The sequence below is a fragment of the Tachyglossus aculeatus genome, chromosome 9 (assembly GCF_015852505.1).
Source record: "Tachyglossus aculeatus isolate mTacAcu1 chromosome 9, mTacAcu1.pri, whole genome shotgun sequence".
NCBI classification, from domain to species: Eukaryota; Metazoa; Chordata; class Mammalia; order Monotremata; family Tachyglossidae; genus Tachyglossus; species Tachyglossus aculeatus.
The window spans coordinates 65,533,172-65,605,260 of NC_052074.1; the positions used below are offsets into that span (position 1 = coordinate 65,533,172).

A 72,089-nucleotide genomic window follows, 5' to 3' on the forward strand; every position below is an offset into this window, starting at 1 on the left:
ATCCTCGACTCCGCTCTCTCATTCACCCCTCACATCCAAGCCGTCACCAAAACCTGCCAGTCTCAGCTCCGCAACATTGCCAAGATCCGCCCTATCCTCTCCATCCAAACCGCTACCCTGCTCATTCAAGCTCTCATCCTATCCCGTCTGGACTACTGCACCAGCCTTCTCTCTGATCTCCCATCCTCGTGTCTCTCTCCACTTCAATCCATACTTCATGCTGCTGCCCGGATTATCTTTGTCCAGAAATTCTCTGGGCATATTACTCCCCTCCTCAAAAATCTCCAGTGGCTACCAATCAATCTGCGCATGAGGCAGAAACTCCTCACCCTGGGCTTCAAGGCTCTCCATCACCTCGCCCCCTCCTACCTCACCTCCCTTCTCTCCTTCTACTGCCCAGCCCGCAACCTCCGCTCCTCCACTGCTAATCTCCTCACTGTACCTCGTTCTCGCCTGTCCTGCCCTCGACCCCCGGCCCACGTTATCCCCCGGGCCTGGAATGCCCTCCCTCTGCCCCTCCGCCAAGCTAGCTCTCTTCCTCCCTTCAAGGCCCTGCTGAGAGCTCACCTCCTCCAGGAGGCCTTCCCAGACTGAGCCCCTTCCTTCCTCTCCCCCTCGTCCCCCTCTCCATCCCCCCATCTTGCCTCCTTCCCTTCCCCACAGCACCTGTATATATGTATATATGGTTGTACATATTTATTACTCTATTTATTTATTTATTTATTTTACTTGTACATTTCTATCCTATTTATTTTATTTTGTTGGTATGTTTGGTTCTGTTCTCTGTCTCCCCCTTCTAGACTGTGAGCCCACTGTTGGGTAGGGACTGTCTCTATGTGTTGCCAATTTGTACTTCCCAAGTGCTTAGTACAGTGCTCTGCACATAGTAAGCACTCAATAAATACGATTGATTGATTGATTGATTGATTGATGAATGAGCAGTGCCAGTGCTCAGAACAGTGCTACGCACATAGTAAGTGCCTAACAAAGACCATCATCATTATTATTATTATTATTATTCCTGGCCTGAAGAAGCAGCGTGGCTCAGCGGAAAGAGCCCGGGCTTGAGAGTCAGAGGTCATGGGTTCGAATCCTGGCTTTGCCGCTTGTCAGCTGGGTGACTTTGAGCAAGTCACTTCACTTCTCTGGCCCTCAGTTACCCCATCTGTAAAATGGAGATTAAGACTGTGAGCCCCCGGGGGACAACCTGATCACCGGGTATTCTCCCCAGTGCTTAGAACAGTGCCTTGCACATAGTAAGTGCATAACAAACACCATCATCATCATCTAGCAGTTTCGGGTTCACCTTGACACAGGTAGAGACTGCATCCATTTAATACAGCTGCATTTTGATTTGAATGTGATAATATTGATGAGGAGATTTTCATTATGGGTTGGGCGTATTATTATTTTTATTATCATTACTATTATAATGGATGCATGAGTGACTAAAAAGATTGACATGTTATCTCTCCTCCATCCTAATAGGATGCGATTCTTTCTGGTTCTGATTCCTAGTTGCTTAATTTTTCTGAAATTTCTGTTCTAAAGGAGGAGCGCCCTTTTCCCGATTACAACACACTGAGCGAAACATTCTGCTGCATTTGACTCTCAGTGTTCCTCATTGCTTGCATTGTCCTTGTATTTTCATGGTTTCCTTGTATTTCGAACGCTTTTCTTCTGCTTTTCCTTATGATAGCCCCAGGGGTAAAATGGGGGCAGGGACATTGTGGGTGGGGGGGAAAGGGTGAACATTAAGATGAAACAGGCTTCAAAGAATTAAGAGGTCAGAATGCCACTCGTTTGGGTCTTTTCTGCCCTAACTGGAAACTCTCAAGCCTGTCAGAGACCTGGGTGGAGCAAATAGAGCCCAGCTCAAAAAACTATGGGGGTGTTTACCCCATCACCCCTATTGGGTGGGCATACATGAGCACAACTTCTTGTGTAACCTGCTGTCTCGATGTTTCTCCCATGTCTTGTCCACAACAATGCCACTGTGACCTAATAATATGGGTCACATTAATAATAATAATACCCTGTCCCAAGAAGCATAAACAATGCAGAGGAAATTGAACGCTGAAATGGGCACTTATGTCTGAGAGTAGTAAGAGAAGCAAATCTGCTGAACCACCTCTTTTCTAGATTTCAAATTCCCAGGGAGATATTTGCCCTAGTCATTCATTCATTCATTCAATCATATTTACTGAGCGTTGACTGTGTGCAGAGCACTGTACTAAGCGCTTGGAAAGTACAAGTCGGCAACATATAGAGACGGTCCCTACCCAACGATGGGCTCTCAGTCTAGAAGGGGGAGACAGACAACAAAACAAAACATGCCCTACTAGGTTTTTGGTAGACAGACTCAGAATGGCTGTTTTATTTAGCCAATTAATCAATCCATCAGTGGTATTTTCATTCATTCATACATTCATTCAGTGGATTTACTGAGCGCTTACTGTGTGCACAGCACTGTAGTAAGCACTTGAAAGATTACATACAAAAGAGTTGCTGTCCTCTGACGACCAGTTCAGAGGGGGAGACAGAAATTAATATAAATAAATTACAGCTATATGCATAAGTGCTATGGGGCTGAGGGAGGGGTGATTATTAACTGTTTGCTTAAAGGGTACAGATTTAAATGCATAGGTAATAATAATAATAATAATGGCATTTATTAAGCACTTACTATGTGAAAAACACTGTTTTAAGCTCTGGGGAGGTTATAAGGTGATCTGGTTGTCCCACGTGGGGCTCACAGTCTTAATCCCCATTTTACAGATGAGGGAACTGAGACCCAGAGAAGTTAAATGACTCACCCAAAGTCACACAGCTGACAAGTGGCGGCGGCGGGAAGTGGGCAGGTGAAAAGAGGGATTAATTGGGGAAAGCCTCTTGGAGGAAATGTGATTTTAATAAGGTTTTGAATAATGATGGCAATAGCCATGGTATTTTTTAAGTGCTTACTATGTGTGCTTACTATGTGTCAAGCACTGTACTAAGAACTGGGGTAGATACAAGATAATCCAATCCCACATGGGGCTCACAGTGTAATTAGGAAGGACCGGTATTGAATCCCCATTTGGCATATGAGGTAACTGAGGCACAGAGAAGTTAAGAGACTTGCTCGAGATCACACAGCAAGTACATACAGAACCAGGATTAGAACCCAAGTCCTCTGACTCCCAGCCCCATGATCTTTTCACGCTAGGCCATGCTGCTTCTGTAACATTTATAAACTCGATGCAAAATATCAGTATCAGAAAAAGAATCACTGTAATGAGAGAATGAATAAAAAATAATGACAAATAAAAATGATGACTAGCAAAATGATACTTAAGGGTCCAGTTCACTTAACACTTGAGTCATCCAGAGAGACACTTATAAACCACGTACAAAGTGAATGAATAATAAAAATAACGAGGTGCTTAAAAACGCTTAAAAACCATTTTTTCAGGTGTTGGAGAAAAAAATCTTCCTTCAATCCTCTTAAAATTTCAGGACTTGGCTACAGACAGTTCATCATGCATATCTACTCAAATTAAAGGTTATTTATAGTAACATAATGGAATAAAATATGTTAAAATATTATCATATTCTGAAATCTGTTAAAATGCATCTGACGTCCTCTATTTAAGTGGATCCTTCTGCCATTTAATAACTGGGGGCGAGGGGGGGTGTCTAATTGCACTAGGAGTTCATTCGTATGCAAAAAAGTATTTAGAAATTTGAAGACCAATCTTTCCTTTGGAAGGGAGACAGTTCATTTGAAATGGAAGTGTCCAAAGGAGAAAGTAAAACATACCCTCAGACAATGCTTCTTCCCCGCTGAAAACCGGGAATCGGTATTTTGCTTGTATGGGGCTATCATGAATGGGGTGGTTTTCTTCCAGCAAAACCGATCAATCCATTGTATTTATTGAGCGCTTCCTGTGTGCAGAGCACTGTGCTGAGCAAAAGCTTCATAAGGCCTGACGCAGGAGGTAAAAGTAGAAACAGTCTCTGCAAGGATCATTCAAAACTGGACAACCAGGGAAGCCTTTTTGCATTCACATTGGCCTTTTCAATCACCCAAGACGTCGAAGGTAAATTTCCCATCAGTGGTATCTTCTTTTCGTTCAAATGACAATTTCAAATGACCCGCTAAGGCTACCAAATTGCTGGTTTGTGCAACTTACGTGCGAAAGACTCAAGAGGAATCACTTTTAAAATCCTCATGTGCTTAACACGGTAAACTTGGGAAGGACGTGAAACTCCTCGCTCCTCCACATGTATCAGTGTCCCTGTGAGTGGCCAGAGAATGCTCACAGCTACAATTAGGAGCAGCAAGATTTTAAAATAGCCACATGCCTTTCTCAAGTGATCCTTACTCAGACAGCTAATGTGACAGTTCACGCTGCAGCCTGTTCTTGGTTGGGTGAAAAGAACCCTCTGATGAACAACCAGCCAGGATTTACCAGTGAGGAATTTCTGGCTCCTTTTCCCATGCTTGGGACTAAGCTTCTGGATGGGCTGGGGCCTCCAGAGGAAAGAGTCCAAAAGGAAGCAGGAAAGATAGAAACAGAGACAGACGGACAGGCAGACAGGCTGACAGACTCAGAAGGGGTCACATCCACCAACGCTATGGTATTGAACGGTCCCAAATGCCAAGTACTGTGCTCTGCACACAGTAAGCACTCAATAAACACCACTGAGGCGCATATCCTTATGCTCCTCCTCTCCCCTTCCTTCCTTGCTCTCAGTCCCATCAGAAAGAACGACAATTTCAGTCAACACAAATCAGATTATTCATCGTGCAGTTCTGCTATCCCGTCTGACTCTGCTTCTTAACTAGTCTAGTCAACCTAAAGCTTAAGAAGAGTTGAGTCAGGAATAAAATAGAGGTGAAGGCATCGAATGGCTTCCCAAACCAGAGCCGTATACTCCGTCTGAGTAGACGGGTGATCAGCGTTCTATCTTGGGCAGCCATTTCAGGGATCGTTGAAGCGGTTCAGGACAGATCTACGAGGATGCGGATGTAACTTGAGACCGTGATAAATCAGCTCAGGGGGGTTCAAATTAGGCTATTTTGAGGAGTGGGATTTGGTATGCATCTTTGAAATAAAAGGAACCAAGTTCCTGACTAAGGACATTTTATGTATGTTTTGCTGTAAAATTAAAACTTCATAAATGCTCTCAGTGGCTAGTGGTTGTAGACAATTACCTACGTTATTGCTCAAGAGTAAAGTCAGGTTTCCTTCCAAGAAAATGTGCAAAATTTCCAATTAATTTAAGCAGAAGTGTCTAGTGGAAAGAATACAGGCCTAAGGAGTCAGTGGCCCTGGCCTCTAATCCTAGTTCTGCCATTTGTCTGCGATGTGACCTTGGGCAAGTCACTTACCTTACCTTCTTCTTCCCAGACTGAGCATCCCCCTTATCTTCTCCTCCTCCTCCCCTCCCCATCGCCCCCACTCCCTCCCTCTGCCCTACCCCCTTCCCTTCCCCACAGCACTTGTGTATATTTGTATATATTTATTACTCTATTTTATCAATGATGTCTATATATCTATAATTCTAGAGAAGCAGCATGGCTCAGTGGAAACAGCATGGACTTGGGAGTCGGAGGTCATGGGTTCAAATCCTGGCTCTGCCAATTGTCAGGTGTGTGACTTTGGGCAAATCACTTAATTTCTATGTGCCTCAGTTACCTCATCTGTAAAATGGGGATTAAGACTGTGAGCCCCATGTGGGACAACCGGATCATCCTCCCCATTGCTTAGAACAGTGTTTTGCACATAGCAAGTGCTTAACAAATGCCATTATTATTATTATTATTATTTATCTATTTTGATGGTATTGACACCTGTCTACTTGTTCTGTTTTGCTGTCTGTCTCCCCCTCCTAGACTGTGAGACTGTTGTTGGGTAGGGACTGTCTCTATATGTTGCCTAATTTTACTTTCCAAGAGCTTAGTACAGTGTTTTGCACCCAGTAAGAGCTCAATAAATACGACTGAATGAATGAATGAATAAATACCTTGTTATCCTCCTACTTAGACTGTGAGTCCCTTATAATAATAATAATAATAATAATAATGGCATTTGTTAAGTGCTTTCCTTGTGTGAAACACTGTTCTAAGCACTGGAGGGGATACAAGGTGATCAGGTTGTCCCACGTGGGGCTCACAGCTTTAATCTCCATTTTACAGATGAGGGAACTGAGGCCCAGAGAAGTTAAGTAACTTGCCCGAAGTCACACAGCTGACAAGTGGCAGAGCTGGGATTAGAACCCATGACCTCTGGCTCCCAAGCCTGTGCTCTTTCCACTGAGCCACACTCAGTGGCTTGTAGAACGTGATTATTTGTATCTACCCCAATGCTTAGGACAACGCTTGGCATATGGCATGCTCTTAACAGAAACTGCAACAGAAGACAAACACAACAATTAAAGATAACGGGGATGCTAACCAGGCAAATATTTTCTGGCCAGATGACCCTCTGCCTGACGTTGAGGAAGGTGAGAGTCCGCCAACCGAGCTAGGATGGGAGGACCTCGGGATCTCAGCTGCGAGTGTGTCTGTGGAGGCCGGGGGGAGCGGGAGGAGTGGGGAATTTCAGCTCTCCTGGGATATGGACAAGTGGGAGGACAGAGGGCGACTTGCTTTGTGCGAGGTACAAGATGCAGGTGAGCAGTGGCATGGAAGGGTGGTTCTGGGTCTGGCTTTGGGAATCGATGATGGGGAGAAAGGGTGAGAGCCTCACGCACAGAGCCCCATGCTAGCCCATAGCTGATTCCCCCTGACCCTCTCCTCAAATATCAGAGCCCTGATTCCAGCCCCTCTTTATCCCCCCCCCCCCTCCACCCCACATATTCTGGGGTTGAGTGGTGGGAGACACCCAAATCCCCCTTTTCCTTCTGTTCCTCACAGTAGCAAAGACTTGGACCCCACTCCCTGAGCTCTGTAGTCTAGTAGGGGTCCGAACCGGGAGCCAAGCCCAAACCCCAAATGCTTGGTAGCAGGGAACCCAGTATGGTGAGTTCCAACATGCCCCGGCAGGAGTTGTGGCTTCTGACGACAGCAATCACTGCTTGGCTTCAGGAATGGATTGAAAACCCACCGCAAAGATTTGTGTAAGCTGACTGTGGGCAGGGAAGGTGTCTACCAGAGCCCACCATGGGCAGGGATTGTCTTTATTTTTTGCTGAATTGTGCTCTCCAAGTGCTTAGTACAGCGCTCTGCACACAGTAAGCGCTCAATAAATACGATTGAATGAATTCATTCAATCGTATTTATTGAGCGCTTATTGTGTGCAGAGCGCTGTACTAAGCACTTGGGAAGTACAAGTTGGCAACATAAAGGGACAGTCCCTATCCAACAGCGACCTCACAGTCTAGAAGGGGGAAACAGACAACAAAATAAAACATATTAACAAAATAAAATAAATAGAATAAATATGTACAAATAAAATAAATAAATAAATGGAGTAATAAATACGTACAAACATTTATACATATATACAGGTGCTGTGTGGAGGGGAAGGAGGTAAGGCGGGGGGGATGGGGAGGAGGAGGAGGGGGAGAGGAAGGAGGAGGCTCAGTCTTGGAAGACCTCCTGGAGGAGGTGAGCTCTCAGTAGGGCTTTGAAGGGAGAAAGAGAGCTAGCTTGGCGGATGTGCGGAGGGAGGGCATTCCAGGCCCGGGGGAGGATGTGGTCCAGGGGTTGACGGCGGGACAGGCAAGAATGAGGCCCAGTGAGGAGATTAGCGGCAGAGGAGCGGAGGGTGTGGGCTGGGCTGGAGAAGGAGCGAAGGGAGGTGAGGTAGGAGCGGGGGAGGAGATGGACAGCCTTGAATGCAAGGGTGAGGAGTTTTTGCCTGATGCGTAGGTTGATTGGTAGCCACTGGAGATTTTTGAGGAGGGGAGTAACATGCCCAGAGCGTTTCTGCACAAAGACGATCCGGACAGTGGTGTGAAGTATGGATTGAATTGGGGAGGGACAGGAGGATGGGAAATCAGAGAGGAGGCCGATGCAGTAATCCAATCGGGTTAGGATGAGAGATTGAACGAGCAGGGTAGCGGTTTGGATGGAGAGGAATGGGCGGATCTTGGCGATGTTGCGGAGGTGAGACCGGCAGCTTTTGGTGACGGATTGAATGTGAGGGGTGAAAAATGGATATTGTACTCTCATGCTACTGCCCAGATCATCTTTGTGCAGAAATGCTCTGGGCATGTTACTCCCCTCCTCACAAATCTCCAGTGGCTACCAGTCAACCTACGCATCAGGCAAAAACTACTCATTCTTGGCTTCAAGGCTCTCCATCACCTCTTCCCCCCACCTCACCTCCCTTCTTTCCTTCTACAGCCCAGTCTGCACCCTCCGCTCCTCTGCCGCTAACTCCTCAATGTACCTCGTTCTCGCTTGTCCTGCCATTGACCCCTGCCCCACGTCATCACCCTGGCCTGGAATGTCCTCCCTCCGCACATCCGCCAAGCTAGCTCTCTTCTTCCCTTCAAAGTCCTACTGAGAGCTCACCTCCTCCAAGAGGTCTTTCCAGACTGAGCCCCTTTTTTCCTCTCATTCTCCCCATCCCCCTCACCCTACCTCCTTCCCCTCCCCACAGCACCTGAATATATGGTTGTACAGATTTTTTACTCTATTTTACTTGTACATATCTACTATTCTATTTATTTTGTTAATGATGTGCATTTAGCTTTATTCCTATTTGTTCTGACGACTTGACACCTGTCCACATGTTTTGTTTTGTTGTCTGTCTCCCCATTCTAGACTGTGAACCCGTTGTTGGGTAGGGACTGTCTCTATACGTTGCCCAGTTGTACTTCCCAGGTGCTTAGTACAGTGCTCTGCACACAGTAAGCGCTCAATAAATATGATTGAATGAATGGATATTGTATTCTTCCAAGTGCTAAGTACAGTGCTATGCACACAGTAAGTGCTCAATAAGTACTATTGGTTGATAGATTGATTGATAAGAAGCAGTATGGCCTAGTGATAAGAGCATGGGCCTGAATATCAGAGGATCTGGATTCCAATCCCAGCTCTGCCAATTGCCTGCTGTGTGATGTTTGCAGGCACTTCATTTCTCTGTAAAATAGGAATTCAATACCTGTCCTCTCTCCTACTTAGATTGTGAGCCCCATGTGGGACAGGGACTGTGTTTGACCCAATTTACTTGTATCTACCCCAGTGTTTAGAATAGTGCTTGGCACATAGTAAATGCTTAAAGAATACCACCGTTATCCTTATTATTAGCTGTGGCACAACTGTTTCAGAGAGCGATTGTGCAAATAACAAAAACTTTGCAAATAACATATGCTCAGAGCCTGGATATGTGCTTGGACCTCTGGAGAGGGAATGGGAATGAAAGCCATTTGGATTCCAGCGAGCTACTGTTTGGGTGTTTTCTGTGTTACACTAATTTTCTTTCAAATGTTTTCGGAGAGGAAAGTTTTCTTTAATTACAAATGTGTTATTTAAATGTCACTTTGATTTGAAAGAATGCATAAACTGAGGCAAAACCTTGACTTGTGAGAAAGATCATTTGAGAAAATATGTAATTGAGTTTGTTGCAATGAAAATTATGAAGCAACTGCAAAGTCTTCAAAATCTTTTCTTGTAAACACCCCACAGTTTAGACTGTCTTCAGAGTCTTGATCCCCTTCACAGACAATAAAACTCTTCAGAAGGTCAGGGTCCAGGCTGGTTATAATAATAATAATAATAATAATAATAATGGTATTAATAATAATGATGGCTTTTGTTAAGCGCTTACTATGTGCCAAGCACTGTACTAAGCTCTGGGGGGGGGGGGGGGCGGGGGATACAAGGTAATCAGGTTGTCCCACGTGGGGTTCACAGTCTTAATCCCCGTTTTCCAGATGAGCTAACTGAGGCACAGAGAAGTTCAGTGACTTGCCCAAAGCCACACAGCTGACAAGTGGCGGAGCCATGAATAGAACCCAAGATCTCTGACTTCCAAGCCTGTGCTCTTTCCACTAAGCCAGGAATTCAAAACACTCAGCATTGTAATAGGAGATCAGTGAAAATATGGTAGAAATATTCACCATCAGAAACATGTTTCCCAATATCTATAGATTGGAATCATGCTAAAGTCCCAGAAAGCTTATCCACGATGAATTTCCTCAGCAAACAGACAATCCTTGCCATTAGCTCCTCCTCCTTCCTCAGCTCACTGATCTTTGACTGCAATTCAGCTTGCACACTTCACTCCTCCAACGCCAAATACCTGAATTTCCTCTTTCTCACTGCCAACCCCTTGCTGACATCCTCCCCTTCTTAGAATTATCTTCCCCTTCATATCTGACTGATCACCGCTTTCCCTGTCATCAAATTCCTACTAAAATCTCCTCCGAAAAGCCTCTCCTGACTACGCAGAAGCAGTGTGGCCCAGACGTCAGAGGACCCAAGTTCCAATCTAGCACCGCCACTTGACCGTTGTATGACTTAGGTCAAGTCACTTAACTTCTTTGTGCTTCAGTTGCCTCATGAATAAAACGGGGATTAAGACTGTGAACCCTATGTAGGGCAGGGACTGTGCCAACCCAGTTACCTCAGCGCTTAGTACAATGCCTGGCACATAGCACTTAACAAATACCATTCAAATTAACCTTTCCTGTTTAATCTCCACCTCCTACATCTATCTGTTCCCCTTAAATACTTTGATATTCACCCCTCACCCAGTCCCACATAACCATCTTTAATTTGTTTTAATGTTGGTCTCTCCCTCTAGTATATAAGCTGGAGGATAGAGATCATCTATACCTACTCTTTGGTACTGTGCTCTCCCAAATGCTTAGTACACAATAACTGCCCAATAAATACCATTGATTAATGGATTAATGTACATTTTTCAAAATGACAATGTCTGGGGAACTTGTGCAATACAGGAATTGGCAAGTTCAGTGCCGAAAGTTTACAAATTTATCTTACATATTCAACAACATAGAAAAATATTCTACTTTCTTTAGTGCAACTTTGCATGTGGCTCCAAATTTAAAGATGATTGATCCTATCAGTCTCTCATATATTCCTTCTAAGATCAGTCTCAACCCCACTAGGTTGGTAAGGGCAATTCCTAGTATTAATAGCAGTGGAGAGCAGAGTCATTTTGACGATCCTTCTTCTTTGCTCAATTTCTTTTTATGCCTCTAATTTCAGGGAGCCTGGTTATCTAGTTTCTCATCGGGCAAACATTTATGGTGGTAATTATACCTCTTATATAGCAGGTTAGCCTTCTCCTCCAAGTTCTGTCCTGCCCACCTCTCCAAGGATCAAGCTGTTGTAATTTGAGTCTGTAGAAAAATCCAAGAGGTATTGGAGAGTGCAGAGCAGGGTCTGGCAAGATGCCAACAAATCGTTCTTTCTTTATGAGCCTCAATTTGTTTTCTATTTTACTTGTACATATTTACTATTCTATCTATTTTGTTAATGATGTGCATATAGCTTTAATTCTATTTGTTCCGTCGATTTTGACACCTGTCTTCCTGTTCTGTTTTTTGTTGTCTGTCTCCCCCTGCTAGACTGCAAGACCGTTGTTGGATAGGGACCATCTCCATATGTTGCCTTGTACTTCCCAAGCGCTTAGTACAGTGCTCTGCACACAGTAAGCGCTCCATAAATACGATTGAATGAATGAATGAATAAAAACGTATTTGCCTGCTTGATATTTTTAAAGGAATTGACATGTTTAGCCCTTTCTGTTACTTTCCACTGCACCATAGCTCCGTTTGGTTTCACAGCTCTCCACTTACTTATTTGCTGTCCTCACCTTCGACACAGAAGCACTCTCCTCCCCAAGCTAACATTTTCACTATGTCTTCCTCCTCCTTTGATCCTTCACTCATGCTCTCCTGCCAGCCTGGAACTTGGCCCCACTTCAAAATCCTACAGATGCAGCTCTCCCCTCTTTCTAAGCCACTCTGAAATTGAATCTCCTCTAGTCATTGTTAGCATTTACATACAGAAAGTCAGTCACCCATAGCACTATACTATAGTATATACTGATTTACCTGCTCCACTTAGTCATTCATTTTTCCATTCTCTTGCTGTTATCAGGTGCAGCTGTACATGTTCTCCCCTATTATGATTTCTATCTTCGTCCTGTGTTTGCTTGTCTTCCCCGGGAAACTGAAATAGTTCTTCGAGAGCAGGAACCATACTTCTGTGACATACCAGGAGTCCTCAGGCCTAAACCCAGGATGAAAGAGCCTCGAGAGTCACTCTAATAATAATAATAATGGTATTTGTTAAGCACTTACTATGTGCAAAGCACTGTTCTAAGCGCTGGGGAGGTTTCAAGGTGATCAGGTTGTCCCACGTGGGATTCACAGTTTTAATCCCCATTTTCCAGATGTGGTAACTGAGGCACAGAGAAGTTAAGTGACTTGCCCAAAGTCACACAGCTGACAGTTGGTGGAGCCGACATTTGAACCCATGACCTCTGACTCCAAAGCCCATGCTCTTTTCCACTGAGCCCCCCTGCTTCACTCTAGGAGCAGATTCATTCATTCATTCATTCGTATTTATGGAGCCCTTACTGTATGCAGAGCACTGTATTAAGCGCTCGGAAAGTACAGTGCAGCAATAGAGAAGCAAAGTAGAGAAGCAGAAAAGTAGAAGAAAAGTAGAGAAGCAGCTTGGCTCAGTGGAAAGAGCGCGGGCTTGGGAGTCAGAGGTCATGGGTTTGAATCCCGACTCCACCACATGTCAGCTGTGTGACTTTGGGCAAGTCACTTCACTTCTCTGGGCCTCAGCGACCTCATCTGGAAAATGGGGATTAATGATGGCATTTATTAAGCACTTACTATGTGCAAAGCACTGTTCTAAGTCCTGGGGAGTCTACAAGGTGATCAGGTTGTCCCACTGGGGGCTCACAGTCTTAATCCCCATTTTACAGATGAGGTAACTGAGGCCCAGAGAAGTGAAGTGACTTGCCCAAAGTCACACAGCTGACAATTGGCAGAGCCGGGATTTGAACCCATGACCTCTGACTCCAAAGCCTGTGCTCTTTTCCTTTGAGCCATGCTGCTTCTTCTCTGATTAAGACTGTGAGCCCCATGTGGGACAACCTGATCACCTTGTATCTCCCCCAGTGCTTAGAACAGTGCTTGGCACATAGTAAGCACTTAACAAATACCAAAATTATTATTATTATCATTAACAATATGGAGAGACAATCCCTGCCCACAACAGGCTCACAGTCTGGCAGGGGGTGGGAGAGTGGGGGAGACTGACACAAATAGAAGTCAACAGGCATTAAACAGAATTATAAATATATAATTATAAATTATAAATATATATATATATATATATATATATATATATATATATATATATATACATATGTGCTGGGGGGAATAGCAAAGGGAGTAAGTCAGGATGATGCAGCAGGGAGTGGGAGACAAGGAAAAATGGGGCTTAGTCTGGGAAGACCTCTTGGAGGAGGTGTGTCCAGCAGGACTTTGGAGAGGGGAAGAGAGATTGTCTGGCAGATCTGAGGAGGGAGGATAATAATAATAATAATGTTGGTATTTGTTAAGCGCTTACTATGTGCCAAGCACTATTCTAAGCGCTGGGGTAGATACAAAGTGATCAGGTTGCCCCACGTGGGGCTCACAGTCTTCATCCCCTTTTTACAGATGAGGGAACTGAGGCCCAGAGAAATGAAGTGACTTGCCCAAAGTCACACAGCTGACAGGTGGCAGAGCCAGGATTTGAACCCATGACCTCTGACTCCAAAGCCCAGGCTCTTTCAACTGAGCCACGCTGCTTCCTGGAGGATGCTCCAGGTAAGTGGTAGGACATGGGCCGGGGGTCACTGGTGAGACAGGAGAGACACAGCAAGAAGGTTAGCACCAGAGGAGCGGAGTGTGTGGGCTGGGATGTAGAAGGAGAGAAGGGAGGTGAGGTAGGAGGGGGCAAGGTGATGGAGAGCTTTAAAGTCAACAGGAGTTTTTATTTGATATGGAGGTGGATAGGCAACCACTGGAGATTTTTAAGGAGGGATGTGACATGCCCTGAACATTTCTGTAGAAAGATAATATGGGCAGCAGAGTGAAGTATGGACTGAAGTGGGGAGAGGCAGGAGATTTGGAGATCAGAAAGGAGGCTGACGGAGCAATCTAGGTGGGATAGGCTGAGTGACTGGACTAACGTGGGAACGGTTTGGATGGAGAGGAAAGGGTGGATCTTGGCGATGTTGTGAAGGTGAGACCAACGGGATTTGGTGACGGATTGGATATGTGGGGTGAATGAGAGAGCGGAGCCAAGGATGACACCAAGATTACGGCTTGTGAGACGGGAAGGATGATTCATTCATTCATTCAATCGTATTTATTGAGCGCTTACTGTGTGCAGAGCACTGTACTAAGCGCTTGGGAAGTACAAGTTGGCAACATATAGAGACGGTCCCTACCCAACAATGGGCTCACAATCTAGAAGGGGGAGACAGACAACAAAACAAAACACATGGACAGGTGTCAAGTCGTCAGAACAAATAGAGATAAAGCTAGATGCACACCATTAACAAAATAAATAGAATAGTAAATCTGTACTAGTAAAATAAATAGAGTAATAAATCTGTACAAACATATATACAGGTGCTGTGGGGAGGGGAAGGAGGTAGGGCAGAGGAGAGGAAAAAGGGGGCTCAGTCTGGGAAGACCTCTTGGAGGAGGTGAGCTCTCAGTAGGGCTTTGAAGGGAGGATTGTACTAACGTGGTAGCAGTTTGGATGGAGAGGAAAGAGTGGATCTTGGCGATGTTGTGAAGGTGAGACCAACAGGATTTGGTGATGGATGGGCTACGTGGGGTGAATGAGAGAGCAGAGTCAAGAGAAGCAGCGTGGTTCAGTGGAAAGAGCCCGGGCTTTGGAGTCAGAGGTCATGGGTTCAAATCCCGCTCCACCAATTGCCAGCTGTATGACTTTGGGCAAGTCACTTAACTTCTCTGGGCCCCAGTTCCCTCATCTGTAAAATGGGGATTAAGACTGTGAGCCCCACGTGGGACAACCTGATCACCTTGTAAACTCCCCAGCGCTTAGAACAGTGCTTGGTACATAGTAAGCTTTTAATAAATGCTATCATTATTTCATTAAGGATGACACCAAGGTTATAGCTTGTGAGATGGGAAGGACGGTTGTGCCATCTACAGTGACCTGGACCCTGGTCAGTCTCTGCTGGATCTTGAAGTTTGTACTTATTTCTCTATTTATTTATTTATTTTACTTGTACATATCAATTCTATTTATTTTATTTTGTTAATATGTTTTGTTTTGTTCTCTGTCTCCCCCTTCTAGACTGTGAGCCCATTGTTGGGTAAGGACCGTCTCTATATGTTGACAACTTGTACTTCCCAAGCGCTTAGTACAGTGCTCCTCACACAGTAAGTGCTCAATAAATATGATTGATTGATTGATTAAAGTCAGCCCTCAACTTTTGGTCAGTATAACCCCAGTCCTTGCACCCCTATCATTGCCACTATCCTTTAATTGAAGTCTCCCTGATGGCCTATGAGTCATCATTGACTAGCCTACCCACTTCCAGGGAGGGCTCCAGATAGCTCACAGAGAAAACATTATCTCCCTCCCCAGCAGTTTCACAGACCCATCAGTCTGCCAATCAATCTGTGACCACGATCCCGTCGCTGGGTAGGGACTGTCTCTAAATGTTGCCAAATCGTACTTTCCAAGCACTTAGTACAGTGCTCCGCACACAGTAAGCACTCAATAAATACGATTGGATGAATGAATGAATGGTATTATTGGGCACTTACTATGTGCGGTGCACTTTACTAAGCATTTGGTAAAGTTCAATATAACGGAATTAGCACACATGTGCCACGTTTCTCTCAGGCAACTCTACTTCAAGCACATACCAAGATTGGAGATTTCAATATTGTTTAAGAATTTATTAATTCAATAACAATTAACTAAGTTCAAACCATCTTTCCCTAGATCTACAGATTCCCCCGCTGCCCAACCCTGGGATACTTTGTCCCAGGGCTTAGGATCCTCTTTCCCCTCTTCTGTTGAGGCATCCCAGATTCCAGTCTCAACCTCTCTGTGTCCTTCAAATACAGGGTCTCTCCAAGTCTTTTCTCCCCTTAGGGGCAGATGCTTCAGTCCTCTGGAATGCTTACCTCTAGAGTACTCTAATCCTCATTATCTCCATTCATTTTCTTTGCCCTGTGACCTCCTAAGACAATAGCATGGCTATTCCTCTGTCTCCCTATCCTCCTCTCGCCTCCAGGATGTCAGAGGGCCTTCTTCTCCAACCAATATACCCCTCCAACCCCTTCCTTCCCAATCCGTCCTTATGAATGTTTTGGTGATATATTTACACTTTCCTCAGAAAAGGGCACAATGTAGTGACTCTCCTGGCTTCTTCCTTCCCCTCCCAGGTGTGGGGGCAAATGGAATTTGCCATAGCAGTTTGTTACCTCTACTGTAGTAGAAGTAGCAATACTAGTAGTAGTAATATGAATGAATGCATTGTATGTGTTGTATGAATACAATATGTATTGTATGAATTTATTACTCTATTTTATTTGTGCATATTTATTCTATTAATTTTATTTTGTTAATATGTTTTGTTTTGTTCTCTGTCTCCCCTTTCTAGACTGTGAGCCCACTGTTGGGTAGGGACCGTCTCTATATGTTGCCAACTTGTACTTCCCAAGCTCTTAGTACAGTGCTCTGCACCCAGTAAGTGCTCAATAAATATGATTGAATGAATGAATGAATAACATTTATTGAACACTCATTTGGAAAGTATAGAATAAATAAATAACAGGCTTCTTCTATTCAAAGAGCTTACACTATAATGGGGAAAACAAGCATAAAACTAGTATGGTCAAAATAAATAGTTGAGTGCATATAATATGTGTATGCATACAATATATGCATACACATATATATCCATATATACATAACAATAATAATAATAATGGCATTTGTTAAGCACTTACTATGTGCAAAGCACTGTTCTAAGCACTGGGGGGGATACAAGGTGATTAAGTTGTCCCACATGGGGCTCACAGTCTTAATCCCCATTTTACAGATGAGGTACCTGAGGCTCAGAGAAGTTAAGTGACTTGCCCAAGGTCACACAACAGACATGTGGTGGAGCCGGGATTCGAACCCCTGACCTCTGACTCCAAAGCCCGGGCTCTTTCCACCGAGCCACGCTTCTTAACTATACATAATATTCATTCATTCAATCAGATTTATTGAGCACCTACTGTGTGCAGAGCACTGTAGTAAGCACTTGGGAAGTACAAGTCGGCAACATGTAGAGACGGTCCCTACCCAACAACGGGCTTACAGTCTAGAAGGGGGAGACAGTCAATGGGTGGATAGATAGATAGATGTGAGTGATGAAAAGGGTATAAATAAGACAATAAGAGCTAGCATTAGCTGAAGGATGACATAACTAAGGTTGCTGGGAGGTCAATTGTGAAAAGCCGATCAGAGGTGTGATTTTAGAAAGGATTACAATGCAGGGAGAGCTGTGGTCTATCTGATGTGGGGAGGGAGGGAACTTCAAACTAGGGGGAACATCATGAGTGAGGGGATGGAGATGGGGAACAATGTTTAGTTAGAAGGCTGACTTGAGAGGAACAAAGACAGTGAGTTGGGGAAGAGTTGGTGAAGACAGCAGATGGGTAAGATGGGGCCAGATAGTACAGAGGTTTGAAGCTGAGAAGCTTTTGTTTGACTTGGAGAGAGACTGGAAGTTAATATAGGGTTTTGAGGAGAGAGATGTGGGCCAAGTGATGCTTGAGGAGGATGATCTCTCCGGCAAAGTGAAGTGCAAGTTGGAGAGCAGAAAGCCCACCGACTGGGAAATGAGCAAGGAGGCTAATGGAATAATCTAGGTGTGACACTATCAGAGCTTGAACCAGGGTGATAGCAGTTTGGGTGAAGAGGAAGAGGTGGATCTAGGAGAGATTCTGCAGGAACTACATGGAGGATTTGGCATTAGAGTGGATATGAGAGCTAAACAACCGTGAAAGTGAAGGACGACATCAACTTGGGGGTTTCCAGGATGACGAGGAAGAAAGTGCTGAGAACTGAGACAGGGAAGTTAATGGGAGGAGTAGGCTCAGGGGGCAAAAAAAAGTGGAGATGAGATGAGAGACTGCAGGTCAGATGAGAGGTCAGGGCTAGCGAGATAGGTTTGGGAATCGTTCCCCTTAAGGCGGTAGCTAAAGCCATGGGAGCGGATGAGTTCCTTTAGAGAGCGAGCATCAAGTCAACCAAGTACAGGATCTAGAACAGAAGATTGGAAGACCTTTACAGTAAGAGGATGAGACACAGAGGAGGATCAACTGAGCAAAACTGTGTAAAAGTGGCTAGAGAGGTCAGAAGAACCACACTAATATTCCATCAACAAAACTCAGTTCTGATAGTACTTTGAGGAAGAGGGAGTGACCCATGGAGTCAAAAGAGCAAAGGCATTGAGGAGAATCAGGATGAAATATAGTCCTTGGAACTTGGCTATAAAGAGATCACAGGTGACCTGGGAGAGGGCAGGCTTAGGGCTTAATGGGGACAAAAGGCAGACTGAAGAGGGACAAGAAGAGAGTTAATGGGGAAGAAATTGAGGAAGCTGTTGAAGATAACCTGTTCTAGGGATCTGGATAGGAATAGTTGTGGATGGGTGGGGGAACACATACCATGCTGCTGTGGGGTGAGGAAAACAACGGGACATCAAGCATGGAGCCTCTGGAGTCGCTTTAATCTGCTGTTCTCAAGGGAAATTGTGGCAGAAGCAATGAATTAGCAAAGAGGCTGCTCACTCCTTGCTGAAATGTCAGATGCATTGAACACTTCTGGCCCTTCTGTGGTTGACTCTCCCCACCTCCAAAGCCTTACTAAAGGCATATCTCCTCCGAGAGGCTTTCCCCGACTATGAGCCCCCTTTCCTCTTCTTCCACTCCCTTCTGCATCTCTCTGACTTGTTCCCTTTATTCACTCCCCTCCCAGTCCCACAGCACTTATGTACATATCTGTAATTTATTTATTTATATTATGTCTGTCTCCCCTCTAGACTACAAGCTAGTTATGGGTAGGGAATGTATCTGTTTATTGTTATATTGTACTCTTCTAAGCTCTTAGTACAGTGCTCTACACACAGTAAGCACTCAATAAATATGATTGATTGACTGACTGAATGAATGAATGACATTCCTTGGAAGGAGCAAAGATGTCACTCTGATCCTTACTCTTATTTTCTAGGATAAAATTCCCAGAAACATCACCTCTGGAATCAGCTTTAGCCTAATTGATTGTTATCATTGAAAAATACAAAAATAAAGAATTTAATTTATATTTCCAGCAATTATAATAATAACATTTATTAAGCACTTACTATGTGCAAAGCACTGTTCTAAGCACTGGGGAGGTAACAAGGTGATCAGGTTGTCCCACAGGGGGCTCACAGTCTCCATTTCCATTTTACAGATGAGGTAACTGAGGAACAGAGAATAATAATAATAATAATGATGGTATTTATTAAGCACTTACTATGTGCAAAGCACTGTTCTAAGCACTGGGGAGGTTACAAGGTGATCAGGTTGTCCCATGGGGGTGCTCATGGTACTCATCTCTATTTTATAGATGAGGGAACAGCCACAGAGAATTTAAGTGACTTGCCCAAAGTCACACAGCTGACAGTTGGCAGAGCCGGGATTTGAGCCCATGACCACTGACTCCAAAGCCTGTGCTCTTTCCATGAAGCCATGCTGCTTCTCTATGGAAAATTAGGGTATTTGTTTTGGAATGCTCAAGGTGGTAACTGTATTTATTCAGCATTCCCTATTTTCATAAATGTTTCCTTGAGGCTGTTTCACTCCGGTGCCACTGTCTCTATCAGATCTGTCACATTTCCATATATTCATTGCCCAAAGGTAAACAGCAATGCCTCCCTACTGACTTGCAGCCACACAAAGAACGTCCATGAAAGTGTATTTATCCTGAAGCACACAACAAAGCAATCTCAGAAGATCTGCTATTACCTGTAATTTTTCATCCTCCTTCCACTTATGCACCCCCTTATGCAGATCTGAGATATTTAAGTAGCTTAATGAAAGATAGAATGTGAAATGAGATTTGATGCATCCTCCAAAGACTGTGGACACTTTACCAATGCTGTGGAGGGAAACCACAGAGCTTGAGTGTAACACACTAGCTTTATGGTGTCCCAAGTCCTGCATGGTGGTGGTGAGACTTGAACCTAGTATAAAAAAAAATATCCAGCTCCTGGGTCAGTTTCATCAATATCATCTACGAGCCAAACAGAAGATTTAAAGGCAGGATAGGATTACCAACAGTGAGGTCCTGGAATTTAGTCAGCTGTCCAACACTGAAACAAAGCTCACAGCAATGAACCTCCACATGCGAGGATAAAATGGATGGCAGCTATCTTATGGGAAACTGAATGAGCAGGACAGAACAAATGCTTAAAAGACAGTGAAATGTAATGTCATTCTCTTTGAAATGGAATTGAGTTGTTGGGAGTCCTTTGCAGTAGAAACCTCACCAGTGGGACAGCACCCGGGAGAGGGGCTTAGTACAGTGCTCTGCACATAGTAAGCACTCAATAAATATGATTGAATGAATGAATTCCATGTGTCCACGCTTGTTGATGCAACACGAGATCTGGAAACCTGACTCAATTTACCTTCTGAGCCAATGGGAAACTGCAAGCTCCTTGTGTGCAGGGAACCCAACTATCAACTATATTTTTCATATTCTCCCAAGCAGTTAGTACAGTGCTCTGCACAGAGTAAGGACTCAATAAATATGATGGAATGAATGAAGCAATGAATGAACAAGGGACAGGTCAGCTGAAAAGCAGATTGCCCAGCATAATGGTCATTGTGTGCAGGCCTAATGGAGGATGTGAGAGGAGGGTAGAGGTAAGAAGAGGGACTCTACGCCATTCCTGGGATATGCAACACTATCTGGGAAACAGAATTACACCCTAGTGATGGCTGCTATACCTTAAATTCATAAGACCATCTCTATTATATTGTACACTCCCATGCCTACAGCGCTCTGCGCACAGTAAGTGCTCAATAAAGACCACTGATTGAGTGATGGGTAGGCAAGTCTAGAGCGCAGAAACAGACAGAGAGAACCCCCATTTCAAATACTGTCCCAGCAGTGAAATGCTGAGTGACCACTGCAGCCAGCCAGACGAGCCTGGAGGGCAGCCACAGGGAGAAAGCCTGCTGTCACTAAATAAAGGCTCTGTGATGTCTGGAATACCAAGAGGCCAGCTTGAAAACAGACACAGGCCTTGCATGGGATAAACCTATTAATAGGGACAGAAGGTATCCTTGCCGGAACACGATGTGGGAGGAAATGTTAATCTCCCATCGATCTTTTCAGCCACGCTTTCACCCATGCATAGCATTTTACTATTATCAGTGTTCTTCAAAAATGAAAGACGTATTTGTGTGTGTCTGTGTGTGTGTCTGTGTGTGTGTGCTCTCTTCTCCATGTTTTGGGAAGAATTTATGTTTGGGAAGAATTTATGACTCTTGTCCATAGTTGGCCCATGTCCCAGCCCAGAGTGTTATCTCTAACTTTTTGTTTAGGGGGCCATTTCTGGGATGACAGGGACTGTATCTGACCTATCTCGTATGTTCTCCCAGGGCTTGGTAAGGTCCTTGGCGCTCTGTGAGAACTTTACAAATACCACAATTATCATTATTAAAACTAGCCTGGACAATGCGTAGGCAATCTCCATTCAGTCCAGATTCAATCATTTGGGAGTTAATCTAGTGCTTGGCATTTCAAAGTCTTAGTATCTCAAAAATTATGCTTTACCTTCAATGTTTCTTCTAGGGAAGTCAATGGAAAAAAAAAACTCCTCCAAGATATGCCAACTAGAAAAAATGCATCTATTGAGTATCTGTTTGGAATTTGGTGTTGGATTTATTTGGAATGCTCATTTACTCTCTGTGATCATGAACCCTACTAATTCAATTGATTCCAAAGTTTTCAAATTTTCTCTTTTTAGTGTATTTATTTATTTATTTATTTAGTACATTTATGTATTCATGGCCATTATGAAAATGTGGCATAAAATATGCATGTAAGATATGGGTGGAGCGGTGGGGAGGAACAGAAAATTATTAAAAGCACATCTTAAAGCCAGATGAAGAATTCTCTGATGAACCAGAGCCTAATGTTTACATAAAGGCATGAACTGTGGATCATTATGGAATACTTTTTGATTAATTTCCAGAAATTATTTTAGTGACAGTAACAGGTAACATTTTGGGGGTAGAAAAGAAAAACTAACAAAAGTTGGGACTTTATTAGCAATGCTAATTCAGTGGGGAGGGAGTGAGCATGTGTTTAAACATGACTCATTCTGAAAGCGGATGGCACATTAGCAATGTGACTTCATTCAGAACCAATTATTTAAAAACCCAGCCCAGTTTCACATTGCTTTTCTTTTCATGTTGCATGGAAACAACACTTAGATAAGAAAGATGTATCACCACCACAACAATTGAGGTGAAGCAAGAGCAAAATTGGAAATAAATTCTGGACTACACCTAGATTATGTGGAAATTGCATCACTCAAATTAACCAGACAAATTAGTAAATCTGCACTTTGATGATTAGCCCCGGGAAACCAACCGTGGTATGAAGAGCTAATACAGAGGTCTAGGGGGTCATGGACTTGAACTCATTCAGTAGTTTGTGTTCTCAGAACCTTTCATCTCAGAGTAGTACACTCCATCAGAGCACTGGAGGAAAACATACTTGGATGAGAAGTAGACATGGTTCCTGGCCCTAAACGGGCTCTTAAATTTAAAAAAATTGTGTGAGAGAGGGTTGGGTGGGGTTGACACTGGACATGAAAGAAAGACAGAAAGATAGGAGAGTACAATGGAATTAATAAACGAGATTCTTGTCCTTAAGAAATTTACAATCTGATTGGGGAGGTAGATGCTTAATAGACGTCTATGTACTGGGATCCATTTTTTTTAGCCATTTGGTATTCACTCCACCTCAACCCCATATGTTGTATTGTACTCTCCCAAGTGCTTAGTCCAGTGTTCTGCATACAGTAAGAGCTTAATAAATACCAGTGATAATGATGAGGATATAATAAATTAAAGATAGGAGGAGGCACTACAGAACAAATCCATCAACCAGTCAAATCAATGGGATTTACTGAGCAGTTACTCTGAGCAAAGAACTGAACTAAGGGTTTGGAAGAATACAACAAAGTACAAACTCTTCCTACTCACAATGAGCTTGCAGTCTGCAGTATAAAAATACATACAAGAATTGCTGTGAGGGTGGAGGGTTTCAGCACCCAAGTACTTAGGTGATGCAGGAGTGCTGACATGGAAGCTGGGGGAATATAGGGTAGGTAGATTAGAGCTTAATCAGGGAAGACTTCCTGGAAGAGATGTAATATCAAAAGGCTTTGAAGTTGGGAGAGTAGAGGTCTGTAAGATATACGATGGGGAAAGAGGTTCCTGTCAGAAGAGAGGACATGAGCTAGAGAGATGAGAATAAGGCACAGTGAATAGATTGGAAGGTATGAAGCATGTGAGTTGGGATGTAATGGGAGAAGACCATGGAGAAGTAGTGGGAAGAGAGCTTACTGACTGCCTTAAAATTAGTGGTTGTGGTTTCTTTCTGATGTGGATGGGCGGAGGCAATCATGGGAGCATTTTGAGGAGTAGGGAGATGGGCACAGAAAAATGGCGGCAGAAGGAAGTGCGGACTGGAGGGGGGAGAGGCTGGAAGCAGGAAGGTCAGAGAAGAGGTTGATACATTAGTCAAAGTTAGGATAGAACTAGTACCTAGACTAATGCAGATCATTCTTTTACATACTCCTAGACCGTGAGCCCACTGTTGAATAGGGACCGTCTCTATATGTTGCCAACCTGTACTTCCCAAATGCGTAGTACAGTGCTCTGCACACAGTAAGTGCTCAATAAATACGACTGAATGAATGAATGAATACTTTCTGACCTACTTTTAAGCATTCAATTTTCTCTCTCTTTTTCTCCTTTCATTCATACATTCATTCATTCAGTGGTACTTATTGAGCATTGACTGTCTGCAGAGCACTGTACTAACTCTCGGAAAGGACAATACAGCAACAAAGAGAGACAATCCTGGAATCCCGGCCCACAACGGGCTCACAGTCTAGAAGGGGGGAGACAGGCATCAAAACTAGTTCTACCACAACATCCAAAATTAAGATTATTGTGCCTCAGCCACGAGAAGCAGCATGGCTCAGTGGAAAGAGCACAGGCTTGGGAGTCAGAGGCCATGGGTTCAAATCTCGACTCCACCATTTGTCAGCTGTGTGACTTTGGGCAAATCACTTCACTTCTCTGCGCCTCAGTTACCTTATCTGTAAAATGGGGATTAAGACTGTGAGCCCCGCGTGGGACAACCTGATCACCTTGTAACCTCCCCAGAGCTTAGAACAGTGCCTTTCACATAGTAAGCGCTTAATAAATGCCATCATCATTATTACTATTATGTATCCCACCACCAACCACTTGCCGACATCCTTCCCCATTTCTCCAATTCCCTCCTTATTCATTTCTGACAAGACCCCAGTGTTCCCCATCTTGAAAAACAGCATGACCTGATGGAAAGAACACAGGCCTGGGGTTCAGCAAACCTGGATTCTAATTGTGGTTCCACCACTTGCCTACTGAGTGATCTTGGACAAGTCACTTAACTTTTTGAGGTGTTTCTTTCCTCATCTGTAAAATAGTGGAAAGATGCCTCTTCCTGCCCCACCCTTAGATTGTGAGCTTCGAAGGGGGTGGTGACGTTTTCTATTGATGATGATGGCATTTGCCAAGTGCTTTCTATGTACCAGAGACTATACTAAGCGCTGGGGTGCTTAGCAAATCAAATCAAATGAAGCAAATCAAGTTGGACACGGTCCCTGTCCCACGTGGGGCACACAATCTCAACCCTCAGTCTCAGCTGAGGCACAGAGAAGTGAAGTTACTTGCCCAATCCCCTCTAATGCTAATGTACATTTCTTATAAACTCTATTACTTCCCCAATCCTTAATTTATTTAAGCACTTGCTTCCCTCCATTAGGTGGTAAGTTACTTCAGGGCAGGGATTGTGTCTTCTAGCCCTATTAGATCCCAACTCAGTACAATGTTCTGCCCAGTGTAGGCAATCAGTAAATACCAGTGACTGACTGACTGGTTGGTTTTTACCACATAAGTGAAAAGTTTTTGGTTCTATTTTACTTCTTGTTCATGTCCTCCATCCACTTTTAAGATCTGGCTTCTCTAAACTCACCCTTGTACAGTGGTAATCTTTCTTTATACATTGAGTTAGTTTGTTATGAAATTTATTAAGACTATACTGAACACTGTGCTAGGCACCGGAGTGGATACAAAATAATTATATCAGACCTATCTCCTGTGCCCCACGGGGCTTACAGTGAAGGTGAGGGTATTCAGATGAAAAGAATGACGACAAGAGTCAGCTACCGAGACAACATGTCAAGACAATAAATCAACGGTTCTTAGATATGGGGAATCGGTGGATTTCCAGCTGATGAAATCCAACATTCCTCAGTCTGCAGCCTTTCCAGAGCTTAAGACCCTCCTGAAGTCATGTCAGAAATGTCAGAGAAACAAACACAACGGTTCACCCAAACGTCAGAGAAGCAAACACAACAGTTCACCTCAGGTTGTAGCCCTGTATCATCATCATGGCTACGTATTGAGCAGTTACTGTGTGCAAAGCACTATGCTAAGCGTTTGGGAGAGTACAACATAACAATAAACAGACACATTCCCTGCCCACAATGACCTCACAGGCTAGAGGGGGGCACAGACATTAATATACATAAATAAATTGCAGACATATACATTTTAGTTACATCACAAACATTACACTCTTGCCCGATCAATGCCTTCAGGAAAATTTGTGTGAAAAATTATCAGTGCACTGACAGCACAGCACGCATGTGCACCGCTATTTCTTCCAAACCTGCATTGCTCTCTGTCTAGACAGATTTGTTTCCCCAATTCATCCATCACAGTCTATCCGAAACACGCCATGAAGGCGCACAATCGGGCAGAACCGAATGTATTTCGCTTTCCCAATATGGCCTAATTGCTTCTTTTTGAGGAAAGGTCCAGTGAAACGGGAAAAAACTAAAATCAAATAATCCCAAACCATGAAAATGTAATTGTCTAGCGTTTTTAGGGAACATTTACTAAAAAGCAGTAAATCGAGAATTTTCTCATATTTTTCTCATATCCTTCTTGAGAAGCAGTGTTTTCTAGTGGATAGAGCACAGGCTTGGGAGTCAGAAGGACCTGGGTTCTAACCTTGGCTCTGCCGCTTGTCTGCTGTGTGACCTTGGGCAAGTCATTGCCCCATCTGTGCCTCAGTTACCTCATCTGTCAATTGTGGTTTAATTCCATGTGGGACATGGACTGTGTCCAACCTGATTAGCTTCTACCTTCCCCAGTGCTTAATACAGTGTCTGGTGCACAGTAAGTGCTTAACAAATACCACAATTATTATTGTAATATTTTGATGACTGACTTTCAGGGAGGCAGTGTGGCACAGTGGACGACCTACACCCCTAGAGTCGAAGGTCTTGAGTTCTAGTCCAGGTTCTGCCACCTCTCTATTGTATGGCTTTGAGCAAATCACTTATCGTCCCCCCCCATATCTCAGTTTCTTCATCTGTAAAAAGAGGATAATAATACCCGAACCCTACCTCACAGGGCCATTGTGAGAGGTAAATTAGAAAAACTGAATCAGTGTGATCTTGTGGATAAAGCACGAGCCTGGGAACAAGAGGACCTGGGTTCTAATCTCAGGTCTTCCACTCGCCTGCTGTGTGAACTTGGGCAACTCGCTTAACTTCCCTGTGACTCGGTTTACTCAAGTGTAATGTGGGGATTTAATATCTGTTTTCCTCCTACTGGACCGTGAGTCCCATGTGTGACAGGGACCTTTTTGACCGTCTGAATTCATGGGTTTGCTTTCTTGGATACCTCTGCCTCTTGGTCTTCCATTCCATTGGGATTTCTTGTTAATACCCCAAACTTCTGGACTCTTCCTTCAGGTTCCACCCACTTGGAAATTTTGGGCCAATTCCTCCGTGGAAGAATCAAATCAAGAAGAGAGTCTGCTCCTAGCGGTTCTTGTATTTTCTGTACTAGGTAGAAAATTGCCTCCAGTGCAACTGGTCAACCTCCTGAGAATACAATGCAAGGCTGTTACATAGTCTGTTTCCATGTTCGTTTGCTTTTATAGACAGATGTTGGGTTGGGACCTGGGTTGAAAGCCCACAGACTTCCAAGCAGCTTACTCGGAGATTTACTGGAATATTTTCCCAACACCTTGCACTAGGCGGATTGATCTTTGTGCTGTGGATAATTGAAAATGGTGGATAAATGCCATTCTGCTATTTTTTATTCCATTATGAAACCACTGGAGAAATGGGAAGGCCTGAGTGCAAGGCCTAAGAGTGAAGAAGACTTCTAGCACACCTCGAGACGGATGAAACCATCAATGGATTGGCTTGGAAAGCATAGCTAAAAAGTTGGGGCAAAACAGAAGACAGGCTTGGAGAGATGTTTAGAGAAGCATGTCAACATCCTGGGAAAACTAGTTGTATGCCCCACGTAAAGAGGATTATAAGCCACCTCTAGCACCTCTAGACTGTAAGCTCTTTATGGTCAAGGAATGTGTCTCCCAACTCTGCTGTATTGCACTTTCCCAAGATTGCACAATAAGTGCCCAACAAATACCACTGATTGATTGATCCACAGATAGGAGTATATTCAATTAGACATGCAACTGTTTATTTCTATTACTCTATCTGTAAGTATTTTTATGTTTCTCTTCCCCATTAAAATGTAAGCTCCTTCTGGCGAGGGAACATGTCTCATGTCTCTCCTGTTCTTTCCCAAGAACTCAGTACTGTTCATTGCATACACAATCCCCCCCCCGCCCCCACCAGCACCTGTGTATATGTTTGTACATATTTATCACTCTATTTTACTTGTACATATTTACTATTCTATTTATTTTATTTTGTTAATATGTTTTGTTTTGTTGTCTGTCTTCCCCTTCTAGACTGTGACCCCGCTGTTGGGTAGGGACCATCTCTATGTGTTGCCAACTGGTACTTCCCAAGCGCTTAGTACAGTGTTCTGCATACAGTGAGCGCTCAATAAATACGATTGAATGAATACAATGCACTGCCACATATGATAAGATGTCCCCCGAACATATACGTTGCCGGCAAATCTGGACCTTTATAGCTTTTGTTCATTTACATGTTCCCTCCCCCAGACAGTTACACTGACACAAATTCACTGATAGTTGAGCCATCAATCTGTTCTGGCAGCCAACCTTCTTTGGGGAAGCAGCGTGGCTTAGTGGAAAGAGCACGGGCTCTGGAGTCAGAGGTCATGGGTTCAAATCCTGGCTCCACCACTTGTCAGCTGTGTGACTTTGGGCAAGTCACTTCACTTCTCGGTGCCTCAGTTACCTCATCTGTAAAATGGGGATTAAGACTGTGAGCCCCCCGTGGGACAACCTGATCACCTTGTAACCTCTCCAGCGCTTAGAACAGTGCTTTGCAGATAGAAAGCATTTAGTAAATGCCATTATTATTATTAGTGGGAAGACCATGGGCTTGGAAGTGGGTTCTAATTGCAACTCCACCACTTGTCTGCTGTGTGACCTCGGGCAAGTCATTTAACTTCTCTGTGCTTCAGTTATCTCATCAATAAAATGGCGATTAAGATTTTGAGCACCATGTGGGACAACCTGATTACTTTGTATCTCCCCCAGCGCTTAGAACAGTGTTTGGCATATAGTAAGCGCTGAACAAATACTATTATTATTATTAATCAGAGTTTGCTGTCAATGTGCCGGAGCATACTGAAACCTTCTCTCCAGGGATGGCAGATATCATATGGTTGGGGTCCAGGGTTTGAACACTGGGGAGGGTTGAGGTGCTCCAGAGAGTAGAGGTGCGAAGTCTGGCTCCTTGATGCTGTGAGGCTGAGCGTTGAGGAGTGGAAGAGACCGGGTGCACCCAGGAAGGGTCAGGGTGAGCTCTCATTCATTCATTCATTCAATCATATTTATTGAGTGCTTACTGTGTGCAGAGCACTGTACTAAGTGCTTGGGAAGTACAATTTGGCAACATATAGAGGCGGTGCCTACCCAACAGCGGGCTCACAGTCCAGAAGCTCTGCCCATTTCTCCCTTCCAAAACACATAGGGTGGGGAGCAAAGGAAAGACGGAGGGCTGGAACTGGGACTTCGATCTCTGAGGAGAAGGGGCAGGGAATGTTAGCCCCATGGCCCTCGCCCCTGTCCACATCCCAAACTCAATGCCAACCTCTCCTGCTGTTGCTCACCTGCATGCTCGTCCTAGCAGGAAAAAAAATTCCCTTCCTTTCCGTCCCTGTAGGCCTGAATCCAACCAATCAATCAATCAATCATATTTATTTTATCAAGAAGCAGCATGGCGGAATGGATAGAGCACAGAGCTGGGAATAAGAAAGTCATGGGTTCTAATTGTGGCTCTGCCACTTGTCTGCTGTGTGATCTCGGGCAAGTCACATCACTTTTCTGTACCTCAGTTTGCCTCATCTGTAAAATGGGGATTGAGACTGTGAGCCCCAGGTGGGACAAAGGACTGTGTCCAGCTCGATTTGCTTGTATCTACCCCAGGGCTTAGTACAGGGCCTGGCACATAGTAAGTGCTTAGCAAGTACCATTAAAAAATCACAGCCAGAACAGGCCAGACGGATGGCCTCCTACCACCTCAACATCAAGAGGGGATTACTCTACCTCAACATCAAGAGGGGCAGAAACAAACCCCCTTAATCCCATCGTTAGGGAGAGGTCAGGGGAAGAATATGGGCAGGTAGGTATTGATATTGGGTCACAGGATCTATGACTTGTGGAAGCAGCATGGCTCTGTAGAAAGAGTACGGGCTTGGGAGTTAGAGGTCGTGGGTTCTAATCCCGGCTCTCCACATGTCTGCTGTGTGAACTTGGGCAAGTCACTTAACTTCTCTGAGCCTCAGTTACCTTATCTGTAAAATGGGGATTAAGACTGTGAGCCCCACATGGGACAGCCTGATCACCTTGTATCCCCCCAGTGCTTAGAACAATGCTTTGCACATAGTAAGCGCTTAACAAATGCCATCACTATCATTATTATTATTATGAACCATCTTCAGTTTGAGCCAGGATTCAGACTGGTCCTTACACCTTCTCAGAACAGAAATAAATCTCATTCTACAGATGAGCTTCAGATGAGCTTCAGTCTGACTAAAAAAAACAAAACAAACTTCCCTTGGGAGAAGCAGAGAGGGTTTCTCTAGGGGACCTGATGGATGCCGGGATTCCTGGCTGCAGGCTGGCAGGCAAGCAGTTAGTTCCCTGCGGTTACAGAGTGAGGTTCAATTAGACAGGGCGTAATGAGAAAGGGCGTGACCCCAGTCTCCGTGGCCCTGAGACGTGAAAACATGCAGGATGGGAAGGCGCCAACCAGGGTGCTTTCCTATCTAATCAGTTGTGTCTATGATAAAGGAGGAAATAAGCTGAAGGGAGGAACTCTGAAGTACTTAAAACAATCCCCAAGACAAAATCTACGGTATACGTGCTGTATCTTTAGGATGGCGGCCAATTGTGTGGCCCAACCTACAAAAGTTCAGGGTCATTGGTTGTCAGCCATGTGTTTGCGATTGAGAGACACAAGACGACTCTCCACCATCCCGAGGTGCTGAATGGTGTGTTCCTGAAAAACATTTCTCTGGAATGACGATACAACAGAGCTCCCGTTTGCCTTTGAAGAAATGCATCAAGGAACAGTGTCGTTTTATGACAATTCTAAAGAGACCTCATCATTTGAAAATGTACGTTTGTGGATCAAATCAACTTTACATGGCAGGACAGATGGCGAGACAGAAGCAGATCAAATGGCAGGACAAGGAGTCCTGGGATGCAGTCAGGTCGCCAGCACTGAAGCAGAGCTCACAGTAGCCCAGGTCCCTTGGGCTGTGAGAAGAATGGACAACAGCAAGAGAGCAAACAGTCACTGAAAAGCAAACTTGGGAATTGTTGTAATCATCTTAAAATATGCCACTGAAGCACAAATCTCAAACAGTGTGATAGTGCAGTGAACTTTTAGGAGACCAGTGCAGCAGAAAATCCAGCCTGACAGGCTGCAAAAGGGTTGGGGTTTGCTCTCCTTGAATAGTCACTTCACGAAGATCAGGATCTTATTAATAATAATAATAATGACATTTGTTAAGCGCTTACTATGTGCAAAGCACTGTTCTAAGCACTGGGGGGATACAAAGTGATCAGGTTGTCCCACGTGGGGCTCACAGTCTTCATCCCCATTTTACAGATGAGGTCACTGAGGCACAGAAAAGTGAAATGACTTGCCCAAAATCACACAGCTGACAAGTGGCTGAGTTGGGATTAGAACCCAAGACCTCTGGCTCCTAAGCCTGGGCTCTATCCACTGAGCCACGCTGATATTGAGAGGGAGGCTCAGAAGCAGGCAGCTCCTAGGGATGTGGCAAACACAATAACCTCGCTCCTTTCCCACTACAACCCGGACCATACGTATCACTCCCCTAATGCGAACACACGAACTAAGACTTTATTTCATCTCCCTTGCCCATGTCCTCTCTCCAGGCTGCAAATCCCTCACCCTTCAGAACAGACAGGCTATCACTCTTTACATCTTCAAACTAAAACCTCACGTCCTCGATTCATTCATTCAGCCATTCATTCAATCGTATTTATTGAACGCTTACTGTGTGCAAAGCACTGAAATAAGCGCTTGGGAGGGTACAACATAACAACAAAACAGACACATTCCTGCCCATAGCTAGTTCACAGTCTAGATGGATGAATAAATAAATAAATTACAGATATATTCTTAAGTGCTGTGGGGATGGGAGGGAGGATGAATGAAGGAGCAAGTAAGGGTGGCTCAGAAGGGAGTGGGAAGAGAGGAGGACTCAGTCAGGGAAGGCCTTTTGGAGGAGATGTGCCTTCAATAAGGTTTTGAAGTGGGAGAGAGCAATAATCTGTCATATGAGGAGGAAGGCATTCCAGCCCAGAGGCAGGATGTGGGCAGGAGGTCAGTGGCAAGATGGATGAGATGGAGATACAGTGAGAAGGCCAGCATTAGAGGAACAAGGTGTTTGGGCTGGGTTGTAGTAAGAAGTTAGTGAGATGGGGTAAGAGGGAGCAAGGCGATTAAGTGCTTTAAAGCCATTGGTGAGGAGTTTTTGTTTGATGAAATCTTCCAGGTATTCTTCCCTCACTAACCTATCATTCCTCCACCCTATTCTTTCTCCCTTTTGTGTTGCCTATGCATTTGGGCCCAAACCATCTAAACACTTTAAAACACCCTCCATCTCCCACACCTCCACGACACTTATGGATATCTATAATAATAATAATAATAATAATAATAATGGCATTTATTAAGTGCTTACTATGTGCAAAGCACTGTTCTAAGCTCTGGGGTGGTTACAGGTGATCAGGTTGTCCCATGGGGGCTCACAGTCTTCATCCCCGTTTGACAGATGAGGTAACTGAGGCCCGCAGAAGTTAAATGACTTGCCCGAAGTCACACAGCTGACAATTGGCAGAGCAGGGATTTTAATCCATGACCTCTGACTCCAAAGCCCAGGCTCTTTTCCACTGAGCCATGCTGCTTCTCGTTATATATATTGTTGCCTCTACTGCCTGTAATTTATTTTAATGCCTATCTCTCCCACTAGATTATACGCTCCTAGAAGGCAGGGCCAACTCTACCAACTCTATTGTACTCTTGCAAAGTGCTTAGTACAATGTGCTGCCCACAGTAAACTCAATAAATACCATTGATTCACTGATTTATTGGGACACTCTTCACGGACAAACGACGCAGAATGGAATGTTAGTAATTCATCCGAATTTTTAACCTGATCTGCTTGCTCGCAAATCGTCTCACCATCAGGAGGATTATCTTCACGAATCAAGGACATATGAAGATGGCTTTCACTCCTACATTAGGCTAAGGATCCATTGCTTTAAAGTACTCGGTCACCTTGTCCCCTCCTATCTTTTTCTCACTGATTTCCTGCTGCAGCCCAGCATGCCCACTTCGCTCCAAAGAGCCCGGGCTTTGGAGTCAGAGGTCAGGTGTTCAAATTCCGGCTCCACCAACTGTCAGCTGTGTGACTTTGGGTGAGTCACTTAACTTCTCTGGGCCTCAGTTACCTCATCTGTAAAATGGGGATTAAGACTGTGAGCTCCCTGTGGGACAGCCTGATCACCTTGTAACCACCCCACCCCAGCACTTAGAACAGTGTTTTGCACATAGTAAGCACTTAATAAATGCCATTATTATTATTATTAATATTATTATTATTATTATTATTATTATTACCCCACCCTCAACCTCACAGCACCTATGCACACATCTGTAATTTCCTTTAATATCTGTTTCCCCCTCTAGACTGTTAGGCCTTGGGAGCATTATTCACTGTATCTCCAACTCTGTGCTCTCTCAGTCACTTAATACAGTGTTCTGCACACTGTATGTGCTTTCTCTCCTCTCCTCCTCCCCATCCCCCCCCGCTGTAGCTCATTTCCCTCCCCACAGCACCTGTCTATATGTTTGTACAGATTTATTACTCTATTTTACTTGTATAGATTTACTATTCTACTTATTTTGTTAATGATGTGCAGCTAGCTTTATTCCTATTTATTCTGATGACTTGACATCTGTCCACATGTTTTGTTTTGTTGTGTCTCCCCCTTCTAGACTGTGAGCCCGTTGTTGGGTAGGGACCGTCTCTATATGTTGCCAACTTGTACTTCCCAAGTGCTTAGTACAGTGCTCTGCACACAGTAAGCGCTCAATTAATACAATTGATTGAATGAATGAATGAAATAAGATTTCATGAATGGTGAAGCACCAGGCTCCCAGGGCTGGTGGAGTTTTGAGTGAAATCTATCTGAAAGAGGTAATTTGCTTCTTAGGAAACTTCCTTAAAAGCATCAGGCAACAGAGTTAGTGGATATGTTTCCTGTCCACAATAAACCACCACCATTATCACTACCTTCAGATAAAAAGGACAGGGAGCTGCCCGTGGAAACTTTCACATGTTGTCACTACTCCCTGAGAATGACAGACCCTTACCAGGGTCTGCCTGAACTAACTACTTAAAGATGGTGCTCATCTAGAGTGTGAGCCCATTGTTGGGTAGGGACCATCTCTATATGCTGCCAATTTGTACTTCTCAAGCGCTTAGTCCATTGCTCTGCACACAGTTAGTGCTCAATAAATATGATTGAATGAATGAATACATGCTCCCCGAATCTCTGTTTGGGTTGAGACCACAATGGGGCTCAGCAGACAATCCCTTCACTGTATGTCCGGTGCAGGATGATTACAGGAAACAACTTCAGCATCTCCTGGGCTCTGTCAACTACTGCTCACCTGCTCTAAAAAGATTTTCCAGATTTGTGATGGTCATATCAAAACTAAAGGAACCTGGTCAGAACTCTTGCCCCATTAACAAAGGATGAAGGATTGAGAAGCAGCTTGGTGTAGTGGATAAGAGCACAGGCTTGGGAGTTGGATGATTATGGGTTCTAATCCTGGCTCGGCCACTTGTCTGCTGTTTGACCTTGGGCAAGTCACTTTACTTCTCTGGGCCTCAGTTACCTCATCTGTAAAATGGGGATTGAAACTGTGAGCCCCACACGGGACAGGGACCGTTTCCAACCTGCTGTGCTTGTATCCAGTTCAGCAAACATCATCATCATCATCATCATCATCAACTGTATTTATTGAGCACTTACTATGTGCAGAGCACTGTACTAAGGGCTTGGGAAGTACAAATTGGCAACATATAGAGACAGTCCGAACATAGTAAGCTCTTAACAAATACCATCGTTATTTATTATTGTTATTGAGATCCTTTGCCCCCTCTATCAGAGCCCACTACGTTCAACCGATTCAGACAAGCCGTGCCAGAGGAAACAACTGGAGATTTACAATCTGGGGCCAGAGTACGCTCCAGTTCTCTGGGACTATCTTTCAACTCAGCGAGCTGAGAACACAATGTAAATCCTTAAATCACTCATTTGGGAGTTCCTCTGTGCTGAAGACTTTTTTTCAGAAACACCCACCCAGGTAGGTGACAGTGATAGGGGCCAGATAATGTTCTGGCATGCACATGGCAAATCTTGTACTCGGTGATGAATAGCAGAGTGGTGAGCAGCTGGGAGACGTCAGCGGAAGGCAGTAATCAGAAATGGGCAACTGTCTTAGAGGAGAGGCCTTGGGTAGATTCTCACACAAAGAGGGGGAAATGAGAGGGCCAGACATGGTTGCTAACAAATGCAGGATTCCACCAAAGTCCATGCATGTTCAGGCAAAAAATGCAAAAGGGATTGACAGTTGTGGAACTGGTCTCACCTGCACTGCTTAAAATCACTTCTAGTGCAGCCTTATCTTTAAGCCTGAAGGGCGGCCAGATGAATACACTCACTTCTACAATGCAAAGGTTACATTCCTGATGAATCCAGCCTTGAGAAAAGCTTATCCTGAAGAATACGTGCCTTAATGGCCATTACCATTTCTTCCAACATTATATTCTTCAGGATTTCTGTGGCTCCAGCATTCCCGAAAGGCATTCTATTCAAAATGATCCGCAGAACACGTGCGATATGAATCAAGTGGATGGATCTGCTTCTGTGCTCCATCTCACTTAACCAAGATTCGCAGATTTCTGTTTTAGTAGATTATGAACATTTTCTGCTTGGTTTTAATGATCGATGTGCATTTTAAATCATCTTCCAAATGAGGAAGCCTTTATGTAACGGCCCAGCTAAAATGAAAACATTTTCTCAGTAAAGACAGGTCTTTATATGTGTAGAATTGCACAGCAAACTATTGTTGGTTGAAAATATTTCAGACATGATTTTACTTGATTTTGATGTATAATTAAGCACCACAATTTTTGGCTCTTGAGTGTCTTGGAGATCTAATCTCAGCTGAGTGCAGGGAGGTATTTAGATTGCTTCATTCTTCTATAAGTGTCTCCTTTTTTTCCCCTATCTCCTTCTCATTAAGAACAATAAATTACCCTTGAGACACTGGCAATTTAAGTTCTGGGAAAGGAGATGGATTATTTGGGAGATTCATAATCAAAGAATGAGCATCGGGATAAATGGAAATCTGATATAGAAATGGGGAGGGGGAAAAGAAATGGAATATTAATTGCTGGTCCTCCTTAAATAAACATTTCTGTTTTCTAATCTTTCTTTCTTCCTCTTTCTTTCCCAAAAGTTAGACTGCCGTTTTCTACAGCAGCAAATGGCACATTCCAGCTGTCATCATCAGGGAGATTGATCAATATTTGAGTACCCAAAGCATGTTAATGATTCTACTGAACAAACAAGATACTTAATCCCTGTCTTCCAAGAACTAATTTATTCTCAAAGCAAGTTTAGCTTGTAGTGATGCCTGACTGGCACTGGCTAAATCCCTAACTGAGCTCTTCACGGAATGCATCAAAATAAAACCAGCATTGAGCTGTAGAATCGCAGATTTAGAAATGCCTACAGAGAAAATCGAGGAGTTCCTCTGTAACTGGAGATTCGATAACTGAATAATAACTGTGGGATTTGTTAGGTGCTTTACTATATGCCAAGCACTGTATTAAGCACTGGGGTAGATTTAAAAAATCAGTAGATCAGACACAATCCCTGTTCCACACTTTCCTTAAATGTCTCCATTTAGTAGTGGACGTAGTAATGGTTTTTAAGTGACCACTGTGTGCAAAGCACTGTAGTAAGTGTGGGAGAATAAATACAAAGATGAGAATTGGATGTAGTCCCTGGCCCCCAAGTTATGTGTGTGAGTGTGTGTTGGGGGAAGAGGTGTTGATGACAGTCTCTTTCGGGAATTTAAAGCAGAAAAAGCTTTTTAATTGCATTCTTAACAAATTTCTCTCTTAAAATTAAAGAAAGCAGAATATGTTGACTTTCCTGATCCCATCTACAATTATGACCGAATGGTAAAGGAGCATTTCATCTATTTCTATTAATCAAGCCACGCAACATTTTTAATTTACTGCTGCCCATAATGATTTGTTTGTGACTCTCTCACTCCTTCAACCGCAAGTGAACACACTGCCTGCTAATCAAAAGGATTTGGAGCAAGTCAGTGTGTGCATGCCTCTAGGATGAGCTGCCAAAAAGAGTGGACCCCCCCACCAAATAATTCCTAAAGGGAGACTTCATCAGCAACAGCTCCTCTCCAGACCAGCAGGCCTCGTTGGCCTGGTGTTTGTGGGCCTTTGGAAACATTTTTCTTTGATCACCCTGACAGTCACCAAATTCTTCCCTAAGCCCCAGCACAATCTCTCTTATTTTAATTCATTCATTCATTCAATCATATTTACTGAGTGCTCACTGTGTGCAGAGCACTGTACTATGCGTTTGGGAAGTACAAGTCGGCAACATATAGAGACGGTCCCTACCCAACAATGGGTTCACAGTCTGGAAAGGGGAGACAGACAACAAAACAAAACATGTAGACAGGTGTCAAAATCGTCAGAACAAATAGAAGTATAGCTATATGCACCTCATGAACAAAATAAATAGAATAGTATGTACAAGTAAAATAGAGTAATAAATCTGTACAAATATATACAAGAGCTGTGGGAAGGGGAAGGAAGTAGGGTGGGGGGATGGGGAGGAGGAGGGGAAAAAGGGGGCTCAGTCTGGGAAAGCCTCCTGGAGGAGGTGAGATCTCAGTAGGGCTTTGATGGGAGGAAGAGAGCTAGTTTGGCAGATGTGTGGAGGAAGGGTATTCCAGGCCAGGGGAAGGACATGGGCTGGGGGTCGACGGTGGGACAGGCGAGAACGAGGCACGGTGAGGAGGTTAGCGGCAGAGGGTTTGGGCTGGGCTGTAGAAGGAGAGAAGGGAGGTGAGGTAGGAGGGGGCGAGGTGATGGAGACCCTTGAAGCCGAGAGTGAGGAGTTTTTGCTTGATTCGTAGGTTGACAGGCAAGCCACTGGAGATTTTTGAGGAGGGTAGTAACATGCCCAGAGCATTTCTGTACAAAGATAATCTGGGCAGCCAAATGAAGTATAGACTGAAGCGGGGAGAGACAGGAGTTTAATTGAAACTCATTTCCTCCTGCTTGAAGAGCCATAGGTTAGTCTCCTCCCCATAAAAGCCAAATTTCAGGGTCATGTCCCAGGCCCTCCCAAACTGGTCATCAGAGTCTCCTTTTATCAGAGGGCTATAGAGGCAAGTGAGAGGTCAGCTGCTTCTCTTACTGGCAATTTATTTCAATTTCTGTCTCCCCCATTCAGCTATAAGCTCCTGAAGGGCAGGGATCATGTCTACTATATCGTACTCTCCCAGGGACTTTGTATCAATCTCTACACAAGGTAATTACTCAAAAGAATGCCACCAATTGACTGACATTGATTGATTGAACTGGGATTATACTAATCAATCAATCAATCAATCGTATTTATTGAGTGCTTACTGTGTGCAGAGCACTGTACTAATTGCTTGGGAAGTACAGGTTGTACCAAGACTACAAGCAGCGTGGCTCAGTGAAAAGAGCATGGGCTTTGGAGTCAGAGCTCATGGGTTCAAATCCTGACTCTGCCAATTGTCTGCTGAGTGACTTTGGGCAAGTCACTTAACTTCTCTGTGCCTCAGTTACCTCATCTGTAAAATGAGGATTAAGACTCTGAGCCCCCGTTGGACAACCTGTAACCTCCCCAGTGCTTAGAACAGGGCTTTGCACATAGTAAGGCTCAATAAATGTCATCATTGTTATTATTATTACAACTTTCAGCTCAACTGCCTGCTGCCAGGCATTCTTGAGAGGATCAAAGCACACCTGTTTTGACCTTTCCTAACTGGTTAACTGACAGTAGCAGGCCAGGAAAAGTGGGCATATTTGCAGTTGCTCTAAAGGAGTTGTTCCTAACCCTCTCCTACTCTGGGCCCAAGCTGTGGTCACCGTCGCCACCCATTACAGGGGTTATTCCCCAGGTTTTGCAAACTAGCCAGTCTATACACCAACTGGGCAGTCTATACATCTGGCATCTTCTCCACCGGACAGCCACACCACCTCCCTGGGATCCGGCATCATAGCCTCACCCAAGGAGCCTCCATCCAGACCAGTCCCTCACCTCTAAGAGGGAACGTCGTGTCTCCTTGTACTCTTGGCCTCTGAGTTGCAAGAAGCCTGAAATTCTGCTCCTCTACCCTCAGTATCTTCCTGCTGTTGGTTTTTATTTTGCACATCTGTTCTTAGCTTTCTGTTATTTTAGTGTTGAACTGTTTCACTCCCATTCGTTCCCAATCCCTTCTTTCTATATTATAATGGACAAACCACTTAACTGCTCTGTGTCTTAATTTCCTCACCTGTAAAATGGGGATTCAATACCTGCTCTCCCTCCTAATTAGACTGTGCGCTCTTTGTGGAACAGTCACTGTGTCTTTTCTGATTATCTTGTATCTAGCCCAGTGCTTAGTACAGTGCTTGGCACCTAGTAAACACTTAACAAATACCACCCTTATTATTATATTCTGAGATACAGGTACAATATTTCCACCAGTGCACTCTTTCCCAGCACAGTCCTCTGCACACAGGGAGTGCTTAACACATTGCTGTTATTACTACTATTACTAATAATGGCATTTTATTAAGCACTTACTATCTGCAAATCACTGTTCTAAGCACTGGGGAGGTTACAAGGTGACCAGGTTGTCCCACAGGGGGCTCACAGTTTTAATCCCCATTTTACAGATGAGGGAACTGAGGCCCAGAGAAGTTGAGTGACTTGCCTAAAGTCACACAGCTGACAATTGGCAGAGCCGGGATTTGAACCCATGACCTATGACTCTGAAGCCTGTGCTCTTTCCACTGAGTCACGCTGCTTCACCATTATTATTATATTCTGAGATACAGGTATAATACCGCATTTCTAGCAAATTTCCACCAGTGCACTCTTTCCCAGCACAATCCTCTGTGCATAATGAGTGCTTAACAAATTGTTGTTATTACTACTCTGACTACCCAGTCCTCTGGCTCCAGAAATGGAAGTGGTAGCAACTACAGCAGTATCTCTGGATGAAGATGAAGAGAGCTGTTGGCAAGTAATGAGGAAGGAGTAATCATGATTCCCGCTCCCTCCTTCCCTGATTCCTTGCTGTTGTTGGTCAAATCTCCGCAACGGAAACCATCTGGATGAATGTACTATGTGAGTATGTATGAGCGTTTGCCATGCATTGTAGCAGACACCTTTTGGGCACTGGTTTGAACGTTTACTTAGAAGAGGACACTTTCCTAATTGTTTTCTAAATGCAGGATACTGTCCTGGATGCCTGGCGAAGGACACTTACTGAGTAAAGAGCATTGTGTTCAGGGCTGGCATTTGAAGGTATGTTAATGAGTCAACTGTCCTCCGATAGTGTCAAAGGGAATGGCGGGGACAATAGAGCAGACACAATGTCAGAAGAGTTGGGGATGGCACTTTGGACCCAACCTCAGAGGGGCAGTTTCATGGGGAAAGCATTGACGGGAGAAAGTGGCAGGGCAGATGCAATCTCAAAAGGGGCTGGAGTGTTGGCATGGGTGCAACCTCAGAGACGTTGGATTGGTGCAATGTGGGTGGTCATGGGTGAAATTGTATAAGCTCCTGATCTGAGTCGGAAGTGGAGATTGCATTAAAAGAGGCCTATGAGAGGACTTGAATGGATACAGGCATAGGTGGGTTGGGTTTCAGGGGCTTCCCCAAAGAAATCCTCTAGGTTGAAGGGTTCCAAGTGACTTTTTTGGGTCAATTTGTTAAGCATTTACTATGTGTCAAGCACTCTTCTAAACACTGAGATAAAAAAAAATCAGGTTGGACAAAATCCCATCATACACGGGGCTCACAGTCTAAAAAGGAGAGAGAACAGGTATTAAATCCCCATTTACAGTTGAGCAAACTGAGGCAGAGGGGAGTTAAGTGACTCGCCTAAGGTCTTGCAGGCAAATGGCAAAGCCAAGATTAGAACCCAGATCTGCTTTGGGGTAATACCATTATATTATGTTGTCTGTTGGAGCCATGATGAAATACGTAAGATTGTGGGTAGGTAATGACATCTTGTAGAAGAGTGGCATATTTTTCCCTGTCTCAGGACTATATAGAAGACCTATTGTGTGCTTCATTTGCCTTTGTAGCCCCCAGGGGAAAGCAAATTCTGGGGATATTGCTGTCCAGTATGGAGGCCTCATGTTGCACTCTGCATTTTTCCTGTTTGGTACCTTCTTAGCTTCCATATTTGAGAGGAAAGTTTGTACAGATTGAATGATCACTCGGTAGCCATAATCTCTGAGAAATGCGTACTTGCTGTTAATGATGATAATAACGATAACAATAGCAAAAATGATAGATAAAATATTTGTTAAGCGCTTACAGTGTGCCAAGTACTCTACTAATTTCTGGGGGATACATAAGATAATAAGGTCAGTCAGAGTTCCTGTCTCACACAGGGCTCATGGTCAAAGAGAGAGGGAGAACAACGAGTGAATCCTCATTTTATAAATGAGGAAAGTAAGGCACAGAGAAAATAATCAATCCATCATATTTACTGAGTATTTTGTGTGGAGTACTATCTTAAGTGCTTGGGAGAGTGTAACATAGCAGGATTGTTAGGCATATTCCCTGCCTACACAGAACCTTACAGTCTAGAAGGGGAGACAGACAGTATTATAAATAAATTCATTCATTCATTCATTCACTTAATTGTATTTATTGAGCGCTTACTGTGTGCAGAGCACTGTACTAAGCACTTGGGAAGTACAAGTTGGCAACATATAGAGACGGTCCCTACCCAACAACGGGCTCACAGTCTAGAGGGGGGAATAAATAAAATAAATAAATTCTGGGTACATTCAAAAATGCGGTGGGGCTGAGGGTGTGGTGAATAAAGGGTGCAAATGAAAGTGGAAGGGTGATGCAGAGGGGAGCGGGAGAAGAGCAGCATGGCTCAGTGGAAAGAGCCCAGGCTTTGGAGTCAGATGTCGTGGGTTCAAATCCCGGCTCCGCCAATTGTCAGCTGTGTGACTTTGGGCAAGTCACTTAACTTCTCTGTGTCTCAGTTCCCTCATCTGTAAAATGGGGATTAAAACTGTGAGCCCCCTGTGGTACAACCTGATCCCTTTGTATCCCTCCAGCGCTTAGAACAGTGCTTTGCACATAGTAAGCGCTTAACAAATACCATCATCATCATCAAGAGGAAATCAGGGCTTAATCAAGGCTGCATTTTGGGTCAGGACGTTGGCTATCTTTCTGGGCACTCATCCTCCTCAGGTAGGAGATGTGTCTTCAATGGCACTCTGGTGTTGGGAGAGTGATCGTCTGTCTGTTATGAAGAGGGAAGGTATTTCACACCCAAGCGTGGGTGAGGGGTCAGTGGCAACCTGGAGGAGATTGATATGCGGAGTGTAGGTTGTCATTAGAGGAGTGAAGTGGCAGTCAGGGTTATAGTAGAAAATCATGGAGGTTTGGTAGAAGGGGGCAGGGTAATTTAGTGCTTGAAAGGCGACTGTAAGGATATTTGGTTTGTTGTAGTGGTGGATGATCAACCTCTGGAGGTTCTTGAAGAGTGGGGCAACAGGAACTGAACTGTTTTGTAGAAGACCGATCTGGGCAGCAGAGTGAAGTATGAATAGACATGTAGAGAGACAGGAGGCAGGAAGGTCAGCAAGGAGGTTGATGCAGTAATCACGGCAGGATAGGATGTTTGGATTAACGTGGTAACACTTTGGATGGAGAGAAAAGGGGCAGATTTTAGTGATGTTGTCAAGACTGAACCAGCGTGGTTTGGTGACAGACTGAATGTGTAGATTGACTGAGAGAGATGCCAAAGATACTGCCAAGGTTATGGGCTTGTGAGACTGGGGGGATGTGTGCTGACTACAGTGATGGGAAAGTCATGAGAAGGACAGGATTTGGGTAGGACTATGAAGAGTTCTGTTGTGGTATTGGCTGTAAATCAAAGTAGGCAAGAGAAAATATCAAGTGTTTAGTACAGTGCTCTGCACACAGGAAGTGCTCAATAAATACGATTGAATGAGTGAATGAATGAATGAATGAATGAATGAAAATATAAGACTGCAGGAAAAAGGAGAGATCAGGGAGATTTGGGATGTAGGTTTGGGAATCATCTGAATAGTGATGGTAGTTCATTCATTTATTCAATCGTATTTATTGAGTGCTTACTGTGTGCAGAGCACTGTACTAAGCCATGGGAACGAACTATGGTACTTCGCAAAGAACAGGCCAAGGATTTTGTCGCAGACTCATTTAAAGCCCTCTAATGAATACATGTATATGGAGAATACGCCTCACTATTGGCTTCAGAGCTCTCCATCCCCTTGCCTCCTCCTACCTCACCTCTCTTCTTTCCTTCTATAACCCCTCCTGTACACTCCTCTGCTAGTAATGTCCTCTCTGGGCCTCATTCTCACCTGTCCCGCTGTCCTGGCCCACATCCTACCTCCGGTCTGGTGTGGGTTCAAATCCCGGCTCCACCACTTGTCAGCTGTGTGACTCTGGGCAAGTCACTTCACTTCTCTGGGCCTCAGTTCCCTCATCTGGAAAATGGGGATTAAGACTGGGAGCCCCGCATGGGACAACCTGATCACCTTGTAACCTCCCCAGCGCTTAAAACAGTGCTTGGCACATAGTAAGCGCTTAATAAATGTCATTATCATCATCATCATGCCCTCCCTCCTTACATCTGCCAAACTAGCTCATTTCCCCCCTTCAAAGCCCTACTGAAAGCTCACCTCCTCCAGGAGGCCTTCCCAGACTGAGCCCCCCTTTTCCTTTTCTCCTCTTCCCTTCCCTATCACCCCCCTCCCTCCTTCTGCTCTAGCCCCCTACCTGCCCCACAGCCCTTTTGTATATATGTACATATTCATAATTTCACTTATTTTATTAATGATGTTTATATATCTGTTTACATATACAGATATCTGTATATATATATATATTTATATATGTCTGCATATATACAGAAGCAGCGTGACTCAGTGGAAAGATCACAGGCTTTGGAGTCAGAGGTCATGGGTTTGAATCCCAGCTCTGCCACATGTCTGCTGTGTGACCTTGGGCAAGTCACTTCACTTCTCTGAGCCTCAGTTACCTCATCTGTAAAATGGGGATTACAACTGTGAGCCCCACGTGGGGCAACCTGATCACCTTGTATCCCCCAGCGCTTAGAACAGTGCTTTGCACATAGTAAGCACTTAAGAAATGCCATTATTATTATTATATATGTTGTTTATATATGCATACAATGTTTATATATCTGATGTTTTGTCTTGTTGTCTGTCTTCCCCTTCTAGACTGTGAGCCCCTTGTTGGGTAGAGACCATCTCTCTATGTTGCCGACTTGTACTTCCCAAGTGCTTAGTACAGTGCTCTGCACACAGTAAGTGCTCAATAAATACGATTGAATGAATGAATGAATCTAGAATTCTATTCATTTATAGTGATGCTTTTGATGCCTGTTTACTTGCTTTGATGCCTGTCCATTGTTGGGTAGGGATTGTCACTATCTGTTGCTGAATTGTACTTTCCAAGCACTTAGTACAGTGATCTGCACACAGTAAGAGCTCAATAAATATGAATGAATGAATGAATGAATGAATGAATGAATGAATGAATGAGAATACAAGGGAACTCAGAACTGAACCTTGAGATACAACTATAGTTAAGGGGTGGGAGGCAGAGGAGGAGCCCATGAAAGAGAGTAACATTGAGCACTGAGAGATAGGAGGAGAACCAGGAGAAGACAGTGTCAGCAAAGTCAAGGTCGGGATATGTTTCCAGGAGAAGACAGTGGTCCACAGTTTTGATAACAGCTGAGAGGTAGAGGAGGATTTGGATGGAGTAGTGGTAAGTTAAGTGACTTGTACAAGATAATTTGACTTCTAGACCCTTGTTCTTTCCAATAGATACACTGCTGTTACTTTTAAGTGGGAGTCCTTAATAATAGTAATAATGGCGTTTATTCAGTGCTTACCATGTGCAAAGCACTGTTCGAAGCACTGGAGAGGTTACAAGGTGATCAGGTTATCCCACGGGGGGCTCACAGTCTTAATCCCCACTTTACAGATGAGGTATTGGGGCACAGAGAAGTTCAGTGACTTGCCCAAAGTCACACAGCTGACAATTTGCGGAGCCAGAGTTTAAACCTATGACCTCTGACTCCAAAGCCCATGCTCTTTCCACTGAGCCATGCTGCTTCTCTTGTTCCAGTAAAGCTGCGGACATGTTTCCCCATAATATTTGGATCTTTAATTCATTGTATTTCCTTTGCTTACCACCTCATGAAATCGTTACTGAACAGTAAAATCTCCCCAAAGAGAGTTACAGGAGGAGTGAGGAAAAGCAGAGGGCGTAGATGATCTCCAAAGTAGATAAAGATCTCCACAGAGTTCAATTTTTGTTATTTAGCATCAAATAAAGAACCATGCCTAATACGTCCTGTCATCTTCCAGTCCTGTGTAACTTAGCATGTATCATTAGAAGGCTGTAAATGACTCTGTGACAAAATCCTTGACCTGTCCTTCGCAAGGCACTACAGTTCTCCTTACCTATTTCCTCATTGCACTCTGTGCCACGACAGAAACAAGCCGACATCTCAGGACTGGAGCTTGTCTGTTATTCCTAATGGGAGATTTCCATCTTTACTCTGGGCATCCTGATCATCCCTAAACAGCCACAGTCAGTTTGACCATCTTCCAGAGGATATGCTGGCCCTCTTGATTCAATTTTCTACTTCCCTTCCCATTGCTGCATTTTGAGTCAGGGGGTTGACTATCCTTTTGGGCACTCATCATCCTCTTGGTCCTCATGGTTCATGCCAAAACCCCTAACTTTTCCTTCTACCTCCTTAGTTTACCCACTTGTGACCCAGTACGGATCACTCATCCTTGGATCTATCAAAAGCCCTCTGAAATCTGCAGATATTTCCTTTCCGCCCCACTTCCTGTAGCAGTGAGCTCAATATGTTTACCACCCTCTTGGTAAAGAAGTGTTTCCTTTTGTTCTGGACCCAAGAATTGGGAGTCTACTGGGAGGATAGCAATTAAACTCAGCCCTTGGAGAAATCAGACACATAGTGGAAGTTAGTGATAAGAAAACAGTTATTATCCCATCACCTTCTAAAGAGTTTAAGGTCATTTAACTTAAGAGTTGATGTTATCAGCTATTTGGTTCAGTCATTTTCTCTGAGTGCTCTTGTTGTTCTCTAATCTTCTCTAGGTTTCAATAGAAATGCTTAATCTGGATACATTATTCATCAAATTTGATGAGAAGAACCTAAATGCCTAGGCAATGAAATTTATTTTTTTTAGTGAAATTGGCACTCTTCAAGTTCATAACAGATTTGTATTTTTCCAGGAAAAGTATTGCCAGATTCATAGACTAGCAAACACCTCCCAAAAAATCTCTTATTGTTTGACATTAGATATCTGAATCAGAATTGATTTTCAGATGTCAAATAGGCCAGAATAAATCACTAAACTAAAAATTTTCCAACTGGGCAACGTATAAGGCAATAATGAGATTTTTGTAGGTGATTAAATATAGAAATAACTCTCTTTGAAAATGCTCACAGGTGCATATTTCGTTGCTGATTGCCACCAGTTAAACTCAATTATCATTGAATGTCATCTTTTTGAAGACAGGTGTTCCATCTTAATATTTTTCATATGTTTTCAGCTTCTTTTATTCATTCAATTGTATTTATTGAGCACTTACTGTGTGCAGAGCACTGTACTAAGCGCTTTTATGTGTGATAAATTTGGAAATGAAAGAACCCAACTTTTGGAAGGTTTTGTGAGGAGTAGATCATAATTGTGGGCAGGGATTGTCTGTCTTTATTACTGTATTGCACTTTCCAAGCACTTAGTACAGTGCTCTGCACACAGTAAGCACTCCATAAATATAACTGAATGAACTGTATAATAATGATAATAATAATGAGGATGACATTTATTAAGCACTTACTATGTGCAAAGAACTGTTCTAAGTGCTGGGGAGGTTGCAAGGTGATCAGGTTGCTCCCCTTGGGGCTCACAGTCTTAATCCCCATTTTACAGATGAGGAAACTGAGGCACAGAGAAATGAAGGGACTTGCCCAAAGTCACACAGCTGACACTTGACGGAGCCAGGATCTGAACCCATGACCTCTGGCTCCAAAGCTCATGTTCTTTTCATTAAGCCACGCTGCTTCTCTATGTTCATTCATTCACTCATTCAATCGTATTTATTGAACGCTTACTGTGTGCAGAGCACTGTACTAAGCACTCGGGAAGTACAAGTTGGTATGAATGAATGTATGAATTTGGACTGCAGAGTAATGTTTTTGGGCATTGAAATATGCTTGTTACCTTTAAAGTTGCATTTAAAAACTCAATCAGAAGAGGAAAAAAAACCCCTCATTTTTCTAAAACTGGTAGAATAGCAAATAACTGCATAGGTGGAAGAGTGCCACCTATTGGAAATCTGAAAATCCAGTAAATCCAAAAACTGTAGACACTCAGAGCTCCGGATTGAAGTGTGATTTGTTATCACCGTTACATATAGTAAAGAGGCTAAAACCTAAAAGGTTTTTAAAATTCAAAGTTATAAGAACCCCCAAATCAATTATCTCCTCCAACCCCAAGAAAAGTGGACCTATGTAGTCTAGAGAGAAACACTTCTCTTGCAAAATCTCCCTTACCTCATCCCTCCCGCCCTGGGATCCCTCTGGCCTTATGTCCGATTGATTTGGCAAGTGGTGGGGCAGTCTATGTCACTACTTCATTCAGTCAGTAGTATTTACCGCTGATACTGTTGAAGATGATATTTACTGAGCGCCTATTTTAGGCAGCCTGAGATTATAATAATAATAATGGCATTTATTAAGCGCTTATTACGTGCAAAGCACTGTTCTAAGCTCTGGAGAGGTTACAAGGTGATCAGGTTGTCCCATGTGGGGCTCACAGTCTTAATCCCTATTTTCCAGATGAGGTAACTGAGGCACAGAGAAGTTAACTCACGCAGCTGAGAATTTGTGGATCTGGGATTTGAATCCATGATCTCTGACTCCAAAGCCCGGGCTCTTTCCACTGATCCGCGTTGCTTCCCTTTGGAAGGTACTGTCAGCCTTCCAAATGACTTTGATGGAACCTATCTCCACTCTCTGAGGTAGAGAGCCGTGGCCAAATGACGAGATCTCATCCCAAATTGTGAACTTTACAAAGGTTTTGTAAAGTTGTGGGATCACAACCTCCTCAAAGGCCGGAGTCAAGCCCACCCATTCTATCACACTTGCCCTAGCACTTAATATAGTTCTCCTCATTCTGATGATCTTAATGAACCTGATTATTAATTGCTTGATTGAGATTCCATGATCATAATCCTCATCATCATGGAGTGCTTGTAGTGTAGTCTCCCAAGTGCTTAGTACAGTGCTCTGTACATAGTAATAGGATTACTATGGATTGATTGATTGTAGCGAGTGTGTATAATTCTGTCTGATGGCCACCCAGCCCACTTGGCTATCTCCCTCTATCACTTCCTAGCCCATAATCTCTACTCATGAAGGGGCTGGATAGTCAGGCTCACTGAGCCACAATCCTACTTGCCCCTACTTCAAGGACAATAATCTATTTCCCTCCCCACTTTTCAAGCTTCCAGGTGGCCTTCCATGATGAATTCCCACACCCAATCAGGTTCTCTCATCCGTCATCCTTATTAACAATTATGGTATTTGTTAAGAGCTTATTATGTGCCAAGCACTGTACTAAACAATGGGATAGACACAAGATTATCAGATCTCTGGAGAAGCAGTGTGGCTCAGTGGAAAGAGCACGGGCTTTGGAGTCAGAGGTCATGGGTTCAAATCCCAGCCCCACCAATTGTCAGCTGTGTGACTTTGGGCAAGTCACTTAACTTCTCTGTGCCTCAGTTCCCTCATCTGGAAAATGGGAATTGAGACTGTGAGCCCTCTGTGGGACAACCTGATCACCTTGCAACCTCCCCAGTGCTTAGAACAGTGCTTTGCTCATAGTAAGTGCTTAATAAATGCCATTATTATCGTTATTATTATCAGATCCCATGTAGCGCTCAGAGTCCAATTAGGAGGGAGAACAGGTATTGAATCCCCATATTGCAGATGAGGGAACTGAGGTACAGAGAAACTCCTCACCCTGGGCTTCAAGGCAGTCCATCACCTCGCCCCGTCCTACCTCACCTCCCTTCTCTCCTTCTACAGCCCAGCCCTCACCCTCCGCTCCTCTGCCGCTAATCTCCGCACCATACCTCGTTCTCGCCTGTCCTGCCATCGACCCCCAGCCCACGTCATCCCCCGGGCCTGGAATGCCCTCCCTCTGCCCATCCGCCAAGCTAGCTCTCTTCCTCCCTTCAAGGCCCTGCTGAGAGCTCACCTCCTCCAGGAGGCCTTCCCAGACTGAGCCCCTTCCTTCCTCTCCCCCTTGTCCCCCTCTCCATCACCCCCATCTTACCTCCTTCCCTTCCCCACAGCACCTGTATATATGTATATATGTTTGTACATATTTATTACTCTATTTATTTATTTATTTTACTTGTACATATCTATTCTATTTATTTTATTTTGTTTATTTTGTTAATACATTTGGTTTTGTTCTCTGTCTCCCCCTTCTAGACTGTGAGCCCACTGTTGGGTAGGGACTGTCTCTATATGTTGCCAACTTGTACTTCCCAAGCACTTAGTACAGTGCTCCGCACACAGTAAGCGCTCAATAAATACGATTGATTGATTGATTGGAAGGCCTCCTGGAGGAAATTTGCCTTCAATAGGGCTTTGAAGGGGCCCCTCTTCTTTCCACAAGACCACACTGTTTGTCTCTTCTAAAATCGTTTTTGTGTACATCAGTGTTCTTATTCCATTCTTTATATTTTTCTTACTCTTGCTCTTACCAGATGTATCTGTCAGTAACCTCGGCTTCTAGTTTTATTATATGCTCCCAAGGTACAAATTCCACACACTGCATGAAGCAGGTGTCAGCTAATGCATCCTGTACCCAGCAAGTACCCAGTATAGCTCTCTGCACACAGAGGACACACAGTACATCACTCTCCTCATGGTAGGTGATTAGTACAGTGCCCTATGCAGAAGAGGTAGGTGACACATGACTCTGCCTTAGAATAGCCCCCATGTTAGGAAATGAAAAGATTAGCACTGAGGTGCCTCTGGTTCTGGGGAAGTTTCAGTTCCTTGGAAAATCAATCAATCTTATTTACTGAGAGTTACTATATGCAGAGCACGGGGGTAAGTGCTTGGGAGTATAATACAACAGAATTAGCAGAGAAAGAGAAGAAGGAAGAGAAGGAGGAGGAGGCAGCCAGAACAGGCTAGAGGGGGACACAGGCATTAATATGAATAAATAAGTTATTTATAATACATAATTTGAAGAGATGTTCAAAAGTGCTGTGAGGTTAGGGGTGGGATGAATATCAAATGTCCAAATGGCACAGGTTGAAGTGCAAGCTGGGGAAAAGAGGGCTTAGCTGGGGAAAAGAGGGCTTAAATGGGGAAGACATCTTGGAGGAGGTTCATTCATCCATTAAATCATATTAATTGAGCGCTTACTGGGTGCAAAGCACTGTACAAAGCACTTGGGAGAGCACAGTTAAACAGTAAGCAGACACATTCCCTGTCCATACTGAGTTTACCATCTAGAGGGGAAGTCAGACATTAATATAAAGAAATAAATTGAAGATATGTACCCTAGTGCTGGGGGGCTGGAACAAGGGGATGAATGAAGGGAGCAAGTCAGGGTGATACAGAAGGCAGAGGGAGAAAAGGAAATGAGGACTTAGGGAAGGTTTCTTGGAGGAGATAAGGCTTCATGAAGGCTTTGAAGGGGGAGAGAGGAATTGTCTGGAGGATTCAAAGAGGGAGAGTGTTACAGACCAGAGGTAGGATGTGGGTGAAAGGTCGGCAGTGAGATAGACGAGATCAAGGTACAGTGAGGAGGTTAGCATTACAGAAGGGAAGTGTGAGGGCTGGGTTGGAGTAGGAGAGTAGTGAGGTGAGGTAGGAGATGATTGAGTGTTTTAAAGCCAATGGTGAGGAGTTTTTGTTTGATGAAGAGGTGGATGGGCAACCATTGGATTTTCTTGAGGAGTGCGGAAACATGTCCTAAACATTATTGTAGAAAAATGATCAGGACAGCAGAAGGAAGTATGGACTAAAAGTGGGAGAGACTGGAGGCAGAAAGGTCAGCAAGGTGCTGGATGCAGTAATCAAGTCGGGGTAAGATAAGTGATTGGATTAATACGGTAGTAGTTTGAATGGAAAGGAAAGGGAGGTTTTTAGCTATGTTGAGAAGGTGAAATAGGCAAGATTTAGTGATGGATTGAATATGTGGGTTGAATGAGAATGAGGAGTCAAGGGTAAGGCCAAGGTTTTGGCCTTGTGAGACAGGAAGGTTGGTGGTGCCAACTAAAGTGATGGAAAAGTCGGGGGCAGACCGGGTTTAGGTGGGAAGATAAGAAGTTCAGTTTTAGACACATTGAGTTTGAGGTGATGGGAGGACAACCAAGTAGAGATGTCTTGAAGGCAGGAGGAAATGAGAGACTGAAGAGAGGGAGAAAAATCAGCGGAGACGTAGGTTCAGGTATTATCACCTTAGAGGTAGTAGTTGAAGCCATGGGAGCGAATGGGTTCTCCAAGGGAGTGGGTATAGATGGAGAATAGATATTTGAAGACAGATTGAATATGTGAGTGGAATGAAAGAGATCAGTCACAGGTAAGGACTTGAGAAGTAGGGAAGAGAGTGATGCTGTCTGCAGTGATGGGAAAGACAGCAGGAGAAAAGGGTTAGGATGGGAAAATAAGGAGTTACATTTTGGACGTATCTAATTTGAGAGGACTTCCAATTACATATGTCTTGAAGGCCAGAGGAAAGGCGGCATTGCAGGGAAGGAGAGAAGTCGGGGCTGGAGATGTAGGTTTGGGAATCAACTGCATAGAGATGGTAATTGAAGCCATGGGAGCTAATGAGTTCCCCAAGAGAGTGGAGAGTAGAGAGAGAACACAAGGAGACCTAGAGTTGAGCCTTGGGACCTCTACTAAGAGAGTGTGGAGGCAGAGGAGGAAACAGAAAAAGAGACTGAGAAGGAGTAGAGAAATATGATGAGAAACAAGAGAGGACAGTGTTAGTGAGTCCAAGGTTGGACAACACTTCAAGGAGAAGGGGGTGGTCTACAGTGTCAGAGGCAGTGTAGAGATCTAGGAGGATTAGGAAGGAATGAATGCCAAGGGATTTGGTGAGATGAAGGTCATTGGTTATCTTAGAGAGGGCTGTTCCTATGGAGTGAGGGGCTTAGAAGCCAGTTTGGAGGGGATCTAGGACAGAGAATTGGAGGATAGGAAGTGGAGACAGCTGGGGTAAGCAAGTCTCTCAAGAAATTTGTAGAGAAATGGTAGGAGGGAGGTGGGTTGATAACTGGAAGGAGCAGTGGAGTCATGGGAAGGTTTTTTTTTAAGAGATAAACAAGAACGTTTGAAAGCAGTGGGGAAGAAGCCCTTAGAAAGTGAACATTTGAAGACAGCGGTCAAGGAGGGAAAAGGGGTCAAGTGTTTTAAAAAGGTGTGGAGGGATGGGATCTGAAACAAGGTGGAGGGGTAAGATTTAGAGAGGAGGTAAGAGATTTCATCTTGAGTTAATGCAGGGAACATAATGAGAGTTGAAGGTGGAGGAGGGGGTGATTGGAGAGGAGAAGGGGAAATTTTAGGGAGATTACATCTGATGGTTTCAATTTTGTTGAAGTATGTAGGCAGGCCATTAGCCGAAAGACAGGGTGGGGGTGGGATGACAAGAAGTTTGAGAAGGGAGCTAAATGTCTGGAACAACTGGAGGGTATGGGAGTGAATTAGGGAGGAGTATCATTGTCCCAAAGAGGAAAAGGGCCAAACTGAAGCAGATAAGAATGAATTTAAGGTGCCCAAGGCCATAAAGATGTCTGAATTTCCTCCAACAGTGCTCCTCAGCTTGTGCATGGGAAAGAAGGAAGCATAGTGTAGAGGTGATCCAGGGATCTGGGTGAGTGGTAAGAGACCAAAAGAGGGACAGCAGAGCAAGGGAGTTCAGTTCAGTGGAGAGGGTGGTGTTGAGTGTATCCATTTCTGCACTTGGAGAAGGTAGTTTGGGTACGGAGACTAAATGAGGTAGGATGGTTGCAGAATACTGGAGTGGGGGGGTCAAAAGAATGGAGGTCTCTGGGGGGAACAGGACAGATTTGTAGGGGGTGGGCATATGGGAAAGACAGCAGGTGAAGAGGGGGTGGTCAGATAGAGGAATTTCAGAATGGGTGAGGGTAGAGACTGAACAGTTACTGGAGATTTTAAGATCAAGTGTTTGCCCAACTTGGTGAGTGCATGAGATGGGCTGAAAGAGGAATAATAATAATAATAATGATGACATTTATTAAGCACTTACTATATGCAAAGCACAGTTCTAAGTGCTGGGGAGGTTACAAGGTGATGAGGCTGTCCCACGGGGTGCTCACAGTCTCCATCCCATTTTACCGATGAGGTAACTAAGTCACGGAGAAGTTAAGTAACATGCCCAAAGTCACACAGCTGACAATTGGCAGAGCAGGGATTTGAACCCATGACCTCTGACTCCAAAGCCCGGGCTCTTTCCACTGAGCCACACTGCTTCTCTAAGTCACTGGAGTTAAGGAGTGAGAGGAGGTGGACAGTGGAAGGATCATCAGGGACACCCACATGAATAATGCAGTCCCCGAGGTCCAATATAGGGATGGAGAAGGAGAGAAGGAACGTGAGAAAGGGATCAAAATGGTACAGGAAGTTGGAGGTGGGGTCTGGAGGGAGGTAAATAACTGACTTTTAGTTAGAGCAGTAAAGGTGGATAATTTGGGTTTCAAAGGAAGGGAAACAGAGGTATGTGGGGAAGTGGGATGGAGCTGAAGTGTTACTGAGAAGCAGGAAGGAAGCAGCGTGGCTCAATGGAAAGAGCACGGGCTTTGGAGTCAGAGGTCAGAGGTTCAAGTCCCAGCTCCGCCAATTGTCAGCGGTGTGACTTTGGGCAAGTTGCTTCACTTCTCTGTGCTTCAGTTACCTCATGTGTAAAATGGGAATGAAGACTGTGAGCCCGCCATGGGACAGCCTGAACACCTTGTAACCTCCTCAGAGCTTAGAACAGTGCTTTGCATATAGTAGCGTGAAGCAGCGTGGCTCAGTGGAAAGAGAATGGGCGTAGGAGTCAGAGGTCATGGGTTCTAATCCCGGCTCCACCACATGTTTGATGTGTGACCTTGGGCAAGTCACTTCACTTCGCTGAGCCTCAGTTACCTCATCTGTAAAATGAGGATTGAGAATCTGAGCCCCATGTGGGACAACCTGATCACTTTGTATGCTCCCAGTGCTTAGAACAGTGCTTTGCACATAGTAAGCACTTAACAAATGCCATTATTATTATTATTAGAGAAGCAGCATGGCTCAGTGGAAAGAGCACGGGCTGGGGAGCCAGAGGTCATGGGTTCAAATCCTGGCTCCGCCACTTGTCAGCTGTGTGACCTTGGGCAAGTCACTTAACTTCTCTAGGCCTCAGTTCCGTCATCTGTAAAGTGGGGATGAAGACTGTGAGCCCCACATGGGACAACCTGATTACCTTGTATCTACCCCAGTGCTTAGAACAGTGCTTGGCACATAGTAAGTGCTTAACAAATACCAACATTGTTATTATTAGAAGTAGTAAGCACTTAATAAATGCCATTATTATTATTATTATTATTGTTATTATTAGTCTCTACCTTTCCCAGTGAGTCTGGAGGAGTGATAGAAGATGAGTCCCCCTCTAGAGAGAGCGGCAGGGGAGACCGTGGCATCGGGGTAGAGCCAGGTTTCAGTGATGGTGAGAAGCAGTGTTTAGGTCAGGAACAGTAACTTGTACTTCCCAAGCGCTTAGTACAGTGCTCTGCACACAGTAAGTGCTCAATAAATACGACTGAATGAATGGATGAATGAAAGGAACAGGTTAGTAATGAGGAGAAGCTTCTCCATGATGGAGGGGAGTTTCCACATGCCACTTCTGGCTGAGGCTGGAGGAAGAGTTGGGGGCTGGGGATGGTTTGAAGTGTAAACAGGTAAATTGCTCCTCAAGATAATGGCAGTAAAGCAGTTTATGTGCAGAGAGCCAGAGCTGCCTAGAAACAACACATAGAGCAAGTAGGTGGAATTGGTGGAAATTGATGAGACGCCTCAACCATTGCATAGGTTGCTCTCTACATCCACTCCCTTGAAGAACTCACTCACTAATGTGACTTCAAGTATCACTACTATGCAAATAATTCCCAAATGTACATCTCCAGCCCTGATCTCCCTCCCTCTCTGCAGTCTTGCATTTCCTCCTGCCTTCAAGACATCTCCACTTAGACATCCTGCCTTCATGTGAAACTTAACGTCTTCCCACCCAAACCCTGCCCTTCCCCTGTCTTTCCCATCACTGTAGATGACACCATTCATTCATTCAATCGTATTTATTGAGCGCTTACTGTGTGCTGAGCACTGTACTAAGTGCTTGGGAAGTACCATCTCTCAGGCCTGTAACCTTGGCATTATCCTTGACTCCTCTCTCTCATTCAACCCACATATTCAATCCATCATTAGAACCTGTTAATTCCACCTTCACAACATCACTAAAATCCACCCTTTCCTCTCCAGCCAACCGGCTATCATGATAATACAAGCTCATATCCTATTCCACCTTGATTACTGAGTCAGCCTCCTTACTTACTTCCCTGCTTTCTGTGTCTCCCCACTCCAGCCCATACTTCACTCTGTTGCCCTGATAATTTTTCTATAAAAAAGCTCAGTCCGTGTCTGATGTCTCCTCACAAACCTCCAGGGTACCCATCCACCTAGACATCAAACTTGAACTCCTCACCCATTGGTTTTAAAACACTCAATCACTTTGCCTCCTCTTTCCTCACCTCATTATCCTCCTAATACAACCCAGCCCAAGCACTTCACTCCTGTAATGCTAACCTTCTCACTGTACCTCGATCTTGTCTGTCTCACTGCCAATCTCTGGCCCACATCCTGTCTCCGGCCTAGTATGCTCTCCTTCTTCATATCTGATAGACAATTACTCTTCCCACCTTCAGAGCTTTACTGAAGGCACATCTCTTCCAAGAGGCCCTCCCTGATTAACTCCTCTACTCCTTTTCTTTTGCTCCCTTCTGAGTCACCCTGACGTGCTCTCTTTATTCACCCCTCGCAACCCTACAGCATTTATGTACATTTCCCCTCCCTCTTCTCCCTCCTCACCTTTTCTCTACTCCCTTCTCCTTCTCCCCCTTTCTTTGCTACCTCCTCCTCCTTCCTTTTTCTACTTCTTCCTCCTTTTCCTCTTTTTTATGGCGTAATGGATAGAGTGCAGGCCTAGGGGTCAGAAGGTCATAGGTTCTAATCCCAGCTCCACCACTTCTCTGTTGTGGGAGCTTGGGCAAGTCATATCACTTCTCTGGGCCTCAATTGCCTCATCTGTAAAATGGGGATTGAGACTGAGAGCCTCACAAGGGTCAGGGACTGTATAATAATAATAATAATAATGACATTTATTAAGTGCTTACTATGTGCAAAGCTCTGTTCTAAGTGCTGGGGAGATTACAAGATGATCAGGTTGTCCCATGTGGGGCTCACAGTCTTCATCCCCATTTTACAGATGAGGTAACTGAGGCACAGAGAAGTTAAGTGACTTGCCCAAAGTCACACAGCTGACAAGTGGCGGAGCCGGCATTTGAACCCATCACATCTGATTCCAAAGCCCGGGCTCTTTCCACCGAGCCACCCTGCTTCCAACCCAATTTGCTTGTATCCACTCCAGTACTTAGTACAGTGCCTGGCACATAGTAAGTGCTTAACAAATTCCACTATTATTATTATATATCTGTAATGTATTTATTTATATTAATGTCTGTCTCCCCCTCTAGACCATAAGCTTTTTGTGGACAGTCGATGTATCTGTTATATTGTTATATTGTACTCTCCTAGGTGCTTAGTACAGTGCTCCGCACACAGTAAGTGCTCAGTAAATACGATTGACTGGATGTCAGAAACTGATCCCCTAAGAGCTGACCTGTGGCCTCATCATGACAACAGAACGTATTTAGCAAAGATGATGTTTTCATTGAAAGAAACTCATTTGAATGGTAATGGGAAGTATTTGTAATACACAGACACTGCTAAACCTGAAGTGTAGGCTGTGTGGGCAGGAAGGGGAGTGATCTGCCAAACTGCAGGTAATAGAAAGGTGGTCTCTGGTCTCCCAGGAAAGAGAGCTCTGTCGCTCTGTGGTCCTGTCGGTGGGCCTTTCTTCCAGGGTAAAGAGGTTTGCTGTGGATCCCGGATAATCAACTCAATTCTGTCCACACAACAAATTCTCTTTTGCTGTTGGATAACCGGAGGATCTGAACTAGGAAGTAGATTCATTCATTCATTCAATCGTATTTATTGAGTGCATACTGTGTGCAGAGCACGGTACTAAGCTCTTGGGAAGTACAAGTCGGAAACATAGAGAGACGGTCCGTATCCAACAAAGGGCTCACAGTCTAGAAGGGGGAGACAGACGACAAAACAAAACATGTAGACAGGTGTCAAAATCGTCAGAACATCATTAACAAAAGAAATAGAATAGTAAATATGTACAAGTAAAATAGAGTAATAAATCTGTACAAATATATACAAGTGCTGTGGGGAGGGGACGGAGGTAGGGCGGGGGGATGGGGAGGAGGAGAGGAAAAAGGGAGTTCAGTCTGGGAAGGCCTTCTGGAGGAGGTGAGCTCTCAGTAGGGCTTTGAAGGGAGGAAGGAAAAACATGGAACGCTTCACGAAGTAGATCTGCTTTAAGTGAGTACACAAAGCCACAAGCATCGTTTATGATTGGAGAACCCAGGGAGAAAACCAGATGGGGTTTTGGATAACAGCCAGTATACAGAAGACATCCAATATAGTGTTTTGTACACAGTAGATGTCTGGTAGAGTTTCCTGCACACACCAGGCAAATAAACTGCTCTGAGTAGGTGACTGGTAAAATGTTCTGTACACAGCAGGCATTCATAAGAACACCCTGCATAGAATAGATGGCCAGATTAGTGTTCTACACGTCGAAAGGGCCCAGGACAGTTTCCTGTACACAATTGGCATGTACTACAGTGCTTTACTCACAGTAGACTCCCAGTATATAATGATGAAGGTATTACTATGAAGAGCGTGGGCACTGGAGGAATTGGCACTCTCCATGCTCCAACTCAATGTTCTTGGGTTCTAACCAGGGCCGAATTAACCTCAGCCAAAGCCTGGGGCCGGTTGTTTAGAGGGGCCCCTTTCATTACCTGTGATGTGGGTGAAATCATATAGACTCACTTCAGGAGGACCTAGGGTGCTCAGTAGGATGAGAAAAGGGAAGAAGTCTTCACCGGAAGCGTCCAGGACTGCGGCCTTCCTTTATTCATTTTGGTCCCTGATTTTCCCTTCTCTTGTAGAGGGATTGAGCGAAGTTCTAGAAGGATCTCATTTCTGGCCCCTCAGTTGGATAAGACGTCAGACAATAGCAGCCTCGATTCTGGAATTTTCCCGTATGAGACGTAGGCTCGGACTTAGCAACGCTTCCTGTAAATTAAAAAGAATTATATATTTGTATCATCCCAAGGATATGTAACTAGATTTAAATCTGTGGAAAATCTGCAGAGGAAATCTTTGAACCTTGATAATTAGTAGTTTTGGGTGGAGCCCAAGAGAAAGACCTTGAAAGGCTGCGTTCCCTTTTCAGGTCTGGAAGTGCACTGTGTTTCCAGGCAGAGTATTTTAAAGAGACATAATGGAAAATCTCCTCCATATTCCTTCTAATGGCATTTAAATGAATTGGGAAAGCTCATTTATTCTGCACTTCATTTTTACTAAGCTATGAACAAAAATCATGTTTTGCTGTCACCAACAAATAGTGATAATAAAGGTGCAGTCCAGGGTTGTATTTCTAAAGCTCCCAATTCAGGCTTAAACAGAGTTCAGCTGTCATTGTCCCCCTAGAGCTGAGTTCCACCAGCTCCTGGAGAAGTCAGAGGGGCACAGGGGGAGATTGATTTATCTCAGAGTGCAGACTTGTTTGAGGAGCCCTGGACTAAGTGCTTGGGAGTACAACAGAGTTGGTGGATAGGTTCCCTTCCCACAACAAGTTTACAGTCCAGAGGGATTTCATCTTGGTGGATTTCCTCGTGTAGCCCATGTGTTTGTGTTGCTGCTGGAAATCCAGACATCAGGGCGACCGTGTCCATCTCATCCTCATCCTTACTTGCTCTAACTCTGCCTTCTCCTCTCCCCTACCCCTCCCCAGTCCCTCCCTCCTCCTGACCCTTGTTGAACTCTCCCATTTTGCCAACGATATCTCGAGGAGATCTGCCTTCTCGCAAAGTCCAACCCCTTCACCTTCACATCGGACCCCATCCCTCCACATATTATCAAAACAATTGCCCCCTCCCTTCTTCTCTCCCTAACTGCCATATTCAACTGTTTGCTCTCCAATGGCCTCTTCTCCACTGCTTTCAAACATGTTCATAATAATAATAATGATTCCATTTAGCGCTTACTATGTGCAAAGCACTGTTCTAAGCGCTGATAATAACAATAATAATAATGTTAGTATTTGTTAAGCGCTTACTATGTGCAAAGCACTGTTCTAAGTGCTGGGGTAGATACAAGGTGATCAGGTTGTCCCACGTGGGGCTCACAGTCTTCATCCCCATTTTACAGATGAGGGAACTGAGGCCCAGAGAAGTGAAGTGACTTGCCCAAAGTCACCCAGCTGACAAGTGACGGAGCCAGGATTTGAACCCACGACCTCTTGACTCCAAAGCCCGTGCTCTTTCCACTGAGCCACACTGCTTCTCTAATGTCTCCCCTATCCTAAAAAAAACCCTCCCTTGACTCCACAGCTCTCTCCAGTTTTCATCCCAACTCCGTCTTACCCTTCCTCTGCAAACTCCTTGAGGGAGTTGCCTATACCCATTGTCAAGTTTATTTCCTGCAATTCTCTCCTCAATCCCCTCCAATCTGGCTTCCATCCCCTTCTCTCCACAGGTCCATCCCCTCCACTCCACTTCACTCAAAGGTCACCAATGGTCTCCTTCTTTCCAAATCCAACAGCCTCTATCCATCCTAATCCTCTCAACCTCTCAGTTGCCCTTGACACTTTTGATCACCCCCTTCTCCTAGAAACATTGTCCAACCTCGGCTTCACACTGACACTGTCCTCTCCTGATTCTTCTCTTAAATCTCTGGTCTTACATTATCAGTCTCCTTCATGTGCTCCTCCTCTGCCTCCCAACTCTAACTGTAGGTTCAGTTCTGGGCCCCCTTCTATTTTCCATCTACACCCACCCTTTGGAGAACTCATTCACTCCCATGGTTTCATCTACCACCTCTCTCAAATCTACATCTCCTGCCCTGATCTCTCTCCCTCTCTGCAGTTATCTCTTGCATCTCTTCCTGTCTTGGAGATATCTCTCTTTGGATGCCCTCCAATCATCTCAAGCTTACTATGTCCAAAATACTACTAATAATACTGATGGTATTTGTTAAGCACTTTCTCTGTGCAAGGTAATCAAGTTGTCCCACGTGGGACTCACAGAGTTAATCCCCATTTTACAGATGAGGGAACTGAGGCCCAGAGAAGTGAAGTGACTTGCCCAAAATCACACAGCTGTTAAGTGGCAGAGCTGGGATTAGAACCCATGACCTCTGACTCCCAAGCCCGGGCTCTTTCCTCTAAGCAACAACAGAATTCCTTATCTTCGCACCCAAACCCTGTCCTCCCCATGACTTTCCCATCACTGTAATAATAATAATAATAATGGTATTTGTTAAGCGCTTACTACGTGCAAAGCACTGTTCTAAGTGCTGGGGAGATACAAGGTAATCAGGTTGTCCCATGTGGGGCTCATAGCCTTCATCTCCATTTTACAGATGAGGGAACTGAGGCACAGAGAAGTTAAGTGACTTGCCCAAAGTCACACAGCTGACAATTGGCGGAGCGGGGATTTGAACCCATGACCTCTGACTCCAAAGCCCGTGCTCTTTCCACTGAGTCACGCTGCTTCTAGATGACACCACGTTCCTTCCTCTTTCACAAACCTGTAAATCTAGCATTTTCCTTGACTCCTCCTCTTTCATTCAGCCCACGTATTCAATTCATCACTAAATCCTGTAGGTCCCCCCTTCACAACATTGCTAAAATCCACCCTTCCACCCATCCATCCGTACCCTCCACCATGTCAATCCAATTACTATCCTATCCTGATTATGGCATCAGCCTCCTTGCTGACCTCCCAGCATCCTGTTTCTCCATTCCAGTCCATACTTCAATCTGCTGCCCAGAATATTTTTCTACAGAAACATTCAGGACACGTTTCCCCACTCCTCAAGAAACTCCAGTGGTTGCCTATCAACCTTGGCAGCAAACAAAAATTCCTCACCATTGGCTTTAAAGTACTCCATCACCTTGCCCCCTCCTACCTCATTTCGCTTCTCTCTTACTACCGAACACTTGTGGCTACTCTGCTCTCACTGTGCCTCGATCTCATCTATCTTGCCGCCAACCCCTAGCCCACATCCTTCCTCCAGCCTCAAACACCCTCCCGCCTCAAATCCAACAGAGAATTACTCTCCCCTCCTTCAGAGTCTTATTGAAGGTACATTTCCTCCAAGAGGCCTTCCCTAACTAAGCCCCCTTTTCTTCTTTGCCCACTTCCCTCTGCTTTGCCCTAACTTGCTCCCTTTGTGTGAGCCCACTGTTGGGTAGGGACCATCGCTATATGTTGCCAACTTGTATTTCCCAAGCGCTTAGTACAGTGCTCTGCACACAGTAAGTGCTCAATAAATACGAATGATTGATTGATAGATTCCCCCTCCCAGCCCCACAGCACTTAAGTACATATTGGAATTTATTTCTTTATGTTAATGTTTGTCTCCCCATCTCTAGACTCTAAGCTCATTGTGGGCAGGGAATGTGTCTGTTCATTTTTGCATTGTACTCTCCATGTGCTTAGTGCAGTACACTGCATACAGTGAGTGCTCAATGTATATGACTGAATGAATGGATACAAGATTATCAGATCTCAAATGGGGCTCACATTCTAAGCAGGGTGAAGGACAGGTGTTGAATCCCCATTTTGCAGTTGAGGTAACTTAGGTCACACAACAGGGAAGTTGATGATCTGAGATTGGAACTATGACTCCAATCTCCTGTTTCTCCATTCCAGTCCATACTTCACTCCGCTGCCCAGAATATTTTTCTACAGAAACACTCAGGACACGTGTCCCCACTCCTCAAGAAACTCCAGTGGTTGCCTATCAACCTTGGCAGCAAACAAAAATTCCTCACCATTGACACCCATGTGCTTTCCACTAGGCCACACTATTTCTTTATTCTCTTATGATTTTTGTGTTCATCAGTATTCTTAATCTACTCTTTATTTTTTTCTTATTCTTTCTGTTACCAGATGTATCTCTCAGTAACCTCAGCTCAATTTTATAACATGCTCCCAAGGGACAAATGCCATGCAATGCACAAATCAGGCACCAACTAAAGCCTTCTCCATCCAGCAGACACCCTGCACCGTTCTCTGCAGACAGAGACATTCAGTACATCATGTTACTCACAGTAGGTGATTGACATAGTGACCTGTATGGAAGAGATAGGCAATGTGTTAGTCTACCCTAGCCCCCATGTTAGGGAATAAAGAGGTAAGCATTGAAGTACCTCTGTTTCTGGGGGAGTTGAAGTTTGCAGGAAAATCAATTTACCAGATTTATTGAGTGCCTACTATGTGAAAAGCACAGTACTCAGCACTTGGAAGAAGCAGCGTGGCTCAGTAGAAAAAGCCAGGGCTTGGTAGTCAGAGATCATGGGTTCAAATCCTTGCTCTGCCAGTTGTCATCTGGGCAAGTCACTTCACTTCTCTGGGCTTCAGTTACCTCATCTGTAAAATGGGGATTAAGACTGTGACCGCCTCCCCCCCCCCCCATAGGACAACCTTGTAAACTCCCCAGCGCATAGAACAGTGCTTTGCACATAGTAAGTGCTTAATACATGCCATTATTATTAGAGAAGCAGCGTGGCTCAGTGGAAAGAGCACATGCTTGGAAGTCAGAGGCAATGGGTTCTAATCCCAGCTCTGCCACTTATCAGCTGTGTAACTTTGGGAAAATCACCTCTTTGTGCCTCAGTTACCTCATCTGTAAAATGGGGATTAAGACTATGAGCCGCACGTGGGACAACCTGATTACTTTATATCTCCCCCAGCACTTAGAACAGTGCTTGGCACATAGTAAGTACTTAACAAATACCAAAATTATTATTATTGGGAGAGTACAATATAACAGAATTAGCAGGCACGTTCCCTACCCATAATGAGCTTACAGTCTAGAGGGGGATATGGACATTAATATAAATAAATAAATGATTGATAATATATAATTTAATGATATGAACATAACTGCTGTGGGGTTAGGAGTGGGGCAAATAACAAATGTCCAAAGGTCACAGATTGAAATGTATAGACAGCACAGAAGCAAGAATGAGCCAGGGAAAAGAGGACTTAATTGGAGAAGAGCTCTTGGAGGATATGTTACCTTTGTAATATTTTGAAGGTGGAGAAACTGGTTAGAAAGGCGTTGGTGGCCAGATTGATGCGACTGGGGCACAGAGAGTAAACTGGCACTAGAGGAGCGGAGTGTGCAGCCTGGGCAGTAGTAGAAAATTACTGAGGTGGGGTAAGGTGGGGTGAGCTGACTGGGTGCTTTAGCGCCAATGGTAAGGAGTTTCTGTTTGATGCTGAAGTGGATTGACAGCCAGTGGAGGTTCTTGACGAGTGATGATACATGAACTGAGTGTTTTAGTTGATAAATGATTCCTGCAGCAGAGCCTGGGAGGTCAGCAAGGAGGAAGATTCATTCATTCATTCATTCAACCAATCAATCAATCAATTGTATTTATTGAGTGCTTACTGTGTGCACTGTACTAAGTGCTTGGGAAGTACAAGTCGGCAACATATAGATACGGTCCCTACACAACAACGGGCTCACAGTCTAGAAGGGGGAGACAGACAACAAAACAAAACACGTGGACACGTGTCAAGTCATCAGGACAAATAGAATTAAAGCTAGATGCACATCATTAACACAATGAATAGAATAGTAAATATGAACAAGTAAAATAAATTGGATGCAGTAGTTAAGGCGGGATAGGATAAGTGCTTGGATTAGCATGGTCACAGTTTGGATGGAGAGGAAAAGGTGGATTTTAGCAATGTTGTAAAGGTAGAACTGGCAGGATTTGATGACAGATTGAATATGTGGGAGTGAGAGAGATGAGTTGAGGACAATTCCAAGGTTATGGGCTAGTAAGGTAGGGAAGATAGTGGTGTTGTCTATAGTGATGGGAAAGACAGTGGGAAGACAAGATTTGGGTGGGAAAATAAGGAGTTCAGGGTTGGACATATTTAACTTGGGGTGCTGGCGGGACATCCATTTAGATATGTCTTGAAGGCCAGAGGAAATGTGTTATGGCGGGCGAGGAGAGAGATTAGGACTGGTGATGTAGATTTTGGAATCATCTGCCTAGAGATGAAGCCATGGGAGTCAATGAGTTCTCCAAGAGAGTGAACACAGAGGGAGAATAGAAGGTGACCCAGAACTGAGCTTCACAGAAACTGCCCCCTCAAAGTTTACAAATAACCTCCTTGCCAAATTCAACAACTTCTACTCCATCTAAATCCTCCTTGACCTCTCATCTGCCTTTGACACTATCAAACGTCCCCTTCACCTGGTAATATTATCCAACCTCAGCTTCACTGACACTGTCCTCTCCCGATTCTCCTCCTATCTTCCTGGCTGCTCATTCTCAGTCTTTTTCTCAGGGTCCTCCTCTGCCTCCCACCCCCTAACTACGGGGGTCCCTCAAGGTTCAGTTCTGAGTCCACTTCTATTCTGCGTCAACATCCACCCCCTTGGAGAACTAATTTACTCCCATGGCTTCACCGACCACCTGTATGCAAATGATTCCCAAATCTAAATCTCCAGCCCTGATCTCTCTCCCTCTCTGCAGTTTTGTATCTCCTCCTGCCTTCAAGACATCTCTACTTGGTTGTCCTGCCGTCACCTCAAATTCAACATATCAAAAACAGAAATCCTCATCTTTCCTTGCAAATCCTGTCCTCCCCCTGACTTTCCCATCACTGTAGACAGCACTACCATCCTCCCTGTGTCACGAGCCCGTAACCTTGGCACTATACTCAATCAGTCATATTTATTGAATGCCTATTGTGTGTAGGGCACTGTACTAAGCACTTGGGAGAGTACAACACAACAATACAACAGGCACATTCCCTATCCACAGAAAGCTTGCACTAGACTCATCTCTCTCATACAAGCCAAGTATTCAATCTGTTATCAAATCCTGTCAGAGCTACCTATCATGTCCTTTCTATACTGTAAGCTCATTATGGGCAGGGAACATGTCTGTTAATTCTGTTATATTGTACTCTCCCAAGCCCTTAGTACACTGTTCTGTATGTAGTCCTTGCTCAATAAATACCACTGATAGATTGATTGATACATGCTGCTGCAACCTTGATCCAAGCACTGTCCCACCTTGACTCTCAGCTTCCTCGCTGACCTTACATATGCCTCCTATCTTTCCTCACTCCAGCCCATAATTAGCTCAGCTGCCCAGATCATTTCTCCAAAAAACTGTTTGGTCCACATTTCCCCACTCCTCAAGTCTCCCCAGTGATTGTCCATCCACCTCCCCATCAAACAGAAACTCCTTACCATTGGTTTTGAGGGACTCAATCACTTTGCACACTTCTTTCTTGCCTCACTCCTTTTCTACCACAGCCCAGGATGCTTACTTTGCTTCTCTAACACCAACCTATTCACTGTTTCTCCATCCGGTCTATTTCACCACCGAGCCCTTGCCCACATTCTGCCTCTGGCCTGGAAATTCCTTCTCCTTCATATCCAACAGACCATCAAAGTCTTATTAAAATCACATCCCTTCCAAAAAGCCTTCCCCAACTAAGTCCTCATTTTCCCTATTTCTCCCTTCCAAATTGCCCTTGCACTTGGATTTTTACCCTTCATTCACCCCACCCTCAGTCCTACAGCATTTATGTACATATGATCCATAATTTATTTTAATGTCTCTCCCCCTCTAGATCGTCAGCTCCCTGTGGGCAGGAAATATGTCTATAAGTCTATAGTGTTATATTTCACTCTCCTAAGCACTTAGTACAGTGCTCTGCTCACGGTAGGGGCTCAATTAAATTGACAGACTGATTGATAGACAACGCCACCATTTCTCCTCTTTCACAAGCCCAAAACCTTGGCATTATCCTCAATTCACCTCTTTCTTTCAACCTGCATATTCAGTCAATAGATCTTCACAACATCTCCAAAATGCACTCCTTCCTCTCCACTGAGACTGCTGTCACACTGGTTCAACCACTTATCCTAGCCCATCTTTCCTACTGCCTCAGCCTCTTCTCTGACCTCCCTGCCTCCAGCCTCTCCTCTCTCCAGTCCATTCTTCGCTGTGTTGCTTGGATCATTTTTCTAAAAGTATTCTACATACAGTTTGCCCCTCCTCGGTCGTCTATAATGGTTGCCCATTTATCTCCACATCAAACAGAAACTACTCACCACTGGCTTTAAGGCAATCAACGAGCTCGCTCCCATCTACCTATCCTTGCTTCTCTGCCACTAAACCTCAGACTGCACATTTCACTCTCTAACCCCAAATTACCTGTGCTTCAATCTCATCTCTCTTGCCACTGACGCCTTGATTTTGGCCTCCCTCCTGACTGGAACCTCCCAATATAGCTCACGATTACTCTCCCCATCATTAAAACCCCATTAGAATCAGATAATAATAATTCTGGTATTTGTTAAGTGCTTCCTGGCTCATAATAATTCTGGCACTTTGTTAAGTGCTGGGGTGGATACAAGCAAACCCCCTCCATGAAGTCTACTTTGACTATTTTCTCATCTCTATTCCCCCTTCTTATGACCTGACCTATGCATTTAGGCCCATTCCCTAAGCACTTAAGTACTAAAACCATTCCCACAGCACTTACATCCATATCCTTAGACTCAGTTCTTCCGTTGCTGGCAATTTGCTTCAATTTCTGTCTCTCCCATTCAGCTATAAGCTCCTGAAGGGCAGGGATCATTTCTACTAACTTTATCATTCTCTCCCAGGGACTTTGTATAATTTTCTGCACAAGGTAATTAATCAAAAGAATGCCATCAATTGACTGATTGATTGATTGCTCGATTGACCTAACTGCGATTATACCAAGCCTACAACTTTCAGCTCAGCAGCCAAACATTCTTGAGAGAATCAAAGCACACCTGTTTTGACCTTTCGTAGCTGGGCCCAGTGATCCTGGAGACTCAGAAAGCACAGGTTCTGAGGGCTGCCAAAGGGGTGTTTTCTGTTTGAGTTTGTCCTCCCTCTGCTGGGAGTGATCTTAGGGTGCAAACAGTGGGGCTGTAGAAGGGCAAGGTGTGTAGCTTGTATTTCCCTTTTATGCATGTAGAGAATCCCTTGTATATATGTAGAGAAGCAGCGTGGCTCAGTGGAAAGAGCACGGGTTTTGGAGTCAGAGGTCATGGGTTCAAACTCTGGCTCCGCCACTTGTCAGCTGTGTGACTTTGAGCAAGTCACTTAACTCTCCTGTGCCTCAGTTCCCTCATCTGTAAAATGGGGATTAAGACTGTGAGCCCTCCGTGGGACAACCTGATCACCTTCTCCAGAGCTTAGAACAGTGCTTTGCACTTAGTAAGTGCTTAATAAATGCTATTATAATTATTATGCATCAAGCTAGAGACCCTCTTTTGGCAAGATGGCAAGCAGGCATGGGGTATCCATCCATCAATCAATGGTATTTATCGAGTGCCTACTGTGTGCAAAACACTGTACTAAGCCCTAGGGAGAATACAAGAGTAGATAGACATGAAGGATCTTGAAGACTTGATGGGGAGTCAGACATTGAAGTAAATTATAGCTAGATATGTTTGTTAGTTCTGTGGGGATAGGGTAAATAGCAAAGGCCTTAAAGGAGTTAGACCCAAGTGCACAGGTGTTGTAAAAGGGAGAGAAAACAGGGGAAATGACACAGGGGGAGGGGGTAATAGAAGAAGTGAGGCCTTAGTCAAGGAAAGACTCTTGGTGATGTGGATCCCCTTTTCCTCTGCTCCCCCTCCCCTTCCCATCACCCTGACTCACTCCCTTTGCTCTACTCCCCTCCCATCCCTACAGCACTTGTGTATATGTGTACACATTTATAGTTTTATTTATTTACATTAATGATGTGTATATTTATTCATATTGATGCCATCAATGCCTGTTTACTTGTTTTGATGTCTGTCTCTCCCCCGTCTAATCTGTGAGCCCATTGCGGGCAGGGATTGTCTCTATTTGTTGCTGAATTGCACTTTCCAAGCACTTAGTACAGTGCTCTGCACACAGTAAGCGCTCAATAAATACGATTATATCAATGAATTCATTTCAGCAAGGCTTTAAATATGAGGAGGTGGTGAATAGGGAGGGAGTTCCGAGCCAGAGGGAGGACATGGACAAGGGGTTGGCGGCTAGACAGACAAGATCAGGGTACTGTAAAAAGACTGGTGTTGGAGGAGTGAAATATGTAGGTTGGGTAGTAATAGGAGATCAGAAAAGTAAGGTAAGATGATTAAGGGCCTTAAAGCCAATGGTATGGCATTTCTGCTTGATGTGGAGATGAATGGGCAATGATTAAAGACTTTTGAGGAACCGTAGTTTAAATGTTTACTCAGAAGATAAAGTGACGCGTAGTAGCAATTCATTCATTCATTCAATTGTATTCATTGAGTGCATACTGTGTGCAGAGCACTGTACTAAGCGCTTGGAAAGTGCAATTCAATCATAATAGTAATCATAGCAATAGCAATAGCAATCAGAATGGTATTTGTTAAGCACTTGACTAAAGGCAAAGCACTGTACTAAGCACTGAGAAAGAAGTATATGGATGAGATAATAGACATGGAGACATGTCTCCTAACCACCAAGTGCCTCACAATCTAAGAATAACTGGGAGAGAAGACACAGTAAGCACTCACTAAACATGATATGAATGAATACAGAAAGATGCCTTAAAATTAATAATAATGGTATTTGATACGCACTATGTGTTAAACTCTGTAGTAGATGTTGGATTAGGTACATCACATGAATCAATCAATCAATGGTATTTATTGAGTGATTACTGTAAGCAGTGCATTGTGCTAAGCATTGGGGCATTAGTACACATGATATCTGCTCACCAGGTGCTTTCCTAGTGGGAGGGGAAGATTGACATTAAAATAAATTACAGATAGGGGAAATGAGAGTGTATAAGGATATGTGCATAAGAACTGTGGGGCTGGGGATGGGGTGAATCAAATGCTTAGGGGGTCCAGATCCCAGGGCATAGGTGATGCAGAATGGAGGGTGAGTAGGCGACCTGAAAGCCTAATCAGGAGGGGCCTCTTAAGGGAGATACAATTTTAGTAGGGCTTTGGAGGTGGAGAAAGTCTTCTAGACTGTGAGTCCGCTCTTCTAGACTGTGAGCCCACTGTTGGGTAGGGACCGTCTCTATATGTTGCCAACTTATACTTCCCAAGTGCTTAGTACAGTGTTCTGCACACAGTAAGAGCTCAATAAATATGATTGAATGAATGAGAGTGGTGGTTCGTCAGCCATGTGGGGGAGGGAGTTCTGTACCAGAGGGCAAGGGGTTGGGAACCAGATACACTAGATGACAATAATAATAATAATAATAATAATGACATTTATTAAGTGCTTACTATGTGCAAAGCACTGTTCTAAGCACTGGGGAGGTTACAAGGTGATCAGGTTGTCCCACGGGGGGCTCACAGTCTTCATCCCCATTTTACAGATAAGGTAACTGAGGCGTAGAGAAGTGAAGTGACTTGCCCAAAGTTACACAGCTGACAATTGGCGGAGCCAGGATTTGAACCCATGACCTCTGACTCCAAAGCCTGGGCTCTTTCCACTGAGCCACGCTGCTTCTCTTGATAGAGGTGAGTAGATTGGTGTTGGAGGAATGAAGTGTGCGGGCTGGGTTGTAGTGGGAGAACAGAAAGGTAAGTTAGAGAGAGAACTGATTGAGTACTTTGAAGCCAATGGAAAGGAGTTTCTGTTTGATGCAGAGGTGGATGGGCAACTGTTGGAGGTTTTTGTGGAACAGGGATTTGTGGACTGATTGTTTTTTAAGAAAAATGACTCAGGCAGGAAAGTGAAATAATGGACTCGTGAGGAGAGACATAGAAAGCAGGGAGATCAGCAGTACTGATCTTGTGGTAGTGATCAAGGTCAAGCGATAATATGCGATTGGGCCAGCCTAGACATCAGTTCGAATGGAAAGGAAGGGTAGATTCCTTTGACCTAATGAAGGCAGAACCAACAGGATTTGGTGACAGAGTGAATGTGTTGGTTGAATGAGAGAAGTTGGATAGGGACCATCTCTATATGTTACCAACTTGTACTTCCCAAGCACTTAGTACAGTGTTCTGCACACAGTAAGCGCTCAATAAATACGATTGAATGAATGAATGAATGAATGAAAAACCTGTCAAGCCAAGGTTACAGGGTTCATTCATTCATTCATTCAGTTGTATTTATTCATTCAATCGTATTTATTCACTCATATTTATTGAGCGCTTACTGTGTGCAGAGCACTGTACTAAGCGCTTGGGAAGTACAAGTTGGCAACATATAGAGACGGTCCCTACCCAGCAGCAGGCTCACAGTCTAGAAGGGGGAGGCAGACAACAAAACAAAACATATTAACAAAATAAAATAAATAGAATAAATATGTACAAATAAAATAAATAAATAAATAAATAGAGTAATAAATACGCACAAACATATATACATATATACAGGTGCTGTGAGGAGGGGAAGGAGGAGGAAGGGGAGAGGAAGCTCTCCTGGAGGAGAGCTTACTGTGTGCAGATCACTGTACTAAGCACTTGGAAGAGTACAATTCAACAATAAAGAGAGACAATCCCCACTCACAATGAGCTCACAGTCTAGAGGTGGGAAGAGTGACATCAATACAAAGACACAGACATCAATATAAATAAATGAAATTACAGATATATACGTAAGTGCTGTAGGGCCGGGGTGGGGAGAAACCATAGACAGGAAGTCAGGGTGACACAGAAAGGAGTGGGAGATGGGGAAAAGTGGGGCTTAGTCTGGGAAGGCCTCTTGGAGGTGTGCCTTCAGTAAGGCTTTGAATGGGGGGAGAGTAATTGTCTGGCAGATTTGAGGAGGGAGGGCATTCTAGGCCAGTGGTAGGTTGTGGGCCAGGGGTCATCGGTGAGACAGGTGAGATCGAGGCACAGTGAGAAAGTTAGCACTAGGAGAGTGAAGTGTGCAGGCTGGTTGTAGAAGAAGAGAAGCCAGGTGAGGGGTGAGGTGATAGAATGCTTTAAAGCCAATGGTGAGCATTTGTGAGACAGGTAAGGTGGTGGTACTGTCTAAAGAGATCAGACCCTTACCCTCATGGGGTTCACAGTCACCCCCTATCTAGAGATGAGGCACTGAGAAGTTAAGTGACTTGCTCGAAGTTACCCAGCTGGCAAGTGAGGAAGCGGGGATTAAAATCCAGGTCCTCTGACTCCCAAGTTCATGCTTTTCCACTAAGCATGCTGCTTTTCAAAATGCAAACCATGCCTTCTATGGCGCTCTAAATTTCAGGTTAAATTTCCACTTTCATAGTCCCAACAATTTGGTAAACCAGCATTTCTCGGTGAAAGTCTTGGAGCCAGAGAATA

The 72,089-nt window shown here is 44.2% G+C and overlaps 1 long non-coding RNA gene across 1 annotated transcript; it reads right to left on the minus strand.

Moving 5' to 3' along the window:
* Window positions 1-9,483: 9,483 nt before the first annotated feature.
* Window positions 9,484-58,774, minus strand: LOC119932559. Its single transcript, XR_005452337.1, has 4 exons — window positions 58,544-58,774; window positions 12,025-12,202; window positions 11,228-11,307; window positions 9,484-9,694 (listed from the first exon to the last, which is right to left on the minus strand). It is a non-coding gene; the product is annotated as an uncharacterized LOC119932559 (long non-coding RNA).
* Window positions 58,775-72,089: the final 13,315 nt, after the last annotated feature.